Source organism: Grammomys surdaster, unplaced genomic scaffold (genome assembly GCF_004785775.1).
Source record: "Grammomys surdaster isolate TR1022 unplaced genomic scaffold, NIH_TR_1.0 66, whole genome shotgun sequence".
Lineage (NCBI taxonomy): Eukaryota > Metazoa > Chordata > Mammalia > Rodentia > Muridae > Grammomys > Grammomys surdaster.
In genome coordinates, this window is record NW_021604568.1 from 9,377,059 (window position 1) to 9,449,147 (window position 72,089).

Genomic DNA, 72,089 nt, shown 5'->3' on the forward strand with positions numbered 1-72,089 from the left:
GCCTCACTGAACAACGACGACAGGGGGACTGGAGCCATTAAAAGGTCCTCTTCAATTACTGGAGGTCAGGCTTCTATCCCCACCTTCGCAAGATTAGAATCGCCACAGCACTTTTATATTTAGAGAAGGGAGGAGATGTCAGGTGCAGCCCTGCTTATACCCTGAAGGCCTAAAATCAGCCATAGGCCTAAAATCAGCAAAAGGCCTGTCATACATGTATACTAACACCAAGTCTTGGATCTCTGTGGAAAAACATTGAAAGAGATGGCTATAAGCTATTGTAAACAGGCAGCTTTTGTGGAAATTTACCAGCCTGAGTAGTCATAGACCTTGTAAATACGTAGCCTTGGCAGATAATACCAACTTAGATAAAGACAAGTGAATCATAGGCAGAGTCATAGTGACCTGTCCCCTGAACCTTCACCCAGCTGATACCCTATTCTGAAAGATATCTGTATTCCCCCTGAACACCTGTGCTCCAGTGTCATCCCCTTCCCCATGTCCTGCCTTTTTGTGTTTATAATCCCTGTGTGAACAAGTAAAAATTACGATTTGATTTAAAAAAAAAGAAAATCCTAATATTGAGTATGTAAAACTGATTTTAGATTTCTCTACTCCTGTGTCACTCATAATAATGGATAACATGTAGTATAGCCTAATACTCTAGTTTATATATGTAAAATTTATAGATTATGTCATTCTGTCACAAATACACTATTTTTTAAACATTCCATTAAAAATGTCATGAAAAAAAAACCACACACCTAAAACACATTTCATGTTTTCAAGTGTTCCTGTCATGCAAACATTTAAGAAGGATGGTTGAACATTGATAACATAGAAATGTATGGTTGCTATTCTGAGCTTTTTGCGTAATGCCCACTTATCAGTGAGTATATACCATGTGTGTTCTTTTGTGACTGGGTTACTTCACTCAGAATTATACTTTCTAGCTCCATTTATTTGCCTACAAATTTCATATAGTCATTGTTTTTAATAGCTGAGAAGTACTCCATTGTGTAAATGTACCACATTTTCTGTATCAATTCTTCTAGGGAATGACATCTGGGTTGGTTCCAGCTTCTGGCTATTATAAATAAGACTTCCATGAAAGAAAAAAGAAAAAGAAAGGGCAGGAAGTCATTAGAATTCTGTCTGGGACTATGTCCATCAATTTGTCCATTTAGAAGAGTAATACTAGGTTTTATCCTGGAGCCTAAAACCTGCCTAGTCACAGGTCTTGTCTGAATAAACTATATAGGATTTAGAGGAAAAAAAAAATAGGAAGGCAACAGAAATTGGCTGGGTAAGTGGAAGGAGCAGGGGAGGATGAATATGATCAAAATATATAATATGAAATTCACAGAACTAATAAAATTATTGAAAATAATAAGCAAATATCCTAGAGTAGGGCAGGCCATGGAGGGGAAGGGGTTCTGAAAATGCAGACGCCTTACAGTTCTGACCTGCCACTAAAGTTCAATGTTTCTTTTTTTGTTTCTTTGTTTGGTTATGTTTTGTGTTTTGTTCTTCTTCTCTGCTCAGTGACCTCCTACCAAGGTGAGACAGCAGTTCTGTTAATGCCAAGACTTACCTCCTGGATCCTTTTATCAAGGCTCAACCCCTCATTAGTCTATCAAGTTCATTTTCACCTTCACTAATTAAAAAGATTTCTCCCCACTTTTCCCCTAAAAAATAACAGACAGCTCGTTATTTGCACTTACAAAAAAAAAAAAAAAAAAGCTTTTGCTTAAAGCCAGCTTGCTGTACGTGAAGTGTATGTATTTTTGAACCTGAGAGTTAATCATCACCCAATTATCATCTTAGGCATTACTTGAGAACTTTGTTTTTCCTGTTTTCTATGCACCTGATAGATCATAAGAACAGATTATGTATGGGAATCAAGCAGCCATCTATTTACCAAGATGACTAAAATTGGTACCCAAATGGAATTATGGATGGATCAAAATAGATAGGTGCTGAATATATTCAGAAAACAAACATGTATTTGGAACTCCAAGACTTTTGAAACCAAACCTGGAAGTGACTGTGAAGGTCACATTATCCCTGAATCTTCCTTCCCTGCCACTCTGCTCCTGGAGAACTCTACACCAGAGGTTCTCAACCTGTGGGTTGAGACCACCATGGGGGTCGAATATCAGATATCCTTCATATCAAATATTTACAGTATGAGTCACGACAATAGCAACACTCCAATTATGAAGTAGCAACAAAATAATTTTATGATTGGGTGTCACCAGAGCATGGGGAAATATATATATATATATATATATATATATATATATATATATATTATACTAAACTATATCACAGCGTTAGGAAGGTTGAGGATCACTCTATCTTCACTTCAGTGTACTTATACCAGAAAGTCGTCATAAACAAGGGTAATGCCTGGCACTGTAAAATGTTTCTGAGTGTGGTAGTGTTTTCATCACATTTTAAATGATCTCCTGTGTGATCTACTACTCCTGTGTGATCTACTGTGTGATATCTAACTGCGTCATCTTCCTCATGTCTAGCTTTAGTACTATCATGTGGAACTATTTAGGAAACACAAATGTTTTGAAGGATTTACAGTCTTTTCAGAGTTTGCAACTTCCTCAAGTTCTTCAGGTCTCAACCTTCCCATCTCATTCCCCTTCTCAAGATATATGTTTATTGTTTAATTGAAACCAGTAATAAAATATCGTTAAAAACTGAAAAGTAAAATATATATAATTCTGGAAAGTAGATACCAAGCCCATCCATCTTTCAAGGGCACCACTAACACCCACTATATCTCATGATCCACAATATGAAGTTCTTTCTGGGGATGTGAAGCACTGGGGATTGACACCTGGACCCAACGAATGCCAAACAGGTATTCTACTAATAACTCCACTTTCCATCCTTCAAAATTCCACTTATAGTAAACACAAAGTTCTCCTTGTGCTTTTAGTCTCTGAAATGAGAAGAACAATTGTTATCTACCAAAGAATCCGTATTAAAGTCGAGAGAGGCGGTGGGGAGAGATATTTAAAGAATCTAAGCAAGGAAAACTGATGGGAAAACTTCCTTCTACTCTGTTACAGATTATCCTGATGCTATATTTGGCATACATCATTTCGGGCAGCTTCCATAGTTTTATCCCGATTCCCTTCATTTTTAGTCACCATTTCAGCTGATATGGGTGGATTCCTTGGTGATATGACATATGCATTTATTCCTAATACGTCAATACCCTTAATTGGTTAACTTTTTTAGAGCAAAAAATTTACAAGTGTTTATTCACACGTGCCACAGATATGGAAACATGAGGTGGCTTAAAGACTCAAAGCAACAACCACAGAAGTTGCGCGTGAGGTCTGGTGCTTTCTCACCTTCACTACTTAAGGTGCTTCACCCCCTTCTACTCTCAACAAATAACAGCCAGCTCTCTACTTGCACTTATGGAAAGCATTTTCTCTCCATGATCTATGACCACTTCTTTGGCAAATGTCATGGAATGCCAAGAACGAATTGTAGTAGCAGAGCTATAAAGGTGAAGGTTGGTTCTCCTCTCCCTGAGCTTCACATGTCTGTACATGCCCTTGAACTCTATTGAGTCAGTAAACTGACTGCATCTTGGCAATCCGTTGTGTCTTCCCTAGGGGCTGTGGGTCAAGCCCTTACTTAGCTGAACTCCAGCACTGAACCCTACTGTTCTGTAGACACAGCCCATGTATGTGTTTCATATGTAATCATTATGTATAATCATTTCACTGTAAAAGAATCTTTTTCCTCAAATAATGATACCCGTGATATCAAGACCATGAAGGAGCATTTTACAATCATTGAATAGTTATTTTAGAAACCATGAAAGTGGTAACTGAAAACCTATGCCAGTACTTAGTATCAGTTCCTGTAAGAAGGAAATTTTAGCCCTTCTGAACTGAAAGGACTCAATTTATTTGCAATGGTAGTCTTACGCAGCCAGCAAGTCTTCATATCCAGGGATCATCCTATGGTTCCACCTTCTGCAGATGGTGCTCTGGCTTCAGGTGAGTCTCCATAGCAGATGCTGCAGACACTTGGAGACTCTTTAATCTGTGTTAATAGGTGACTTATAAGTGTAGTTTTTCCTTACTTCAAAAAAATGTCAATCGGAGCACTCTCTCAGAAGCAAAGGGGAGGGAGTTGGGCTAAAGAATTCAGGGAGGGAGGACATGGAAAGCGAGCAGCATTTGGAATGTAAATAAATAAGATAATTTAATTAAAAATTTTTTAATCAACTATAAAATAGCTATCATTTACTTCATTCCATCCAAACTTTCAGGCATATTCAGGGTCTCACTATTCACTTATATTTCACGTCTACATCCCTACACGAAACACTTAGGGGATAAAAATCACTCTATGTCTCGAGAAAGAGAAGACTTACTGTCCAAATGGCTCCAAATTTCTGTCTGTTTCCACAGCTACCCCTGCTATCAACTCTTTAATCCCACTTACTCCAAAAATAGTACATTTGTACTTCGAAAATACGTAAGCTGCTGCGGTACTCAAAGCCACTATCTCTAGGAGCCTTACTGGGAAAAACAAACATGAAACAAGAAGTGGGTCTCACAAATATGATGAGAACATTTCAGGTTAAAAGACCCAACATGCTTGGTCAACATTAAAGAGCCAGCATAGTGGGCAGGACTTCCATGGATCAGTGGAGAAGTAATTCTGCCTAGTGGAGTCTGGGTAAAATTACTGTGAGCTCAGCCGATGTGAAGCTTGTCAGAGTTCACATACATCACTGTAGCTTTGATCAAAGTAAGACTCAGGTCATGCCAAGAAGCCTTTATAGTGGGGGTATACTTTATAGTAGAGTACATGCCTTGAATTCAACCCCTAAAATCCCCCCAAAGAAGCTTTGAAATGGTTAAGCAACAATGGTTGATGTAATGAACTCTCCTGAAATAGTTAATCCATTTATAGCATGTTTATAGTCTCTGACAACCTTTGTGATATTTTGTCTTAGTTAATTGACTGTTTTATGACGGTCTTCTTCATCAGCAACTGGATTTGCTCTAAACCTCCTAGTGAATGAGAAAGGTTATGAAGTCAGATGAGAGCTTCAAATTCTACAACCTTCAGGCAGAGTTCGTCCATAATCTGACTTAAATATCCAGGCAACCTTCCTGTTTATTGCCTGGAAATGTGTACAAACACAGCAGAGAGGCATAACAAATGTCTTATTTGGATTGTCCAAGCTGAGCATAGCGAAAATAGCAAACTAATGGAAATTAGGGAACATAAATCCAATTTACAAAATTCTCTTAGGACTAATAAAACAAGGTAGACGGTCACTTGTACAACCTGAAGACTGCTCCTTTACTGTCATTTTTACAGCCTATAATTCTGACACTGACAACATTCATTTTTATGGGCTAGCTATATGAATATTCTAGTCAATGTTTGTCAATGTTTACATTTTAAAAATTGAAAAAAAAGGAAACAAAATCTGCACAGCTAGCTCTCCTTGGCCTGAAACATGACTCACTCAAAGAGATTACAAAGTATCAATGAACAAGAATATCATGTAGCAAAGAGTTTCAAAGGCCACACAATTACAGCAGAGGACAGCTCAGAAGAGCCTCTTTCAAACATAACAATGCCTGAGACTTTCATCTAGAGTTTTATGCACGTTCTAGGACTGTGCTTTCCACAGACTACTGAACAGAAGGTTCCCAAAGGGATCTCCCCATTGTCTCAGCTCAAATAAAATACAGCGTGGGTGGTCCTAACTACAAAAAATACAATGTTAAGAGATTCTTTCTGTTGGAATTTAAAGGTTGAAGTAAAAGAAAAAATATACACAACTAGGATTCAGGTCTGGGGGCAGGTGCTAGGTTGGGAATTAAATCAGGCAAAGAGAATGCCAAAAGTCAACTACCCATCACTTCCCAAGAAGACTTTTTCTTTTGCTTACTTCATTCCAGAACATAATTACAGGAGTCCTATCCATATGTTAATATTCCATACCTTAAGGATATTTAAATCTTGTTCAGTATTGGCCCAATATGCATCAGTAGTCATTTGTTCACAGCCCTTCAAGGCCAACCACCTTATCCTATGCAGGTAAATACAAAAGAGAAATCCATCTGTGGTTAGAAAATTTCATTACAGCTACAAATCAGAATGAAAACAAAGTAGAGATAGAGATATAATCCTGTGGTCCTAGAAAGACAGAATCCTTGAATCTAAACTGTGCCTGAAGTCCAGATACTATGAATAATAATTATGTCCATAAATATCTTTAGTGTTTAATCTCAGTTTAATGGGACTCTATTGCCTTACAGCTAACAAGTAAAAAGTGCCAAGGCTGTACTCCGCACTCACGACTAAAGGTTGTCTCTGAGAAAACCCTAGACTTTGACCTTTACAAAGACACAATATGTTGTAGAGCAATCTTGATTCTGTCTTATCATAGAATGAGATGGATTTTTATGTGGTCTCCTTTCTCCAACCTTGATATCTATGACTTACAGGAATCCCCACACCCTCAGTGTATTTGAGAACTTGGACTTAAGTATTGAATCACAGAATGGGCTGTGGAAAGTTTTTAAACACCCAGAAACTCAGAAGTTAATTCAATGTCAACTGCGTAACGAATTTGAGTTATTTCTGGCAATGTCATCCTGTTTTGCATTGGCTTCTCTGAACCCTTGGTTCTGAATACATACTGCTCTGTGAATGCCAATAACAGAAACAGGAGATAGAAACTGGCCAGGCAGTTTTAAGGTACTGAAAGGTAATGTCTTCTTATTTTGTGAAAACCTGGAATGTCTATAGCCCTGTCAGCAGTCTGTCCTAGCCAATAGCTAGAGACAGTTACAATGTTTAGGCCAAAATATTCTTGGTTCTGTTCTGGCCAAAGGCCAGACATGCCAAAAGGGAGGTCTCTTTTTACCTCTCTTCTACAAAAGAGCATCCTTGCCTGTTCCCTATATGTGAAGACAAATGAAATTGTGAGAAAACAACTGGATACCTAGTCACAGTGATGACTAAGACAAATATCCCAACCCCTGTCCCTGAGCCTCTTTGCAGTTTTTTCCATGAGCTCTATGAAAATCTCCTCTCCCAACCTAGATCATTCTTAGAAACCAGCTCTGTCAGAGTTCTGTCTTCTTTTGCTTAAGCTCTCCCCTAGTAATGATCTACAATGAAAGACTTTCTACACTTACCTTTTCTTTGTCAATGCATTTCGTTCTTCGAACTTGTGGGGCCACAAAGAGGTGGTTTGGTCTCCCTGGTAGAGCACTGGGTCTGAGATAGCCAGGGACCCAACAGACATAGACTGTCAGGGAAGGCACTTATCTCCCCATGCTCCCGGATTCCAGACGACTCCTACATGAAGTGTACATACATCCCCATTAGCCTGCACCTTGCAGACACCTTTGGCTCAGAAATAACTCCTCCCAGAGAGGTTTTCTAACATCCAGGTAGAGGGTGTGACTAACAGATTTCCATATTCATGAGATCTAAAGGCCAGGGGGCATAGCTAATTAAGTTATCCCTTCCCAGTCCCTCCTCTTTCCCACTCCCTATTTAATAGAGCTCCGCCTGGCATTGGGGGCGGGGGGCACTCACATCCAGATACAACCAACTATCATACCATGAACAATAAACTACTCCTTGGAAACCCAGTCCACGTGTCTTCTGGTGCCTGCCACCGACAAGCTTCCAGCCTCTGGAACCTTGGACTTTCTCTTGTATGTGGGACCGCCTGGGACTATCCACACTCACCGCATGGGCCCAGGGCTGCCCTGTGAGTGTTTTTTCCCACAGGAACTCATAAAATTGGAACCCAAAGACCTGACTCAGTGAATGCTCTGTGTGACCACGAGGCACACTACACTGCAGAGTTAAAGTCTGTCTGAGGATAGAGAGAAAATGTCCTTGGAAGCAAAAGCCATCCTTCTTTTCCTAAATTCCCATCATGCTCCATGGTCTAACATGGGCTTCCTGAATCACTTCAGCTCAGGATCAAGCATGTTCTGAGTCACAGTGCTTTCACAGTGTCTACAAAGCACCCTGTTCTGTGCAAACATAATGCTTTAAGTTGAAAACCAGCTGCCTACTACCACCTTCTAGTATTTAAGCATCAAACTTACACATCTATATGACAGTGGTTTACAACAATATCTGAATTTTACATTGCCATTTGAGTTGTTGACTTAAGTCGCACAATAAACGATAAAAGTAAACCTTGGAATTGGGATTTTTGAATTGATCACAAACACATTACCTCCATTTTGTACTATGAGTTTATGTGATATAGTATCCTCAGGGTTGGCAGCTATAAAACCCAAACAATAATCAAACCTGAAAAGCTTTGAAAGTGCTGTACATCCTGAGTGTCACTGGGATGTGATTATATGTAAAACAGTCAAGCACATTTATTTCATTAGTATATGCATTTGACTTCATTTTAATAAATGATAAAACTGAAGGCTTACCCAACAATTATTTTAAAATATCTTTTTATAATTTATCTTCAGGACATGCTTTATATGCTCACACATTTTATGTTCCTATATACCCAGATTCTTGGAAAATTTTCTCAAGGGAAGAAATAACAGGTTGGAAAACTTTTTAAAAACTAAGATCAAATCAATGAAGTTTCAAAGATTCTGGTGCTTTGTACAGAAGGAATTTAGACTTTTTGTTTCTTGGTTGTCTTAAAAAAATTAAGCCAACAAGTTTTAAAAATCCAATTGGAAGTGTCATGTAACAAAGATGAATAACTGACCTGTGGGAGGCAAAGGGAACTAACTATTCATGAACATTCAATAAGACACCAAGGAGATACATCCTTTACCTCCAAGCAAATGAATTCTGCCAGCAACCAGAGTCTGTTGCAAAATGTCTTCTTTGCCATGTTTGCCTCCATTCAGCATGGTACTCTGTATAGTAATTCCAGTATGTCTTCTTTTTAAAATGGAGATTTTGACATGTAGGATCCAATTATAGAAAGAGACTTTTCCTTATCTTAAAGCTGTTGGAGTTTTTACTTTTTTGCTCATGGTGAACTCCCTGGAAACATGTATTTTATTTTAACATTGAGATAAAGTAAAGTTTGAATCTGAATCAATAACTAATTTGAAAAATTAAATTGATAGGCATGGTTTGAGAAAGCAAGAAATGAAGCATGCTTTCCAAGTAAGAGGTCACTAACTTGACTGATTCCTTTGGGGCCACCTTTCTTTTATCAGATCTGGAAGTGTTTCAAATGCACCCTAAAGCTCTGTGACCTCTTTGACTGAACACAATAAAAATAACCCATTCCAGGCAACTCCATTATATCAGAAGATGAAATAATGCAATAGCTTGCTTTGTAGCCTTGTCATTACATGTGGCACTGGAGTCCACTAATGGCTTCCAATTCCAGATCTGAGTGTGCCATGTAATTTCTTTTAGTCTCTAATACAGTTAATATAATGGTAGGGACACTTCTATAGTGACCTTGAGACAAACCTCAAAATAAGGCTATGTATTGGTTTTGATTAGAAGTTCTGACAGTCAACATCCCTTATGTTGGATTTAAAGCTTCCATGTTTTTTGTTATATTGGTGAATGTCTATTTTCACCCACTATGTCTCAACTTCTTGTGAATAATAAGGACAGTAGAGTATCTAGTGCTTTTGTGGTTATTGACTGAGTGACACAATACACACTTTTAATCCATGTGTAATTTCAATGAAAGTTATCTACTGATATCTGAAAATGCCTAATGTATCATATATTTGGTACACAGTTCTTTTTCACATTGTTTTACTCATTACTCTGCATCATTATAATGTCTCAGTTCAAAGATGGAGTGGTCTGAAAGAGAATGGCTCCCACAAGCTCTTATGTGCTTGATCACCAGGTGTTACAAGAGTTTGGAAAGGATTAGGAGGTGTTGGGAGGTGGAACCTTGTTGGAGGAGGTATGGCCTTGTAGGAAATGGTATGTCTCGGAGAAGGGGTGAAAGTGGGGGTGGGGGGACTTAAGATTTCAAAAATCACTCACCAGATTGATTCTCTTTCTTTGTCTTCTGCTTATAGGTCAGAAGTATGTTTCTCAGCTACTGTTTCAGCTCTATGCCTGCCTGTCTACTGCCATGTTCCCAGCCACAATGATCATAGACTCCCTCTCTGAAACTGTAAGCAAACCATCAACTTAACACTTAAAAAAAATATTTTCTTGATTATGGTGTCTCTCCAAAGCAATAGAACAATAACTAGAAAGATAGTTCTAGAATATCTACCATGTTAGAGATTTAACTAAAAGACATTCGCTTTAAAGAGGTTGAAGAGCTCATTCAGTGTTAAGAAAGAATCTCTATATTATTCACACGTACCATATATTGGAATACAGCTGTTTATATATTCTAGAGAAGATTTAATGTGAAATTGAAAGGCCATGGTTCATTTATCCGAAAGCTTCTAAATTTTGAGCATTTCCTTTTCAGCATAATTGCTTTTTGAGAAAATGCTTGATTCAACATATTTATTTTATATTTATTTACTTTTTATTTTACACGTATATGTATATGCATCACACGTGCACGGTTTTCACAGAGGCCTTAAGAGTGTATCAGATCTTCTGTAATTGACATTTCCAAGACTCTGAGCTGCTGTGTAGGTGCTGGGAATGAAACTCAACTCTTGCAAGAGCAGCAAGTGCCCTTAACCAGCTCTCCAGTCTCATTAAAGCTGACTTCTTTAAATTGCTCTGAGAACGTTTACATGTAAGCCATTTCTTTCCATTACTGTGATTTGTAAATTAGGTTGACAAGATATGGGAACCTTCTTGGGAACCACAATTAGGGTTTTGGGCAAAGATCACTCTTGGCCACAATTGAATTAACAAACGCACAACAAAATAAGGATGGCTAGTGTAAATATTGTCATTAACGTATAATCTACTTGTTTGTCTTAAAAATTAGAAATTATAAAAATGTATCTACGACAAATATAAAAATATGGACCTCCTTTTATTTTATAGATACCAAATAGATAATATGTAGCAAAAATAAACTTGCCTGTTATTAATGGAGAAAATGAAAAATTGCAGGACATTTTAAAAACATTATAATGGGAAAATGAAAATAGTCATTTTTTAAAAATAATTTGTGAAAATAGAAGCCAATCCTTACATTCTAATTAAGTGAGTTAGTGAACTGTGAATGGTTGGTTGAGAAACATATTAACATATCATATTCTCATATTGAACTGCTTTCAATTCTAGTGAAAAAAGAACAAGAAGCACATAGAATGACCACAGGACATTAGTGATAGCAGTTTTGTGTTCATCAAGATAGCAGATACATAAATTTACTCTTAAAAAATTAAAAATAATTATTGCAATACCATTTTGAATGTTTATGAAATTTATGACATTTAAAAAAATAATAATAATTTAAATTTATGCATCATCATATCTGGGATGGTTGAGAAGGTAGGAAATAAAGAAAATGCAACATAAAGCAACATCCCATCAGGCCTTTAGGAACTAGTTGGCTTTCTTGAATTGTGGTGCCATGTTTAGGGCTGAAATATCTCTCATGGGTTTATATATTGGTCTCTAGGGGAGATTGTAATATAGAAGGTTATGGACTCTTTAAGAGGTGTGGTCTGGCTGGGAGAGATGAACCATTGGGAGTGAGATTTGTGAGTTCCTGCCTAGTTGCATTTCCTGTATATGCTCTGCTTTTTGTTCAACTGACATAAGAGAAAATAGCCCCAAATGCTTTCAATATGACGGAGGTCCCAGCTGGTATTCCTTCTCTGTCATAATGGACTGAATCCTCTTAGAACTCGGCTCAAAATACACCTCTCCCTCAGTTGCTGGTCAGGTGTTTGATTACCACCAAATAAAAGTTAATAGATCTTCTGATATTTTTCTAGCCACTTCCATGCTGTTTCTGACCAGACAGATTGGCTGTTAAACCAGTTCCCTAGAGTAGTAGCATAACTTTCTATCTTCCTGAGATCCACAATAGGGATTTTCGGTAATCCTTTCACTGAAGAAGACCCTTGCTGAGCTTACACCTGGATTTACATTATGAATCCTAAACAAAAGAGTAGGTTTCCTTTCTGCTTGCTATACTGAAAATGTCAATTAGCTATCTGTCTCATTATAGTCAGAACATGTTTTCTTTGGGGGGGAATTGTCACCGGCACACTCAAGAAAATTGGAAAGCAGCCATGAAACAAATCTGGAGTCAGAACCCTGAGAGAAGTCGTTGCTGAGGTAGAGTCTCTGACTACTTATCATCTTCATTGTTCTGTTTTGTTCTGGTATCTTTCCTAACATTTTGAATCAATAATGGCTTTGTTCAAATAATGTTCTTTGCATTTCTGTTTCTTGAAACAGAACATATCTTGAAAAGGTTATAATTTAAAACTATGTTTTGATGGGATCTTTAATAGAGAAGAATTTTATCTTCCTTCATAATAGCAGACAGTTGACAAAAACGTAATATCCAGCCTAAAATCAGCCAGAAATCTTCAGACTATTTCTAGAAAAATCTTAATACTTAGGATGTCCCTCATCTTCAAAGTAGTATTCCAGTCCAAAATACATGTTTATTTTTTTCCTAATCAAAAGAGTAGCAACCTTTGTGGATTTGTTCTTAGATGTTCAGAGCAATAGTTGAAAAGGCTTAGCTTAACACTGAACTTTCTTTCTTAAAATAGTTACTGATATAAACAAACAAACAAAAATTTCTATTCCCCCTTCTAAGTAGGACTGAAGCATCCACACTTTGGTCTTTCTTCTTCTTGAGCTTCATATGGCCTATAAGTTGTATTGTGGATATTCCGAGCTTTTTTTCCTAGTATCCACTTATCAGTGAGTACATACCATGTATGTTCTTTTGTGACTGGGTTACCTCACTCAAGATGATATTTTCTAATAAAATAACCAATAAATTTTTTTAAAAATTTCTATTCAAGAGACATCTCTCAACTCTAAAGCTATATCTTAAGGAAAATAACAATGATTTTTTTATATTCAAGACTGCTATTGTTTGCAAAATAAAGTAACAAAATTACAAATATGAGAGATGATAAACTGAAAGAAAACCTTCAGGAAGAGAAAACCATGCTCTGTGTCTTGGGTCCAGTCCTTGTAGATAAGAAATAGCAGTAAGAAATAAGAAAACTATCCACAGAGTGATCCACTGGGCAATTGAAATTACAATTTGTGAGTAAACTTTGATGGTAAATCCTGGCTTTGCTGATCCTAAGATGTGTAAATAACAGGCAAGTTATCCAAATCAGCATCCTCACCTATAGCACATAGTAGACTTATATGATATAGTCACCATAAGGATTGGATTAGCTCCCAAGGTATAGTTAGTCTCCTCTCAGATAAAACTTCTACTCTTATCCACTGTGGTATTCTTCTTCAAAAACTAAACAGCCTTCTGTTTGGTAAATGGAGAACACTTGAAGTAGACAGATGGGTAGGAGGAATCGAGTGAGATTTTGGCTCATAAACGTCCTGATAGGCTACAATGCGTAGTGTTGCAATCATCTACCCAAAGTCATTAACAAGTGTCAATCTTCCACGACTATACCTCCCCCAAGTTACTCTCTTCTATGTTTTCCTTCTTTCCTAATACCACAAAGGTAACAGTGCCTTCTATAAACAACTCAGTTGCTTTACCACCTTCTGCTGGATTACCTCAGTTTGTAAACATTCACTTAAACTCATGAGCACCCATGGTTTTTTATGTGCTGTTTATTTCCCATTTGTCCTTTTCATGATTAGAAAAGAAATACACAGAACATCTCAAGTAATTCTTATATGTTAGGTAAACCAAAAGATAGAAATGAACTGTCTGATAAGCACAGTAATGATTATGAAAATAAATAAACTCATAATCAAATAAAAAATAATCGCTTGTTCAGGAGCTAAATTACAATTCTAAAACTCAGGATGTACAGCTTGCTGCCATGTTCTGGAAACACTGCCAAGGGACTACTGCTTTTAATGAAGAAGACAAGCAAGAACTATCAAGATATGCAGCAAATGAACAAAGAGAAGACATGTTTGTAATAAAAATAAATATCCACTATATTAAAAATTACTATATTCACTTTTCTTAGAAGTGTGAAGCACATGCGGATAAAAACATAGTCTGACTGTGAAATTAAGAATTGTTTTAAAATTATTCAGAAAATGGCTTTCTATCTCCTGTTTCTCAATACCCTAACACAAACTGTTACATATCCCACTAGACAAGTTTTCAGTAGTCTTAGGTTAAATGCATAATATTAAGATGGTTTGAAATCTATTTTCATCCTCCGGGGAAAATTATGTCATATACCACAGAGAACATTCAAAAGGATTATAGAAACAAGAGGGTGCTGAGCTTTCATCCTTCTTATTAAGAATTTAAAAATAAATAATAACACTGTTATTTGTGGGGAAGAAGGAAATGATCATGAAAACAACAGATAATTCAGTTGCTAGCTCCAGCTGACGCTTAGTGCATTTAAATGAGTAAGCCATTGCATATGATGGTATAAATATGAGAATTTTTCTTTATTAGCATTTTCTTTCTTTTTTTATAAACACAGAAGATGCAAGTCTTTTAAAACTCTTGTCATCCATTTTAATAAGAATACTGAATGTTTTCAGGCACAGGCTTGAGAAAAAAAGATCACGTAAGTAGGAATAAATGCCAGACCAGACATCAATGTTTTGTTTCTATAAGTCTGCCCAAAAGGATAGTGTATTTACAAATAGAAAATACGCTATTATTAGGTTTTAGTGTCACTATAATACTTCAGTAATGTTCTACTTAAAAAGAGGAAAGATACCAAAACCTCCCTGTTCCCAGAGAAGTATTCTTAAGGATGGGAGGACAAGAAGACTATACCCCTCTCAGCAGAAAGCCCTGTTGGGATGAGGAAGCAAAATATTTACTTTGATACAGTTACAATTTCAAAGATTGTATTTTTCTCTTTCTCATTTCTTTCCACAACTACATATCATCTCCATCATCTCACCAGTCCCCCTGAATTGGTTAGATGTCTATGTTGTTATTTTTCCTGTTAAAGTTGATGCGTGCTCCTTATTTGCTTTCAGTCTTTATGATGAGGCAATATATATTTAAATTATATTACTATATTTAAAATTATATATATATATATATATATATATATATATATATATATATATATGGCTTCTGTTTAATCAAATCAAGTTTAAAGCCAAATAGGGACAATGACTTACACCCCAGGCAATAAGTTAAATGGGACAGATAGACGGGAACATTTAAACTTATGCTGACTGACTGACTTCTATTAGGACAGCTCAATGAACTAGCAAGCCATTTGTGTACTGAGAATTCTTTGAACTGAAGTAGCCTGTTCAACTTAAGCATAGTTGGAGGAAAATAACTATATATACATACACGGTGCTAACAATAAAATAAATCTTAATACAATCCTCTGCTAAGTACCGAATTGTCCTTATAAATTGTAAGTACTGAATTGTCCTTATGAACTGTACTGAATCGTAAGTATGTATTGGATATTGATTAGAAAAAATCTACAGCTATTCTAAGTTGTTGAGCTGTTTTAGTAAAGCAGGAAGAAGAAGGCAGGTGGCAGGGTGTTAGCGGACAAACTACTTTTCAAAGAGGTCTGTCTCTTTTCTCTATAACCAATCTCCACTTTGCTGAATTCTGACCAACCTCCATGAGGCTAATATTGAAACAGAGCTTTGGCTCGGGATAATGAAGGAAAGGAAGAGATTAAATTCAGGATTTCTCCCTGAAAGTTGGATAGTATTTCCTGTGTAAACAACTGCAATAAAAGTTAACAAGTAACCTCATGTGGCATCAATCAGCAGGCTTGAGCCTGAACAGTTTGCCAGAACAGATGGAGATGGAGAGTTTGATAATAGACTCATGTATCTTGAAACAAAGAAAGTAGCGATTAAAAATTCTGTCTGGTATTAAGCACATTGTGTATGTGTCTTATTGGTGAATGTGAGGCTCTCTAGCTCAGTGTCTTATACCATCCAGAACTGAACTGGCATGTCATTGGACTCTGCTGCTCCTAAATTTGTAACCCTTGCATTCCATTTTCCCCCTTGCACTCTTGCAAAGGAGTGGGATTCTTTTAGTTAAACTTTGATACAATATCTTAGCCCATGTAAGAATATTGTTATGGAGCTAAAAATGCCAGGGAAGTAGGTACACTAACCACAGGCCATCAACACACCCTTCTCTCTTCCAAATCCAATCCCTGACTCTAAACCATAGTTCTGCAACAGAACACCTGCTGCAGCCTTCCTCAGTCCTTACGCATCTTGTAGCTCTCAAAAACCTTCTCCTTCTAACCTCCTGTCCCCACTTTCCACTCAATTCCAGCCCCCAACTCCTGAAGGCTACCCCTGTTAACCCACAAGCTATTCCTGCTAGGGAACCAGGTAGGTGGACTGCAGCTCTTCATCTTTTCTTCTGCTCTTCCAGAACCAATCTCTCTGGTTTCAGGACCAGTTCTACAACAGAACACCTGCTGCAGTCTTCCCTGCCCTCCTGCACTCATCTCCTGTGGATCCCCCAGACCTTCCCCTCCTAAGCTCTCTCCCCCACTCTTTTGCTTTACCCAACTCTCAATTTCTGCACACAACACTTGCTAACCCAAAGGCCACTCCTCCAAGGGGAGCAGCTAGACTGACAGCATACCTTCACTTCTCCTTCACCTTCATTTCCAATCCCCCAGTCTCATCCCAACTCTGTAGCATAGCAATTGGGGCAATCTCCCTTTCCTCTCTGTCCCCATACCCAGTGGATCACAAAGATATCCTCTAACCTTTTTCCCCAACTCATCCTAGTATTCCATCCTTCATCACCAGCAGGCATTCCCTGTGAGCACACCAATTGAGAGGGCCCGGGGAACAGGTAAACTAAGAAGATCTTCACCACTCATCTATCTCCTCCAAACACCAGCTACAACCTTTCTTCCCCCTGTGCCCACATCTCCTGTTCCTACAGAGCTCCTCTTCCAAAACTTCCTCTCCAAACTTGTTTTATCCCAGCTCCCCACTTCACAAGGTACTCCTGCTAAGCCCCAGACCACTCCTGCCAGGGAAGCAGGCAGGCAGTAACTCTTCCCCTCTATTTCTATTCCTATACATCCAATCTCTCAGTCTTACCCCAAGCATTATAGCAGACCTTATAGGATGGTAACTCTTCACTGTCTCCTCCCATGCCAAGGAGATGAAATAAGCAAATTCTTATTGAAGAGTGCTTTCTTCCCTCTTATGAACCTGTCACACTTCTTGCCTATCCTCATTCCTAAGTTTCAGCTCCCAATACCCGGAACCCCCCCCACAATTTTTTTTTTTTAACCTGGGACTTCCAGTGTCCTCTCAAGTGAACCTATCAGGTCCAAAGAAAGTTTTCCTACCAGGCATCACAGGAACAACAAATCTCCACAAACCAAGAGAGAAAACAGAAACCAAGGAACAAAATATTCACCCAAATACAAATCCAGAAATCCGTACACAGGCCTATAGTCATTACAATCCCAGATGCCTAGACACCAACATAAGAACAATATCAACAATAGCCAGGGTAATATGCCTCCACTAGTTTCCAGGCATATAACAGCATCAGACCTTGACTATTCCAACACAGCTCAAATACAAGAAATAGACCTTAAAACTGCCTTGTATGAGAATTACAGAGATTCTTAAAGACAAAATGAATAGATCCTTACAAAATCCAGAATACAAGCAGTGTAAGGAAATGAATATAATACCTTAAAGAGATACAGGAAAACATCAACAATGGAAGGAAATGAATAAAACTGTTAAAGATCTTAAAATATGAATGTAATCAACAACAAAATCACAACCTGAGGGAATTCTGAAAATGAAAACTTTAGGAATTCGGACAGGAACTATAGAGGCAATCTTCACTAACAGAATATAAGAAATGGGAAAATGAATCTCAGGCATTGATACCATAGAAGAAATGGGTACATTTGTCAAGAAAATATTAAGTCTCAAGAACTCCTGAGAGAAAACATCCAGGAAATCTGGGACACTCAAAAGTGCAAATATAAGAATAAAAAGAATAGCAGGAAAGGAATCTTAGTTTATATGCCAAGAAAATATTTTCAACAAAATCATAGAAAAATATTCTAACTTAAAGACTATTCTTATAAAAGTCAAGAGACATACAGAACACCAAATAAATTGACCAGGAAAGAAGGTCCTCTCAGTGCATAATAATCAAAACACTAAACATACAGAACACAGAAAGAATATTAAAAGCTACAAGGGAAAAAAACCTGTAAAATGGTAGACCTATTAGAATTATACCTGACTTCTCAGCGGAGACTCTAAAATCCAGAAGGGCTGGACAAATGTGTTCTATACTCTAAGTGACCACAGATCCTGCCCAGAAAATATTTTAATCACCATAAATAGAAAAAATAAGGTCTTCTCTGATAAAGCCAAATTTAAAAAATATCTACATACAAATCCAACCCTACAAAAGATTTTAGAAGAAAATTCTAATTTGAGATTAACTACACCCATAAAAACACAAGAAACAAATAATCTCCAAAATAGGGAAACACCACACACACACACACACACACACACACACACGCACACACCATCACCACACAAAAAAATAATAATGGAAATCAAAAATTGTTGGTCATTGAAAATTCTCAATACCAGTGGTCTCAATTTCCCAATAAAAAGGCATAGGCTACAAGAATGTTTATAAAACAGTATCCATCCTTCTTCTGAATCCAAGAAACACATTTCATCACCAACAATAGACATCACCTCAGGGTAAAGAGTTGGAAAAAGATATTCCATGAAAATGGACAGAAGAAGCAAGCTGGTATAGACATTTTAATTATAGCAAGATAGTCTTCAAACCAAAGCTAATGAAAGAGACATAGGGAAGGACCCAACATACTCATCAAAGAAAAAGTTCACCAAGATGACACTTCATTTCTTAATATCTATGCCCCAAATATAAGGTCACTAAGTTTGTAATAAAAACACAACTACAGCTTAAGTGACATATTGACCCTTACACACTAATAGTGGCCGACTTTGGTACCCAACTCTTGCTGATGGGCAGGTCATCCAGACAAAACTAAACAGAGAAATATTAGAGTTAAAAGACATTATAAAACAAATACACCTAACAGATATTTTCAGAACCTTATGCCTTCTTCTCTGTACCTCTTGGAACTTTCTCCAAAATTAACACAAAGCCAGTCTCAACAGATACAAGAAACTTGAAATAACTCCCTGCATCCCATCAGACTGCCATGAATTAAAGCCAGACATCATCATGAAGAGAAACAACAGAAAGCTTGCAAACTCATGGAAATTGAATCCCTCTCTACTGAATGAAAAAATGGGTAAAAAATAAAGTAAAGGCTTTCTAGAATTCAATGAAAAGGAACATACAGCATAAGCAAACTTATGAGATGAGATGAAATTGGTTCTAAGAGGCTAGTTCACAGCACTTAGTTCCTACATGAAAAACAGAGAGAGATCTCGTACTATCAAGTTAATACACCTGAAAGCTCTAAAACAAAAAGAACTAATAGCTTTAACTCTTAGAGGTTGCCAAAGTAGACATTAGATGCAATAGTTCTCGTTATATCCTGAGTAATTCTTTTAGGATACTTGATTATAAGCTACTGAGTTTAGTCTTTGTAGATTTCTGTTTGGCTTCTTGATGTGAACCTCTCGCAGGACGTTGTACTGTGATGTCATTTTCCATGAAGCTCTCACCAGAGTTTCATCCCCTGAGGCTGTCTGATCTTGGACTGTCAATCTCCAAAAATATAGACTCAATAGATATATTTTAATTCTGATTGTATTTTTTCTTTGTTTGAGACTGTGTCTCATTAAGTAGGTACAGGCTACCCGGAACTTATGATCTCACCATCTATCTTGAGCTTACATCATGAGGTATACTCCCATATCACTCACCTAAATGCTAGAAGCACAGGCACTGGATAGCAGTCCTGGCTCAAAAATCTTTTTTATATAAATACTGACCTTTAAGCATTCCATTATAAGTGAAGACTGTCCAATATAGTCATAATTTTTTATAAGGTTGAGTGAGCTTGTAAGTCCTTTAGGATGAGGGGAATTAAAAGCTTTTGATGATGACCTAAAATATGACTAACACTGAAGAGGATATGGATTCCTTTAATATTTTCCCTTTTGATTAAACTTCAATACGGGAATCATAGTTTCAAAAGAAATATAATTGGACCATGACAGGATTATCTTAATTGGTTATAAGTTATTTGTTAACATGGCCTATAAGATGGTAATGGCTGGAAAGGGAAATCAGACAGAGAAAGAACACTGAAAAAAGAGAAATAGCCAGTAAGATATTCAATATGACCTCTCCCATGTCAGGTAGCTATGAACTCTACAGGAGAGACAGCATCAAGATGTGCACATATTTACCATCATGGAGCTTTTATTCAATTGAGATGACACATACAATGAGCCAAACAAGATGGTAGGCTGGATGGTTCTTGCAATATCTTGCAACTCCAGTATACAGGACACAGAAACAAGAGGACCATGAAGAAAGAGTGTGAACTGTATGGTCAGCCATATACTAACATATAAATAAGTACATAGACTTTTGTCACCTCTGCAGCTGGAGTAATAGCATCATCAGATTGACTTATTAATCTTCAGTTTCTTCATCTGTAAAATGTGAAGAAAAAGGGTCTGAAACAAAGTTTTACCAACTTCTGCTTTTGAACACAGTGATTACCAGATCTTCAAACATCAAGTTCAGCTTTTTCCGTCAAGTCAACCTGTCTGACATGTCGGGACCCGTGCCAAGCAGGGCCAGAGTTTACACAGATGTTAATACACACAGACCCCGAGAGTACATGGACTATGAATCACATGTGGTGGAATGGGGAAATCAAGATGACTACCAGCTTGTTTGAAAATCAGGCAGGGGCAAATACAATGAAGTGTTCGAAGCCGTCAACATCACAAATAATGAAAAGGCTGTTGTTAAAATTCTCAAGCCAGTAAAAAAGAAGAAAATTAAGCGTGAAATAAAGATGTTGGAGAATTTGAGAGGTGGGCCCAACATCATCACTTGCAGACATTGTAAAAGACCCTGTGTCACGAACCTCTGCCTTGGTTTTTGAACACGTAAACAACACAGACTTCAAGCAATTGTACCAGATGTTAACAGACTATGACATTTGATTTTACATGTATGAAGTTCTGAAAGCCTTGTATTATTGTCACAGCACGGTGATTATGCACAGAGATGTGAAACCCCACAATGTCATGATTGATCATGAGCTCAGAAAGCTTCGGCTAATAGTCTGGGGTTTAGCTGAGTTTTACCATCCTGGCCAAGAGTATAATGTCCGAGTTGCTTCCCGATATTTCAAAGGTCCAGAACTACTTGTAGGTTATCAGATGTACGATTACAGTTTGGATATGTGGAGCTTGGGTTGTATGCTCGCAAGTATGATCTTCCGGAAGGAGCCATTTTTCCATGGACATGACAATTATGATCAGTTGGTGAGGATAGCCAAGGTTCTGGGAACAGAAGATTTATATGACTATATTGACAAGTACAACATTGAATTAGATCCACGTTTCAACTATATCTTGGGCAGACACTCCCGTAAGTTATGGGAACGCTTTGTCCACAGTGAAAACCAGCACCTTGTCAGCCCTGAGGCCTTGGATTTTCTGGACAAGCTGCTGCGTTACGACCGCCAGTCACAGCTCACTGCAAGAGAGGCCATGGAGCACCCTTACTTCTACACTGTTGTGAAGGACCAGGCTCGAATGAGCTCCACTAGCATGGCAGGGGGCAGCACGCCCGTCAGCAGCTCCAATATGATGTCAAGGATTTCTTCAGTGCCAGCCCCTTCACCCCTTGAACCTCTGGCGGGCTCACCAGTGATTGCAGCTGCCAACTCACTCGGGATACCTGTTCCAGCTGCTGCTGGCACTCAGCAGTAATCACCCCATCTATCTTCTGATGCCTGAGCAGGGGTGGGGAAGTCCACACTCTCCTTGATGCAGCTTGCGCCTGGTTGGGAGGGTGAGAACACTTCAGAAGCACCGTGTCTAAACCGTTGCTTGTGGATTTAGTAGTTGAGTCATAAAAAAATTATAGGCTGACTTTCTTTTTCTTTTTGTCTTAAAAAACAAACACAAACAAACAAACAAACAAAAACTTGGACTTTTCATAACTCAGGGGATTCCCTGAAAAAATTACCTGCAGGTGGAATATTTCATGGACAAAATTTTTTCTCCCCTTCCAAATTCAGTTTATCACCACTAATGAACAAAGAGAAACTGGCCTCAGACCCAGCTACCCTGTTTTGGTGGAGAGTTCTTCCCCTTTCCCACGTTGCTATCCCCACATTGTACACTCTTGGGGCTTCTATCTCATGTTCTTCTCCAGAGATTATAAACTGTAGTTCATCAAGGAAGGAGGGGAGGGGAAAGGTAGGGAGGACCCAGTCCATCCTGAAACACTGTTCTGCTGGCTGGTCACTTCATCTCTTCTCTCCAGGACTGCATCCATGGGTTATTCCGGCTCTGGTGGAGGTGGGTCTGTCTTATTTACATCAAGATGTTAAAAGTCTACCCGACTTGCAGACAGAGCCAAAAGGTTTTTTTCTGAACGAATCATGTCTTACTAACCTAACCCTAAATGATTTTAATTTTAGTTTTGTTTCCATGTGTGATACTTTCCTTTCAGGGTTCCTACTTTGGTCTTTCCCAGAGTCATCTCCAGACTTCATAGCTGGTAGGAGAGGAAAGGCAAAATCTTTTTCAATTTTCTTTGACTTGGCCATTTTGAAGTCAGTTTGTTAGTGGGCATAATTTATTACTTTTTTAAAAAGAAATACTGTCCATATAAGTTTCTTGCTAGCACTCTTATGAGCTAACGGGTGATGTGGCCACACTGGGTTCATTTTAAGCTTTGTACTTTAACCCTTCCTGCCTTGCCCTTCTCCACATGCCATCCAGTGAGGAGCCCTGCTCTCAGTGTTGTAAGTGTATTTGAGAGGCAGGAGCAGAGCCACTATCTCCAGTGAACCAGAAATGGTAGACCTGTAATTGTGGGAAACTATCAGTTCTTTTGTTATGGCCCTGGCATCCCTTGCTGTGTGTGTGTATATATATATATATATATATATATATATATATATATAAAACTTTGCTCTTCATATGTGAAAGATCCAGTGTTGGAATTCTTTGGTGTAAATAAACGCTTGGTTTTATTTATCAAAAAAATATAAGTACATAAAGAAAGGCACCGTCTGCTAGTGATAAGTGCTGAGAAGTAAATGCTATAACACAGTAGGATGAGGGTGGTAAGAAATACAGGGGAAAGCCCTAAATCAACAGTTAGATAGAATGTCTCTGATGGGAAAATATTTGAACTGAGACTTGAGTTTGAAAGACTCATAGCTTTGCAAACTACTCACAAAAGAAATTTTTTTCCAGTAAAACAGATTACTTTTCCAGAGTACACATGTTAGTATAGAGGTAATACAATTAGAATATAACTTGTGGCAGGAATTTCCTGCCCAATGTATTTGCAACGGAGCTCTATCATTGGACAGGGATGAGGAAGGTGGAGCTAGGTGTTGGGATGAGAGAGGAAAGGAAGAGAGAAGAGGAAGAGGAGGAGAGGCAAGATGGCTGCAGATCTCCACGTGTCTTTAGCAGTCTCAGGTAGTTATTCACTAGGTTAGATAATTGGATTGACAATTCTAATTTTGTGAGCATCTTGTGTATTGCGTATTTGCTGATATATAAATCTATTTGGTTTATCTTTAAGCATCTAGAGTTTTGATTTACTTAGTTGATGGGTGGTGTGGCGGCTGCCGGTGGCATGGGGCTAGCGTGTCCCTGTGTAGAGCCGGCCGAGATGAGAATACCCGGCTGGGCCAAGGTAGCCCAGCAGTGATGCTTAATTCTGTCAATATGGCACCAGAACTGAGAGTTAGTCATTGTGTTTGCACTGAGGGTACTGCCATCAGTGGGGGAACTTAGAGCTGGCTCCAGCTTTTTCAAATACCTCCCACAACAATAACTAAGTAAGAAGTTTGGACAGATAATATGGACCACGTTCAGAAATCCTGTAATGATGGCTGGATCCTAGATTTAAAAGAAACAATAGGGAACAAGAGACAGTAATAGAATATATGGCATAAAGTTAGATGAAAATATTATCTTGTCAAATAGACCAATGAGAGAAAACTAGTGGGAAAATGAATAACAACAAAGTGGTGTGTGTGTGTGTGTGTGTGCACATACTTGTGTGTATGTATATGTCTGTGTGTCTGTATGTGTGTGTCTCTGTGTATGCATGTGTGTGTGTGAGTGTGAAAATGTCACAAGAAAACCCATTATTTTACATCCATATTAAAAATTAAACTTAAAAGATTCATTTTCCTTGGTTGGTGGTCTAGACTCTGGGAGAACTGGATGGTTAGGCCAGCCCATGCTGTTCTTCCAATGGGGTTGCAATCTCCCTCTGCTCCTCTAGTCCTCCTGCCAGCTCTCTTACTAGGTTCTCTGAGTCAGCTTGACAGTTTGCTCCAAGCATCTGCCTCTGCACTGGTCAGTTACTGGTCGGACCTCCCAAGGAACCACCACACCAAGTTCCTGTCAGCAAGCTCCTCTGGACCACTGCAACAGTGTTGGGTTTGGTGTCTACAAACATGATGGGTCCCTAGGTAATGCAGTCCCAGGTTGACCCTTCCTTCAGTCTCTATTTCATTTTTTCTTCCTGTTCTTCCTTTGGACAGGAACACTTCTGGGTTAAAAACTTTGAGATGGGTGGGTGGTCCCTTCCTTTGACCACGGGCTGTACCTTTCTACTGGAAGTGGTTTCAACAGGTTCTATCTCCCCCTTCTCTGCACATTACACCTAAAGTCATCCTCGTTGAGTCCTGGGAGCCTCACATGTCCCCGGTATCTGGGACCCTGGAGTGGCTATCACCAGTTCCACATCCTCCCTGCTACATACTTTTGTTCGATTTCCTGACCCTCTGAACCTCTCTCACATCTCTGAGTGTACCTAAAGGAATCCATGGATCTAGATAACATATGTAGCAGAGGATGGCCTGGCCTGACAGCAATGGGAGGGGAGGCCCTTAGTCCAGAAAGATTTGATGACCCACTGGAACAGTGGGTCAGGAGAATGTGGGTGGGTGGGGAGCACCCTAATACAGGCAAAAGGGAGAGAGGAGGGCGGATGAAGGGGTAGGTGGAAAGTAGGCTATCATTTGAGATATAAACGAATGGAATGATTAATAAAATAAAATAAAACAAACAACAAACAAACAAAATATTTGCTTTCATTCTGAATGATTTCAAAGTTATTAGAAACCTTTTAAGTCTCCAAATTTCCACAGCAGAATTTCATATGCTTGGTGTTTTATCTGAGAGAAATGCTGTTCCCACCATTTTGGAAGATGCTCATCTAAGGTTAAGGTGCCAATTGGGCTGCTTTGTCGTGAGGCTTCTCTCCTTGCTGCCAGCCAGCCACCCCTGAACATACATACCCTAACAAGCACATTCATCAGCTCCCGGTGTCAGGCTCTGACTGTGGCTAAGGTAGCATCGTCTTTGTGCAATACACTCCTAGTATTCCTCTCTCCCTCAGTCAAGCAATCCTACTGGTTTATCAGCTGACCACTGTGACATCACTTAATCTTATTTATTTTCCTGAAAGTACTTTTTTCAAAAACAGTACTATTAGGGATTAAGTCTAGAAAGTTACAGGCAGCACAACTTAATCCAAATTAAACAATAGGTCTTATTTTAGCAAAATCCTCTCTAGATGCTGTGATTATTTTGGATAGTGGTCACAGCAATACATAAAGACTCAAAGTCAATATTACCTTACTGTACCTTTTATGAATGTCTTCTTTCAAATCTCTGTTGTTAAAGGCACAGTAACAAGCATGTGGAATGCTTGCTGATTAGCAGTTAACAGTAGATATGAAAGTCAAAGTTCAGTACAAATGAAAACCCTGGATGTGCTCCAACAACAAAACAGTCATGTTAATTCTATGTAGCTTTCTTTCTCTTTTCTTTTAAAGATTACATAGTAGCCGATTTTCTTCTCAGTAAATTCCAAGAAAGGCATTTATGGACCATCGGTATCGACGTGAATACTGTAAAAACCTCTTCATCATGAAGGCGCGGCCTACTAAGGGAGGCAGGTTGTTTTTTATTGTTGTTATTTTGTTTTGTCTTTTAGCCCAGAGTGGTTTGTTGACTAGTCCTCACTTGCCATGGCCTTTCAGAGCCTAGATTACATCCTCAGACAGAGTGACACACGGAAGCATTTGCCCAGCTTGCTCAACTGGACATGAAGTAAGAAGAATGGAGAAGGAAGAAGAGCTGTGATGTCAGAGCCTGTTCTTTAATCCCAACTAAATTTGAGAAAACACCTGGGGGAAGTTGAAAAGTTACATTCTTTGTTGCTATAAGGAAATGCCCGACAGTTAGCCATAATCCCAGCCATTGTGGACTCTTCATAGCTTACACAATTACAGCAATAGGAGAGGATTCAGGATATCCAACAAGACAACGTAGATAAACTTTTGAAGCCCAGTGACTTTTATCTTGAATCTCATTGAGTTTGAGTGGAAGAAAAAAAGGTAAGATACTTAATTTATATCAATTTTCAATCTATCTATGGTTGAGATTTTGAACATGCACTTATACACAGGTGCATGCATACCATTAAATGGTATTAAGATCATACTCTGCCACATACCCTGCTATATATTATGCAAACAACTTTGTAGTAATACAACAGTAGCTGTAAGGTGAGTGCTATTTTTCCTGTTTCTCTCTCTGAAAGCAGGAATGTAAGTATATCCTGGACATGTCACTAACCAGCATAAGCTTGACCTCCATTTGTTTCCTTTGAACAGGGTTTATGCCTGACTCTGTTTCTTTCCTGGACACATTGTATTGTATACTCTTAATGAAACATTTACCTTGAAGGATCTTTCACACTTGTGTTGAGACCAATCAGGAGCCATCACTGTCCTACTTTCATCCATGGTAACTTGATCCCACTCCCCTAACACATTCAGCTAGGGAGTCCTTACTCCAAGAACATCAGGACAGACCTCTTTCACAAATATTTTATAGCTAGTCAAATGAATGTATCAGTACTTACTCTGTCTTTTCTAAGATTGTGATGGTTTCCATGCAGATAAATTCCAATAATACCTGAAATCATAGAAGAAATACATAATGCTTTTATTTAGGGGATCAATGAAAAGAGAGAAAACAACCTCATCAACAGTTTTCTCCAAATGAATCTTTCATTTAAACTCCAACCCTATTACCTCCACATCTTTAAAGTCATAGAGAATGCTCAGTTGCTAATGGATAGGTTCTGGTGATTCTCCATTGCTCTGGAAAGCCTCTTTGCAAATGGAGTTCTCATACTTAGACCTATAAAGAAACTGCATCTGAGCATTTGTGGGATTAGAAACATTTCTTCAGTGGCAGATAGCACATGTAATAATAAGTCAAAGAAGCAGATTTAGTTGGAAGCCTAGCTTATGCACTATTTATATTTCTTAGTACCAGTAATCTACTACTTTACAGTTTTAAGAGAAGATGTTTTCCATCAAAAGAGTTTTTAGCTGATCTGCAAGCAATCACAGAGAGGCTTCACACAGATCAAATGCTGGTTTAAATATAGCTGTTATCAGTGTAATTGTTAGTATTATAGTTCACACTTCAGCAAATAATTAGTCTGTTTTCCTTTGCAAGATACTCTGAGATTTTTTTTCCAGAGACATCAGTAAATAAAACAAAACTGTCTGCCTAAATTTCCATCAAGGGAGACTAAGGAAAGTTAAGTAGAACAGTGAATTTGTGAGCTTGCTAAAATTTGTCAGCATTAATAAGAAAGGAAGAAACAGGGAGGACCTGAGAGACATTGAAAATGACCATGCAGGTGTTTGCTTCACCTAGGGTGGTCGTATAAAGCGCTTTGGCTTGGGTAGATTTAAGCAGAGACGCAAAAGATGAGCAAATCTGGGAAGAAATTCTAGAGAGAAACATTATCTGAGGAAAGAATATTTCTCAAACCAGAAAATAGCTGTGTGTTTGTGTTGGGAGCCGACTCCTAGCAGAAAGCAGCTATCATCTTTGTAGCCATCTCGAGCCATATACCCTGACAAGAGACTTGTTTTCAACAGCCTACAACAGCTGAGCAAACCCTGATAAACATCTTTTTTTTCTCATCTATCTTGTTTTAGTGCCTCCAGCAGCTAGGTGCATGTGGTCTCCATGCTGCTAGGTGCATGATGTAGTGTCTTCAGTTGAACTTGTCCATGAGGGCAAGGCATGTGGTAAAGGGTATAAATACCCAGGATTTCCTTTCAATAAGAAAGACTTGATCAGACCCTCTATCTTGTTGCTATTCTTCACTTCTCTCGCCTCTCCATCCCCACTCTGTCTCTTGTTAGACCCTGACCTGTGGACCAGCAGCTCAGGCCAGGGCATGTTTGCAGAACCAGGTAAGACAAGGGTCACTATAATAGAGAGAAAGAGTTGCCTGTGATCATTACTAAAGGTATCAAGGCCCTTCCACTACTGTCTTGCTATCCATGGCCTGGCTTTGATTCCATTTTGAATCCACTTCCAGCTTCATTTTGTAGTCAATAACAGATTGCACACCATAAACCTAGAGAAAGTGTGTGTGTGTGTGTGTGTATGTGTGTCTGTGTGTCCATGTGGAAAGAATGACTTTGCTTTAAACCCATACCTATCTGTCTGATGACACTGAATCGTGTGACTGAAAATTTGGTAACTCTCTCAGTCACTGATGCAGGCCTGGGACACAGCAGATGACATGGCAGAAACACATGCCTCAACAAATGTTACCTGAATGAGTAAATGAACGAAAGCAGGAGGTCAACAGTACATAGCAGCTAAGTTCTTCATTAATGTGATTTGGTACTCTTGTATTTGATATTTTTCCAAGAGAATTAGCTTTATGGCCTTGTATAGATATATTATTTTTCACGAAGATAGGGTTATTTTGGATTATCAGGCACCCTGAAGGTTATCCTTCCATAGCAAACATAGGTCTACTGTAGAAGACTAAAAGTTCAGGTAACAAATCACATTTTGCAGAGGCCATGAGTCCTATTGGAACTATAAGGCTATATGGATCACATAGAGAGAACCCCAAAGCTCCTAATGCAGACAGTAAAACCGGTATCTTTAGCAATGTATGGACTATTTGTCCTGGATATTTAGGGAAGGCGGCAATGCTTTACCAGCCCTAAATAACGAGTTGCAAGAGCCAGGATTGGAGCCCAGAAGTTCAGTAAATCTCACTTTTATCAGGGAGATTGGTGTTCTCCTTAAAGATACAGCTGAAAATTCCAACAACACAGAAACAGGCTCCTTTTCACACATGGATTGTAGCTAAATCCTTGTGTACTACCTGAAGCACAGGAGTGGGCAAGATCTCGATTTGTTTTTAACACATCTCCCTATAAACACTCTTTAAACCGGTGGGGTGGGGACAGAGGTGCAACCTGCCAGGACATTTGATCTTTGATACTGTATGCTAGGTACTTATCATGAAAATTCGTTTTGGTTCCAGCTTTATGTGGTAGAGTGAATATCAATGTAGAAAATTAATGCAAAGAATTTAGAGTCTTACTATTGAATTATTTTGTATTTTAATATGTTCTTATTATGTTTTTTTTTGGATGTACATTAACTTTTCAAACACTGCTGTAAAATATTTCCATAATTACTCTTTAAGATTTTCTTAAATTTTACTTACTAAATGAGCACCTTACTTAGTTTATTCTAGGTCAGTTAAGCCTTATCTGATAAACACCAAATAAATATTATGTATCTTCTTTATTGCTGTTACTTTGTTAATATAACAAGAGCCCTCGCCCTCTCTCTCTCTCTCTCTCTCTCTCTCTCTCTCTCTCTCTCTCTCTCCTTATCAGTCTCTCTTTTCTCTCTCTTAAAGACATGCACTTATACAGGAGTTAAAAGTCTTTTACTACAATTCCATTCTGACTGATATATGTAATAGCATGATTTCTGAAATTAAAAAATTGAGAATGCACAGATTATTTACCTTAGGTACTCTGTTAAATTGTATCACTTCATATTCTCACACATAACCCACATGGCTTGGTACAGGATTTAGTGCTGAGAACACAGTGGATGAGAGCTTTATCTGTCACAAACACATGCTGCTTTTCTGTGACAGTTCCATCTAATCTGATCAACAAGTTTTGCCTTGGGAAAGAAGCACAGATTTAGCTCTGCATAGCTGATTACAATTCCTGGTGTGAGACGGAACCAGATCTCTATTGGCAGGCACCATTTTGAAGGGCACACCCTAGAGAAGGAAAGACACACGACTGACATTTGCATTGGAAATATATACAGTGGGAAAGTGCTCAACTATTTGTGAACGTGCAAGTATGTTAACATTTCCTACACTTGAATCATATGATTCAAGAGCTGTAAGTTTTACCTACAGTTATGTTACATTTGCATTCTGGTGATTTTTATTAAATTTATTTACTTTACAAGCCAATATCATTCTTCTCCTCCCAGTCCCCCTCATGTAAGCCCTCTCCCCATTCCCCTTAGAAGGGGAGGTTGCACTCTGGGTACCACTTTCCCCTCCATGTCCTCCCATCCAACCTCCCTTCCCACTCTTCTTAGTGTCACAGCAAATTGATGTGTATCCTGATTTTTCTGCTGTGCCTCACAGCTAATTCTTCACAGCATGGCTACCACAAGAGTGACAAAAGGAGTGAGTTGGTAAAAAATTAAGTATTTTACAAATCATATATATATATATATATATATATATATATATATATACATATATATATAATAAACATTGTTGGAAATATAATCACATCTATAATTTATTAGAAAATTTTCTTGTCAATTGGTCAAAATTGTATTAAAATTGCAATAAAAATACTGTGCTCTTTATCATATGCTTTTTAATATATGTATGTATGTATGTATGTATGCATGTATATGTGTGTGTGCATGGACTAACATCTCAGTTTTATTTAACTAATTAATCAATTAATTTTTATCACTGATATTTGTGTGTAGAATTGAGTAATTTAATGGTGTTTTGAAACACATGCAAAGTCTGCAATTAGGTTCCCTCTTTTCCCATATTCTTTTGTCTATTCCCCTCCACACAAGTATTTACCATCAATATAATGCTTGCTTAGCAAAACCTTTGATAAAAGCTAACTATCCTGATCCTAATGTCCATTTTAACTTGTAATACATGAAGCAATAACAAGATCAAAGTTTTAACTCTTTCTCACAGAAATTTGTATTTCCAAGCTTTTGTTCTTTAGTAGTGGTGGGAAAAGCCATTCTGTGTCTTTGATAGTCCTATCATTCCCAGGGAGAAAAAATTATTACTCATAGTATTTCAGTAATATAAGGCATAAGACATAATGATTTATTTAGCTCACAACACGATATATTTTATTTTATAATTATATTAATCATGCGGCTTTCCTCTCAGCTAAACCCTTATGTTGTTGTTTGAGTTGGAATGATATATCTTTTGACTACGGTGGAGCATGCATAGAGTGCTTTTTTACTAATTTTAATAATTTTCTTATTTGTAATTGTTTTCTCTGCTGCTACACAAACACCTTTAAAGGAAATAACATTTCCTTTGTAAGTCATGAAAAAGATGTGTCAGGTCTTTATGTGGAATAAAGAGTAAAAATATACAATTTGTGTTCATATCCTCACTAAAAAAAAAAAAAAAGAATGCAGAAAAGATGGAAGGGTGAGGAGAGAACCTGAATGCATCCGTTTATGCTCACAAGCATCATAACCTTCAAGTCGGAACTCTAAGGTCTGAAAATCAAATTGGGCTTTACAGACAACCAAGTTCATTCTAAAATAAGTAAGGTAAACACAACAAAATCTGAAACCTTTACACAAAATAGGATTTTGCCTGGAAATCCAGACTCCCTGGTAAAAATTAAAGAGTGTGCTCAGGGATTTGACGGTGAGATCTGAATATTATCAGAGAACTGGTTTACTTTTAAAAGTGAGGATGAATTCAGATTAAAGCATACAAGGTATATGGTATAATTTTCAGCCAAGTGACCCTTCACAAGCAGGAAGCAGGAGCTGTGCTTGGAACAGGCAAACATGCGGATCGTCTTGAAGTAAGTGTTGTTTTCAGAATGGCTGAAATTTATGGAGTCCCTGGTTGAATTCTTTAAAAGTATATCTTTCTATTATCAGGTTCTGTAGAATTGAAGGGTTGCAGGAGAGAGAGGGAAGCTTTCACAGATGATTAAATTACCAAAGAAAATAAAATGAACAGGCACTGCAAGCAAGCCCAGGAGTGCCATGCAACGGGCATAGTAAAAATAACTTGATATAAAATCCTTGGAAGTATTTGCATTTTGGTAGACAGATACAAGCTGGAAGAATTGTTGTGATACCTTTAGAAACTGGCTTGCTCTGAACTCTGCATAAGGGCAATCTCTCTGAGGAAGATTCTGTCTTTGTATATCTAGGGTCTATTCAGAAGCCCTCTTTGTTCCTGGTATTTGCAAGTCTCTCTAAATTAAATAAGACCTCAGACTTCCCTAGTGGAGGGAATTTTTTATAGTTTCATTTTAGGGATATTCCAAACACAAAGGTGATTTTGAACACTGGAGGGTTAAGAGATAATCTGTGGTTCACTTTGTATTTACCATTGAATATTTGAACCTTACTCTGACACCAAAGTTGTAGACCATGTACTGTTTGCTTTCTAAGAGAATAGACACATCTCTTATTTTAGAAGAATTTTAATAATGACATATTTGTTAATGAACATAATACTTTGTGTGCACATTAAAACAGAAAATTAAGTCTAACCTTTTGCATAGTCTTGAAGTACAGTTTTCAACCAGATACTCTAGTAAAACCGAAAGCCAACTAAGGCCAAAAAGCTTTATTTGTTCTCTAAAAACTGAAACTATAATATTTTCCGGTAAATTCAGATTGTTATGTAACCTACATTCTTAGGATATTTGTGTTTCAAATGCTTGTGTGAACTAGAGAATCTCCTAATTCACTAGAGAATACACAAACCTCCAGCCTTCAAGGAAATCCTACCTTTAAACTACCGTGTTCAATGTAATTTAAAGTAAACCACTCATGGCTTTTACATAGCTATCTGAATCTAGAGCCTAGTCATCAGTAAGACCCTAGAAATCATACCTCTATTTTTGTCATAAATATGAACACATTCTCAACCTGTTGTATGGTCTGTTCTTGTTGGTCTGTTTTCTTCAGTCAACGCCCCAGCTCTCCTTATACTCATGGTCTTCCAGGCTCAGCCTATGGAGTTCTAGGAAAATTTTAATCAAGATATATTTGTTAATGAACATAAAAGGAGTATCGAGTGTCCTGGTATCAAAGGAGTGAGCTACAATGCCTTACAAATCCCATCTTACAAAGCACTTTACTACAAGATGGACATTGATTCTTTTCCAGTTTAAAAAGAAAATGAAACTATAAAAAATAAAATACAGAAATATATCAGGCTTCAAGACATGATGAAAAGTGATAGGCTAGGGTTTTATAGCCACAGATAAGATTGCTCAGGCATTTGAAGAGAACATTGCTCTGAGATCAGGGATGGGCTGTGTTATGATACTGCTTTTAGAGACATCCTTACTGTAGAGCATATCTTTCTCTACCAGGTCTGAAAACATGTTCTTGGGAATTAAAGACCTTCTTAAAGGGTATTGAGGTCTCTTGGTAAAATGTCTCTTGGTATTATTAATGTGATAGAATAATTCTAGGAGACAAAATTAATTTTACCTCTTTACTTCTATTTTTTTATGTATTCAGGTGACATGAACATGGACATGTCAATCAACAGATCAGATTAACTGTTAGATCCATCTGCTCAGATTTCTAAGATTTTCTTAAGTTAAAACAAATAAAACATGCATTTTCCTGCAACAAGTCCGAGGTACAGGAAAAGGCAAAATGTGAAATAGTAATATTTTTTCTACATCTTTCTTAGAAGCTGGTTTTCTGCATGATGGATACACACCAAACAAGCAGAAATACAGAACTCAGCAGAATAGTACAGAAAGTAATATGCATATACAGATAGATGCTTTTGGTTTACCAAGAGGACTAGCATTAGAGGACACACTTTATGTCTGAAAGAACATAAGGACACACTTAACAACTTCTTAGGAGACGGGGGATGTTAGTCAAACAGAAGCACAACAAAATTTTACATGATTTATCTAAGCAACTCCCAGATTGAACAGATCCAAATGAGAAGGGATTCAAGAAGCTCCTTGAAGGGAATGCAAGGGAAGTGTTTTATTCAAATGAACATGGAAAGGAAGCTAAGAAAGTTTGTGATTGGTCACAATTACAGGTGATTTCTTTGGTCAATCTCTTTGGAAAAATCTTCGTTTATGTAACTACAAGGTTACCACCAACAGTTTATGGTTGGGGAACACACATATTTTTCTGTCTTAAAAAATGTAAAGAAAGTTGCTCAAGTTGTAGCGCTTGTAAATCAAGCCAAGTCAAGATCATTGAGGAAATCTAAACAGCTTTGTCTCCTCAATATTTTTCAGGTCTGTCTGCCCTCATCATTGACTTTGAAAGAGAAAGGAGTAATAAAATGAAGTAATCTAGAAGCTGTGACCTTGGAGGTGGTGTAGTTCAGTTGGCACAGTGTTTGCCTATTGCATAGAGCCCAGGCTACCGAGGTGAACAGTTAAAATCCCCGAATTTGAAAGAAGACCTCAGTGCACTAGACAGAGAATTTCATTATTATCTATGATACCATTTTACTATTAAGTTGAAGCATTTATCCTGGTATCCAAAGCCTTCCTTGGCAAAGAGGTTCTGCATAGATTTCTGCTCTTGATTTCTTTTTTCCTGTGTGAGTATACTTCCCCACCTAATACTCCCTTACTTTATATTACATTCTGCCCAATATCAGATCTGCTCCTCCTTGACATATGTCCTAATTAAACTTTTTGTGAAGGAAAAAAATTAAAAACCACATAGTATCACATCAGCATTTCCTTCTTTGTTTTGCTCTGGTTTTTTTGTTTGCTTGTTTGTTTGTTTTGTCAACTATAGAAAGGATTGCATAAGAAAGACAGAGTAACCCATTTTGCAGAGAGTTTGTGTGTTGCTCTTCCAAAGATCTATAAAAAGAATTACAGATTCTCTATTGAGGGTAAGGAAACTGATCCATAGAGATAGAAAGCAGCCTGCTGATTATAGCAAATAGAAGAAAAATTCATTAAATGTCAGTTTGTTAAAGGCAAAAATCTTGTTTTCATCACTACCTATTTCCGTTGTTTGCAGTTACTGAATACATATGCTAAAAGTCCCTGTGTTTCTGAGATGAAGCGAAATTGATCATGGTCATTAATTTTTCATATGCTTCTGAATACAGTTTGTAAGTATTTTGTTGAAAAAAATTTACATTCAAGTTTACAAGAGCAACTGGCTAATAATTTTCATTTCTGTTGTTGTTAGGCCTTTTATCTGGTTTTGGTATAAGATTAACCTCAGGTTTATAAAAAAAATCCAAAGTATTCCTGTTTTCTATTTTGCTACTTTATTCAACATTGCTTTTCATTCTTCTTTGAAGTTCTGATGGAATTCGGCACTGAATCCATCTTGCCAGGAGCTTTTGAGTTGGGAAATTTTGCATAAAAGTTTCTATGTCATTGGTTGTTATGGAACTCTTTAAGTTACTTATTTATTTAATTTTGGTAGGACAGATATATCTATAATTCCATCTATTTCTTTTAGTTTCGCAGTTTGAAAGAACATAGATTTTACAGGCATGTTTTAAGGATTTTCTATGTTTCCTTGGTGTCCGTTAGAATCTCTTTTTTCATACCTAATTTTATTAATAAAGATCTAGATCTGTTCTCTTTCTTTTGGTTAATATTTCTTAGCAGTGTCAGTCTTTTCAAAGAACCAACTCACGATTTAATTTTTATAATTTTTCACTTCAACTTTATTCATTTTAGTCCTGAGTTTGGTTTTGTCTTTCTGTCTTGGATATTGTTTGCTCTTTTGTTTTGTCCTCCAGTACCTCAAGGACATCAGTAAGTAATTTATTTGAGATCTTTCCCATTATTTCAATGTAGGCATGTAGTACTATAAGCTTTCCTCTTAGGATTGCCTTCATTGTGTCCTGTAGATTTAGGTATAGATGGAAAATCATTATTATTTTCTGATCTCTCAAAAGTTTCAGTGTGTATGTGTAGTGTTATGGACACTGCTCTCATAAATAATTTTACACCATAGATTTTTTTTGTAAGTTTTATTTTAATTTTATTTAATTTTCATTCAATTCTAGCCATTTCAATCCCTTTCTTGATTTTTTTCCTTTAACTCAGTTATCTTTCAGTGCTGTGGTGTTTGTTTCTGTCAAGTTTTATACTTTCTCTTATTATTAATATACAAGCTTATTCTATTTTTGCCAAAAAGAATTAAAGTAGAACTACATTACCATATGATTGATATTCCTTCTTCTATATTGTAACTCTGAATTTATCATGAATGGGTATGTAATTAGGGAGTAAGAACATGGTTTAATCCTGGTTTAATGCACAAGACCATGGTTTAAGCCTGTATTCCTGCAAAGAACAGTTAGATTTATTAATAGATATTATCATCTGTCTTTCTGTGTATCTGTATGCCTGACTGTCTGCTCATCCATTCATCCATACATACATACATACATACATACATACATATATACATACATACATACATATATACATACATACATACATACATATATACATACATACATACATACATATATACATACATCTATCTACCTATGCTTATAGATTATATGCACATATATGATAACAATGTATGTATACATTTACACAATTTAAAACAATCTGCAATTCTGAATACCTTTGTACAGGTATTGGGATACTCTAAGGTTTTTTTCCACCCTGTACTCTGTTCTCTCAGAGTTGCTATTTGAAATATCAGCTTTCTCACAAGCTCATTTTTTTATTAATAAATAGGTCATACATCAATGGATTTAATTAACTTTTTAAAATAACACTAAATTGTCCTTTCCTAGGACAAAGCATGGATTGTAGTGGGCCCACTACAAAATCAGTGCCTAAGCCTGAATCTTTTTCCAAATATACAGCCATAATTTTGTCTTATAGTAAGTGATGCAAATGATTTCCTTTAGGCCTTTAATCATCTCAGGATGATAGGACCTCTTAATCTTGCCTTTACTGAGTTCTGCAGAGTTCTGATAACTAAGGGAAATGCTCATAAAATGGATTTATCTCCATGAGGAAAGGATAACATCTTTCTTATATTAGAAGACAATATAGTAGATGTAAAGAGATGACAAACCTATTATTAAGTGCACAGTACATACTGAATATGTTGTTATCTATGGTTTATTCCTGCATTTAAGTTTACTCTGGAAATATGTTATTTTGGTAATATACTGTGTATCTGACAAGGTGAGAAACCTTTACAAAAATATCTCATAGTCAAAGTTGTAAGTCTCAAATGCATATTTGCCCTCTCTCATTTACAATCATTGAAAAGAGTATGCCCTGCCTTCCTTTCCCTCACACTTTCAGAAGAGAAGAGAATAGGGAGAGAAAGTGTGAGGGGGGGAGCTTGAGAGAGGCAGCATTTAGGATGTAAATCAATAAATGAATATAAAATTTTAGAGTAGAAAAAATTCTAATTGCTTAAATAAGTACTTGGAGCATCTCAAACTTCCTTCTGTATACTATGACAAAACCAGTGTGTCCACCAGAAATGCTAAATCTTTTCCATTATATCAATACTGGGTATCTTGAAGATGATGAAAAAAGCCACTTTGCTAGGAATGGGCAAACTTATGAGGACCCTTGTTCATATCTCTTGTGTTAGCTATGATGTATACATATGATGGTCAGATCACAGAGAACAAAAAAGCCTTACAAATCTATACTCTAAATAAGTGTTAGAACATAATGTCCTAAGTCATTGGTACTTTGCAAATAATATTTCAAATGATGGTATTAAGTTAAAATTATTTTAAATGTTAATGCAGATTCCTGAGGACACATCAGTTTTGAATTGCATTTACTGCAATGATTTGAGATAAAAAAAATAGTGGTGTGATATATTCAGCTACTATAAATATCTACCTCCTGTAATCCACAAAGCACAATAATGCCTTCTTCTGATTTGAACTATTGACATGTCTACTACACACTAGCCCATTAGCTTTCTCTTTAATAATTGATTCTCATCAAGATCAATTGCAAAGGAGCCTGGGAAGTGGGGTAATGGGTATTCAACCTCTCTAAAGAGAAAACAAGTAGAAATGAAGCTAAGAAAGTCAATACAAACTGTTTGCTGCACATGATGTTTGAGTTCAACACTGAGGCATGATGTAAAATTGTCTGTAATGGATATTACCCTTGAGTATGACACAGATTCCTCTTAAAGAGCAGTACCATGCTCTGCCTTAAATAATTCAGTACATCCAGTTTTACTTCCGATTTTAGAGTAGTCAGGGAATATTTATAGGCAATAATTTTCTTATAATCAAGCTAGAATTATAGTTAGGAAAAAAAGGGGGTGAGAAGCAGAATGGGGATACAGGTGGTGAATCACAAATTCCAAAATAAGACATCAGAAAAGATACAGTATTGAACATTTGCTGAATCAAGAAATGTCACCATGTATTTTTGCATTTTAATGTTAATATTCATAGAATATGTGTCTACTGAACTTATTAAATGTACTTTATGTGCATTTAGTTCCATGCTCAATACTGTGAACATTATAGACATGCAAGATACATGGTTTATCACGTCGTGGACTTAGAATGTTTGAAGAGGAAATCTTCTCTATACGCAAGAAAATCAGAAACTAATGAAAACATTAGTGTTTAGAATGTTCACTGAGCAGAGAAGATTCCTTTAGAATAGAAGTTTCCATCAGACAGTGTTTTTGTTACTGGGACAAAACAATGTAAGCGTGGAAATGCTTATTTTAGTCCATGGTTTCACAGATTTTAGAATATGGTCACCTGATTATTGTTTCCAAATTTGTAGTAAAGAGAGTATCATATCAGAATGGTGTGGTGGAACAACAGACTGACCACCTCATAGTTCTCAGGGAGTAGAGAGACAAACAATAAGGGACCAGGGTGGCAGTGACCAAGCCTCTGCCTGGAAACATCCACAAATGTAATGCAGATAGCTCTCCTTATGGCAAAGCCTGAGGAATTGGGTCCCAACATGGTAAGAACATGCCTGCGGAATCTCCTCTTGAGTGAATACTTGGTTCAGTTTTGCCTTGTATTTGCATTCTTGGCTTTGCTATTGGCAATTTTTACTTTCACTTTGTCTGTCACAGAAATTTCTCCATAATCAGAATAAGAAAGCCCAGACTGTGATTCATTCTTGCTTTTCTCTAAAGATCATAGAAACATCACTGGAATGGAACATATCACTACTTTTCTGTTTGTTAATAATATTGATGTTGTGGACACAAAAGGCCCTGGTCTGGGTAAGTCAGCTAACATCCAATATATATCAGCAACATGGAATACATTATTATATAATATTTATAGAAATATATATTATACAATGAAAATTGTCTCAGTGCCAGAATATGTGAGTTCTTGGTCCAAGTGTTCTTTCATCTGTTGTATATTTTATACATTCTCCTTGGGGTTCTGAACCCCACTACAGCTGGATTTCAGTATCAGAGTATTTCATTCCTTTTGAAGCTTTGATCCTAGTGAATCCCTCCCTCCAAGAAGACTCTGTCCCCAACAGTCAACCTTAATACTTCCATTATCTAATAGCTTTTAATAAAGCCACCAACCAGGGATCAAACCACAGACACATGAACTTTGATGAATACTTCAGACTTAAAGCATGATCCCATTTAAAATAACAAATAAAATGCCTCTCTATATACCAAAATTCTACAGTGAAATCTTTGATCATTTTCTGAGGAACATACTTTCGTCTATCATTGACACATATTTATTTTTTGCTAAGCTGAAGCAAGATAACCATTGAGATACTGGATTAGTTTAAGGAAGTTCCTTCACCTTTCCTGATGTCTGTGTCTACTTTGTGTCTTGCAGGGCCTAGTGTTTCACTGCTCAGAGATTTTAAAGAAGAAAAGCAAAAATTCCAAAGTAAATAGTGTTCCCACATTATTGCTAAGAGCTCAAACTTAGGGAAGAGAATATTTTTAGTGTCCTAGAGGAGGTGGAGTCACTATCTGTGCAATTTGTAAGACAAAAATTAAGAGAGATATGTTCCATTTAACAAGGCAGATTTAGACATCTTTGGGATTTTCAGGTAGTAGAAACTCTGTGTGTGTGTGTGTGTGTGTGTGTGTGTGTGTGTGTGTGTCCTTCAATTGTAGACAACACTCTTTTGTACTGGGAAACATCTCAAGAACAGAGCTTTGGTAAACTTTGAGATGCCATCACTGTTCCACGACTTTTGGCTATCTATGACTTAGTAAGAAACCACACACTAGGCTATAACACATGTAATTTTATCACCAACAGTCTTTAAGAAAACCATGTACACTTGAAACTAGCAAGTTTCTAAAACTTTCCAGATGATTCTAGGAACATATATATGTCCTATAAATGAGTGGAGCTAATTTTGCCAATTGTGCTGAGCACTGAGTCCCAAGAGCTAATCAAAGTCAAGTGAAGTAAACACTGATATGTCATCGCCACCAAGAAAGAAGGTTATTTCTGAAAGTAGTTGTGTAGACTTAGAGGCAGGATATAAAATTCTGATGACAACTTCATCTCTGTTACAGAGTTACATGGTAGACTTGGCCCCTAAGGAGGTTGGGGTGGGTGGGTGGGAACCTTCTCTTATTTTATCACTGACCACTTGTTAGAGAACACTGCACTTCTGCCAAAATGAGTAGATGTTTTCTGCTACTGTAAAGTTGCTCTGGGGCCATTGTACTTGATCAGAACCACAAAACAGAGAGAAAGGTCATGGGATGATCTGGATCAACTTAGTCCAGAGAACCCAGTGCACACAGGCACAGTTTTGAAAAGCTTCCCCACTTTCAAAGCCCATGCAGAGCTCAATCATTGCTGTGAAAAGTCTTAAAAGTTTCTGGATGTGTGAGATTCCCTACATAGCAAAAACAAGCCAGAAGCATATTATTTGGTAGAGTTATCATTTGTCTTAAACTTCCACTTCATAGACTTCATGTTGTAGAGTAGCTTCCTAACTATTTATGTTAATAAGCAGGTGTGGTTTCTACATTAAATAAAAATAATCATAAAACATTAGTATTGATGAAAATTCATATGTCAGGAAATTTTAAAATAAGACAAATAATAGACAACCAACTGTTTTTTACAATAAGATTAAATGTTTTACAGAAAAAACTATAAGGGCATGATACTAACCTTTTCCTTTTATTTTAGAGCTTATTGTATATTAAAAAAATTATCATGTCCAAATTAATCAGACCAAGATAACTTTTAAAACATATAATTAGTTCAGTTCTTTAACCATAACTTTTTACTTTGAGAATTTTAAAAATGGAAAAAAGAAAACTAGCCAAAAATATTTGCAATTAATTGTCATGTCTCAGAAAACAGTTTTAGAAGCAAAGATTATGACATAACAATTATAAAATAATTTAAGGAAATTGAAGGCAAAACATATTTTAGATGCTACATTAGATGACATAAATGAGATGATTTTTTATAATGAAAACACAACTAAGACCACTTAGAGAATCAAACATATTTAATAAAACACATGAAAACTTCAATAGAAAGAATGTTTTAATGAAATTAATAAGTAGACGTCTCTTACAATGGTTCTAGCATTCAAATTTGATAACAAGAAAAATTTTTTGAAGATAACCTTTAACTCAGAAAATCTTATATTTGATATATTTTAACCTACACAAATATTTATATATAATATCTTCTATATATTTATTCTTGATATAACTAAGTGAATCTAAAGTAAAATGTGCATCACTTACCTGCAAATTAGTATGTCATTGGAGAACACAAATTTCAGTGAATCTGATGGTGGTCATATAAATCCAACATTACAAGTTTTAAATGTTTTATAATAACAGCAGAAAACTAAAGGACACAAAAGTATCAGATTTCCCTTATACTCCTCGTTCAATATAGTCTATCATTGTCACACTAGAATTACAAATAGCAGAAAACTAATATGTATAAAATTAATATATTTTTTCTGACATCTTTGTTAAATCTCACCCACTTTTGTTACATCACACACACATACTTAGTCATCTTTATAAGTCTCTCCTCGTCTGTGACAATGTCATTTTAATTTTACTTTTAGAAAATACCTTTTATTTGTGTTGGTTCAGTGCTTTCTCATGGTTATATGGAGTTTGTACAGTTCTTACACAAAAAAGTGAAGAAGTGATATGTCTTCAGGGCACTGTTAGTACAGGTTCATGTGTTTTATTATTGGTTGTTTTAGCTCCTCTTGTGATACTGTAGTAGAAAACTTGACCTTGATGATAGATATAGAGATAGAGAGAGAGAGATAGAGAGAGAGATAGAGATAGATAATATATAGATATAGATATAGACATAGACATAGACATAGATATAGACATAGACATAGACATAGATATAGATATAGATAGATATTTATTTATAAAGGTTCACCAGAGCACTGGCTTCTGGTGAATATTAGGTTCTTATGAGAGAGGTCATCAATTAAGAGAAAGCAAAGGCCAGGGATGAGATGCCATGCTCTTCAGTATTATTATCCTTAGGAGCTGATTCACTTGGAGAGACAATTAATAGTCCTTACTGTAGAACAGTTATGATAAAATCATCTTAACCTCACTAGTTTTACAACAGTGAGTGGTCAAACTTTCAGCATATTAACTACTGGGCCACAACCTACATACAAACCAAAGCATTGATGGTGTCAGCCATGAACACTTGAATAGTGGGTTATCTCCCATGCTTCTTCATTACAGAGTTGTTCTTTTCCCTGAAATTAATGAATATTGTTTTGCAACCAGCATTTATTTTCTTTTTAAATGTAACAAAATAAAATAAAACAAACCCATCACATCAAAGTTGGACATAGCAAGCCAACAGAAGGGAAAGACTCCTATAAGAAGTCACAAGAATCAGAGACACACTTATTCACTCATTCAGGAGTTGTATAACAATACTAAAATAAAAGTCATAATGTATACACAGAGGACATGTTGCAGACATATATTGGCACTACTCTGCTTCAGTCTGCCACAAACTGATAGCAAGGCTCTGTTGCTGAAGACAACATCCACACAACATACTGAACATGAAGAGGGCAAGCGGGTGCCTATATAGAAACTCAACCCTATATTCTAGTGTATTTGCTACAAGAAGGTATTCTGCAGGCTACCCAAAGAGAAACATAAACACTAACCCAGTCACAAAACCTTTAATCTACAATCTGACCTGCCTTTAAATTATGTTAGGGCAATGGTGGCACAAAGTTTGTAGGAGTAACCAACTAATATAACATTTGACTAAAGCCAACTGCACACATTGGAAACCCTACCTGATGCTGCTTGGTTGACCAAGAACCAGAGATTTGACAATCTAAAGACCTAGGACAAAAACCAAATACCACTGGTCTAAAAGAAAAAGGAAATACTAATAAAATGACTCTCACCGACCTTCTACTATACTTATAGATTAGTGCCTATTTCAGATACTATCAGGAAAGTTATCTCCTTCAACCGATGGGAATAAATAGAGACCCACAGTCAGGTATTATGCAGGGATTGACATAGAGAGAGAAAGAGAAAGAGAGGGGGCTCTGAAACACAGAACTGTAAATAGGAAGACTCTATGAAATCTCAGAGCTCAAGGAACCCAGTGGAAGAGGACACATAGAGTGTAAGGTCCAGAAGGATGGAGGACAGCCTGAGAGCAAGACCATTCAATGACTATAGTATATGAAGACCTTCTGAGACTATGTTGACCACTTCTCATTGCACACTCCCTGGTCATCTTAGTACTCCTCATTGCTTCATACCTGCAGTGCATATTCTGATAATATTTGTCAGGAGTTAATCCTCCTTATCTGTTCTCCTCAGTTGTTTTGCTTTTCTTCTGAAGCCATTCTACTACACCATCACCGCTCTTGTGATTCCTTCTTTGCCCACCTTCTATTTCTGCTCTGTGTTGTCCAGGTTTTGTTTCTTTATATCATGTAGGTTCATCTTTGTTCATTTCATTACTTTATTTTAAAATCCCATACTATTTTATCATTTTCACAGATTTCTTGCAATAACGTAATTCTTACTCAAGATAATCTTGAGTGTAATGAAATCATTTTTCTCTCACATTTGGCTCATTTTTGATCTTTAGTATCCAATTTCAGATAGACATGCATATATTTGTTTAGACATTTCTTTTTACTTTATTGACTATTCTATTTTATTGTTTTGTTTTTACTTTTTGTTGGTGGTGTTTTGTTTTTATTTGTTTTCCCTGTATGTGATGATGGATTTCTATTGTTTATTTTCCCCCTGAGAAATTTATTTTCAGTGATTTATTTTTAGTGGTAGGTTCTGAGAATATTGAAACATTCCATTGTAGAGGGAAGCTCCTTAGTCAGGAAAGTCAACAATACAAAGTAGGCTCAGGAAGTTCCTGACACTAAACAGATTCATTCAACCTCTGCCTGAAAAAGTAAGCAATAAAATATATACTCTCCCTGTCTTAACTGTTTCAAACCTGTGAATACACACTATGACCTTGGCAACTTTTATAAAGGAAACTATTTATTTGGCTCTTGCTTACAGTTCAGAGGTTTAATCGGCTATTGTCATGATAGGGAACATGGCAGCAGGTAGACAGATGTGGTATTGGAGAAGCTGCCGAGAGCTCTACATCTGGATTAGCGGTTAGCAGGAATTAAAGTGGCTTGAACTTCTGAGACCCCAAAGCCTGCTCCGACAGTGGCATATGTCTTCCAACAAAGCTCTATTTACTTCAACAAGGCCACAGCTTCTAAAAATGTCACTCTTTATGAACCATGTATTTAAACTCCTGAGTCTATGGGGACCGTTTCTATTCAAACAACCACATCCCACTTCCTAGCCTCCATAGGGTTGTAAGATAATGCAGAAATTTATTCAGCCCAACTTCAAAAGTCATCGTAGCATTTATCATTCTCAAGCCAATATAAAGGTCAAAATTCCAGTGTTTCTTCTGATACAACTTCAAAAGTCATCGTAGCATTTATCATTCTCAAGCCTGTATAAAGGTCAAAATTCCAGTGTTTCTTCTGATACTCATGGAAATCTCTTAAATGTAATCCCCTAAAAATTAAAATTAAGAAAGCAGATTACATACTTCCAATGTACAATGGCAATAGATATACATTACAATTACATTCAAAAGGATAGGGAATTTAATGAGAAAATATTATACCAAAGCAAGATTAAAAACCAGCTAGGCAAACTCCAAACTCCATATCTGATATCAAAGTGTGCTTCAGCTCTCCAACTTCTTTCAGAAATGTTGACCGCAACACATTGCTTTCTCTTCAGCCTGTTCTACTACCTGTGAGCAGCTTTTCTTGGAAGGCTTACCATGACACTGGTATCTCCAACATCTTGGGGTTTCCAAGACTATCTAGGCTTCACCTTCACAGTTTCACTCAATGGCTTCTCTAGGCCTCCATGCAGGGACACCCCTGATACATGCCAGGCCTCAGTAGTTTTCCTTAGTCAGAACCCTCTTTTTTATTATTGGCTCTAAAGACAGAAGCATATGGCCAAAGCTACCAAGCTCTGCTGCTTGCTGGGGCTGGAGCATGGCCTCTTGTTCAATGATATCTTCAACCAGCTCTCTGCTTTCTATAGCTTCCTTCACTTTCTAAATCCTGGCAGCCGGTTTGTTACGTGTCTTAATGGTTTATGTTCCTGAATCACACACACACACACACACACACACACACACACACACACACGGCCTTTATATTTTAATATGCTTTAAGCTGCACAATAACTGGACCACTCTATCCAGTTAATTCCCAGTTATTACTTCCTAATTCTATGCTCTATCTTGGCTGCCCTTGGCACCGTTGGACAGAGTGGCTATGTCTCTCTGTCCTGAACTCTTCTTAGACATGTGGAGGACTCCTTTCCTCCATACTCTCCCAGAATGACAGATTTCCGTTTTCTTTTCCTGCTCCTAGTCCTAAGCCTGGGAATCCTAAAATCCTGCCTCTGTCTGCCTTCTCCAGCTCTTGGCTGTTGGCATCTTTATTTACCAATCAGAACCAACTGGGCACAGGTTCCCAGAAGCTAAGTGCAGACATTTTTGTGCAAGCAGTATGTTGAGAAACATAATTAGCATTAGACTACAAGCAGCTATTCTACCTAAGGTTGTCTATCCTTGAACTTCGTAGATCAGGCTGGCTTTAACTTAGAGATGTGCCAGCCTCTGCCGTTTTGGCGCTGGGATTAAAGGTGTGTAACACCTTGCCTAGACCTAACCTGTTCTCTAATTCCTTTTCACAAGCTGGAAGCTTACCTGGGTGGGTTCTTGCCTTGTGGCCAACACTCTGTTTATTCCATTTAATATCATAAGGCTTTTCTTTAATCGGTAATTCAGATTATAGAAAAAATTAAAATCTTCTTGAACAGAGGACTTATCACCCTTTCACTTCCTGGTGCCTGTTGTCTCCTTGATCTGTACTCTTTCTTTTCTTTTCTATTTTCTTCTTTTTGTTGCTCAGCTTGGTCTTTTTCATTATAGATCTTCATAAGAGTGAACACTATCAATCACATGACAGATTCAATACTAGGCTGTTTGAGATTTCTTTTGCCAAAGTAATTAATCCAAAAACTCTCCACTTTAGCCTCAGTCAGACTTTCTGGATGAGGGCAAAAAGCAGTCACATTCTTAGCCAAAATATCACTAGAACAATCCCTAGCTCTTCTCTGAAATCTCTTGAGCGAGACCCCACAGTTCAATTCCTTTCTCAGCACCAACGTTTTCTATTCTCCTACTAGATGGCCCATTAAGCTCCACGTCAAACATTCCACAACTTTCTTAATCCAAAGTCTCAAAATCCACATTTTTTTCCCAAACAAAAGCACAATCAGGCCTATCAAATCAATACCCAAGTCCCTGGTACCAACTTTTGTTTTAGGGTTTTTATTGTTGAGAAAAGACACTATGACCACCACAGCAATTCTTATAAAGGAAAATATTTAATTGGGGCTGGGTGACAGTTCAGAGGTTTATTATATTATTTTCATGGCAGGAAATATGGTAACATGCAGGCAGACATGACACTGAAGAAGCAGCTAAGAATTCTATATCTGGATCATCAGGGATCAGTATGTGAACTGGCTGAGCTTCTGAGACGCCAATGCCTGTCCCCACAAGGGAGATTTCCTCCAGGAAAGTCCCACATACTCCAGCAAAGCCAGGCCTCTTAATAGTGCCACCCTGTGAACCAAGAATTCAAACACATGTGTCTACAGAAGCCATTCCTATTTAAACCACTATACACCCTCAGAATGAAACTGAGCTACAAAGAAAATTTTCAGAGGACTCATGTTGCTAAGAAAATTCTGAGAATAGACCAGTTCCCTGGAAGAAGCAGAAATCAGCCAAGCTACCTGAAAGAGGTATAACCCAACTCAGACACCTAGCAAGGACACTCTCCAACTTGTTGATCTTCGAAGGCTGTGCAGTGTGCTTCAAGTTTCCAACTTTGTGAACTGTCACATTGTAGGGGTGGGGTTTTGCCTTTGAGTCATTTCTCTCCCTTTAATGAACCTCTTACCCATGTGCCTGTAAGTAACACCAACACACCTCATTGTTCACCAAGTTGGATGCTGGTGGTCTCTGTATTTTGATCTGTCTTATGTTACCTATCTGGCATGAGTAGGCAATAGACAGACAGACGCATAGCCTAGCCCCAGGAAAAGTTTGGTCTCACAACAGTGATGCACATAGAATTTTGTTTTGTGCGTTTAATATCTCTGCATGGATCTGTTCATTTCACTTTTATGATTATACTGTATTTGCAAAATTATATAGTACGTGTAGAGGCTCTGTTTTCTTCATGCATATAGTTAATGGATTTTGTTTATTTCTGGTAAACAGTGCCAAATGAACGGGGTTAAATTCTTTGATTCTATGGCTAATAGACTCTAAAATTTATTTATTTTTTATTTTTTTTATTCCTTCATCAATCCACAGAAAGCTAATTGTTTCTTCCCATTTCCCCCTTCCTCCTTGAAAAGGTACACATATCAAAACTACCCCATAAAAATGCACATGAAAAGCTGCATATAGGAAAGCTAACCTGCAAGGATGCTCAGCTTCAAGGCTTGCTCTGATTTGTGTAATCTTATCTTTTAAAGCACGTTCATAGTTTGTAGTAATGATGATGATGGCTTCTTATGAGCCTTAGAACTCTAACCTAACCGTGACTTCCCATTTTTAATAATTATTCTCTGTCTATCCTTGCCAAGAAGCGTTGCCCATAGCAGAGGTTAAGTCAGACCACAAGATCTCACAACTTGAATCTGCAGACTTCTCACATAACTTACGTTAAAAAGTGAAAATTTTCTGCCTTCAAACATTAAGGAAGAATATTTGTGTATGTGTGTATACATTCATTCATACATGCATGCATGCATACATACATACATACATACATACGTATGTGTTTCTTCTGATTCTGTAATATTTGGGGAAAATACTTGCCTTCTTTTTATTCCAAACATTCACTATTAGCATATATTATGTGAGTAACATAAATACATATGTGTGTGTATATATATGTAGATATATCAGAAATATGTATGTTTGAGTACTTTTCTGAACAACTACATAGAACATATATGCATTAGGAAATACTGTGGCCAGCTTACTAAACACTGGGATCCTTTTTTAAAGTCTTAAGTAAACCAAATTTATGGTCTAAAATATTTTAGTAAAAAAGAACATCAACACTAATTCTTGCATCTGGATTCATATGAGTGTTTAATTGTGTACAATGTATCATAGAACACACAAAAACAAAATAATTTGTATTTTACACATAATTTAGTTGTTTACATCATTCATATTGTATTGCTAAAACACTAAGCTTTTTAATTGAATTATTTTCTCATCCCAGTTTAATATGCATCACATCTCTTTTGAGTATTTATAGAACTCTTAAAGTTTTCATAAATCTCTAGTCAAAAGCAAAGGGAAATATTCGTGCTCCTTTCAACTGATGAATGTTGAATCCCAAGTTCTGTTTGCTAGTGCCAGCTTCATACAGTGTGTCCACTCCAGGGTTCATTCTCCTTTAATGTCTGACTCTCTTCCAAGTTTACCTGTCATATCAGTTGTCAGAATCACACTGTGGTTGTGGAGACTCCCGAGTTGCTGCAGTCAATAGAGCAACATCAACAGTGAAACTGTCAACCAGAAGGAAAGCAAAGGCAGCCACTTCAGCAAACAAGCACTGGGAGTCCCAGAGTGATAAGACCAGACCCAAGCATCCACAGCTAATGAGGGTCAGAGAGAGAGCAGCATGGAGAGGGAGCAGACACACCGGAGCACTGGCTGGAGACAATGGCTGAGAGTCCTCAGAGGGACCCTGTAGCCACATCTGTGCCTGGTCCATAAATGGTTGTTTTTATTGCTTCCAGTTATATCACTAGTTATTTCTATAGACAAAGATGGAAGACAGACTGAGGTTTCTTGCTTATTGTAATTCACTGGGTATGAATTTTGAAACATATTTTAAGTAGAAAAATGATATGTCCCATTGTGTCTGGGATGTTGCCATTTCATACTGTTTTTATTTAAACATATGTATTAACAGCTTTTACTTTGGCTCTCAATTCCTAGTTTCAGCAATTAATTATATTGTCAACTCCCTATGAGAAAGATTATGAGTCTTTTACATTTCCATAATAATGTTTTTACTGATTGGCAATGTCTGCCTAGGATTATGAATGACTAATTTTTTCAATTAAAAGAAAAGCTGCCAGCTTAGTGTGGTGATATACTCCTGAAATCTCAGAACAAGGAAAGTATCGGCAGAAGAACTGTTTCAAGTTTAAGGCTCACCTGGTAAACACAATGAGTTTGAGACAAGCAAACCTTACATATACATAGTCACAAACAAATGACAATATAACACAACAAGAACCCCAATAAGCTCATATGTTAGACTATGTCTTCTTGCCAATATAAGTGCATAAGCTAGCTGCAAATAATCAATAACACAAAATGAAAAGACATGGGCATATTAGTATGTGTGACATCGTGACAGTATTACTGGCTTACAGTAGTAATACTGGCAAGAACAGAGATTATGAAGCATCAGTAAGTGAATTAGGGAAGCGTGTGATTGAATTCTAATACACTGCATCAGTTCACTTATAGTAAGATACATTTTTCAAAAATGCTTTATTTCTGAAATTAAAAATGACTTACATATTTCATATAGTTTAAATAACAGCATTTTCTGAGCATTAAAGTAACATCATAGAAGTCTAAACTATATTTCTCTTCCAATACTCACCATGATTTCTTTAGTAAACACATCTTTGTGCCAGATGTCCAGAGGAAATACTGGGGTTTAGCTTCTCCCTAGAGCAAACTTACTAAGTATCTCTAAACTGAAAGTACACAAGTTTTCTGCAGTGCATTTTCTAACATCAGGTTCAGTTTAGCTTTCTTCCCTTCAAAAGGTGAAATGAGGGCCTCCCTCTAGTTCTGTTTCCTAATTCTAGAAGCTGTGGATAAGTATGTCATATGGCTTCCAAAAGGAAACAGGTTATTGGTAGTGAGGAAGTTGTTAGAGTGTGAGTCACTGACTGATCTGAAGTAAGGAGGTTGTTTGGGATGGGACCACTATCACAGGCATCCTTAAAACTGGAAGAAGGCAACAAAGCAGTAAGAATTATCAAGGATAAGCCCTCCGCTTTCTGTGCCTGGTTTTGGGATGAGGAAGTTATTGGCATCCCAGAGTCTGCAAAAGTCAGTGAAAGGAAGTACTTTCCAGGGAATCCACAACAGAACAATCCAGCAATCACCTTGAATTTAGCTCACTGAGATCTATTTTAGATTTCTGATATAGAGAATTTATAACTATATCTATTCTATTTAGAGTCACTAAAATTTACATTTGTGAACAGCAGCCACAGACGATTAATATTCCATTTCATGACCTACATTTGGAGGTTAGTCTTGTACTGGAAGCACATCATTCCCTACATACCTTACAAAGGACTGTGTGATCAATTGTGTGCCTACATCAGTCTATCTCATCATTTCTGTCCCTAGATTAGATACACCTGGCTTCTTGGACGCTCATGAGATCCCAGCTCTTTTCCTTTGTAATAGTTTGGCATGTGCACATTTGTCTTCCCAGAATATTCTTTCCCTATCCTCTGGAAGTACCATAAACACTTTCAACTTTTTCAACTACCAGCCCAAACATATTCGTTATATATTCAGGAAAATTATCAGGCTTCGGTGCATTGTATTAGAAGTTGGGAAATGTTTAAGCCAATAACTATGGGTAATTATTGTAGAGCTATGTTGACACTATGTATGCTCCCCTTGATCAATTGCATGAGTATGCCAGCATGCTCATTTTGTTAGTGTCTACCAAGAAAGGCAAAATACATGGTGATGAAACAACACATATATGAGGCAATTGCAGGAGAGAGAAACCAGAGGACCAAAGATCTTAATGTGCCTAACTAAGATCACAACCTTATCATAGACAGACCCCAGGAATCTAAGTAAGGTGTTTTGAGTATCGGCATTTGAACAGTTACTGTAAAACTTGTCTCTCACTCAATATTAGTGTCTGGATGTAATATATAATATTTTGGCACACAAAGTACACTGAAGACATTCAATATGTAAATAGGCAATGAGCCAGGGTGGGGGGAAAGATACCTGGGAAGAAAAGGTGTAAAATCTGAAAAATACATAAATGAAGGAGAGGTCAGTAAACACTGTCATGAAAAAACAATACGCAGCCATCATGGAACTGCTGAAATTTTAATCAAGGGGAAGCAAATGCTGATTAAAACTGGAATTTCTTCTCAGGTTCCAAGATGCCTCTCAATATAAAGAGTAGCGTCAGTAATGGATTTACCTGGCTTTAAGGGCTCTGGGCCCTACTGGGATCTTTTAAAATGCTGCTGGGGAAGCTGACTTCCCTAAGTTATTTTACTTCAACTCCAGCTCCTGAAAACCAAGTTATCCCACCTAACAACTAACAAATTGGCTGAATGTTAAACAGCACTTTAATTTTGTTTTATTAATGTTCATTAAACAACTAAAAAAGGAAGTTGATTCTGTCAAGCTTACAATCTTTAATTAAAATGGAAAGAGGCAGGGATGCCTAATTTGCAAACACAGAACTTCAGACAGCAAACAGATAAAGTTTACTGTGCATGTCTCAGGGAAAATAATGTATTTAGCATTTAATTAAAACCTTAGTAGCTTAAAATGTCTTTTCTTAAGGCGTAAATAACTACCTCATCCCATAAACCTGTGTATGGAAAGTGTCATACACAGCTATAAATATTGATGATGCTTTTTGTTATTGTACCATACGTACATGAATGCTTTATAAAGACAACAATCTAAAGACACTCTACTGCCTTGGAATCAGAAGGTGTAGTTTTGACCTGAGTTTTATCTGTTTAATGCTTGAGTTGTTAATCAGACCTTTGGGGATTTAATTGAGATACACTGTGGCAGCTTGTCACCTCAAAGGCTTCCTGAAAATAAGAACTCTTTCTATTCATCACCCCTAAATAGACAAAATAAGTATGAGAAACTATCAACTGTGTTTCTTTTAGCAAAGGAGTGGCAGGCATAGCCTGATTCCCTGAATTGTAACCCAACCTTTTTATGGATGTGGTCCTGGGGGTAAAAGTACTCAGAATTGGAGATTACTTCAAAGGACTTGAAAGAACTTGTTACATAAGAAAATTTGGTAAGAAATATACAATATACATGTATACAATATACTACAGAGTCATTTTTACTTTTAAAAAATAAATTATATCTGTACCTGGGGTGAACAGATGTACACAAAGCTGTTCACACTCAGACTCGTCATTGTCTTGGCAGTGCTCTCTGAATTCAGTATGAGAACTTACCCTTCATTTCTCTTCCTGTGTTCAAATCCTCTCTTTTTGAGAGACAGCCCATATAGTGTTTTTAACATATTTCCTTCCAATTTGCTTCTGGGTATTTATTGAAATCTACATGTAGATATGAAAGTACTGATTAGCATGTACTTTTAATTTGCATGAATGTTGCCATAACTATTTTCACTGTGTAGCATAGGGTAGTATTCTCACTGTTTATAAATCCAACTCTGTGACATAGAGCCGTATTTTACCACATACATGCAATGCATATCATATTGGACTTAATAATTCCTTTGAGAATGGATATTGGTTGCATTCAACAACTGACTTTCATTACCAGTGACTATTGTTACTAAACATTTTCTGTGGGTTTCTTTATGCATTTATGAGAGATATTTTCTGTTATAAACAGTGATGATTTCTTGGCCATAATGAAATGTAATGAACATATTTGGGTTTCTTCATGCATTTATGAGAGATTTTCTGTTGTAAACAGTGAGGATTTCTTGGCCAAAATAAAATATAATGAACATATTCGGTAGGTACCAACAGTCTATTTTTTCCCAGTGAATGAACAAGTTAGCCAACTCCAGCAGTGAGCAATGTTGATAATATTCTCACAACATATTAGCATTTGTAAGTTTGTAATATTTGCACATTTCAAAGAGGTTTATCTTATATCCAAAATTTTGTATTTTGTTAAGAAGTCATATAGAATATGGTCATATTTCTTTATATTTTCATATATTTAGGCTTACTTCCTCTGTGTCATTCATTATTATACACAGTTTTATTTGACAGTGTTAAAATTTGATTGCACTGCTGGTGTAAAACCATAGGCCTATAATATAGCATTGTAATACTATTGTAGAATTATATTGTTCAAAACCTAATTTAATAACCTTTTAACCTCCCTTCTAGCCTACCAACCATCAGAGTAGTGGAAAATAAAGGTTATTAGGACACAGGGGAATTAGACTAGTGTTGGGAGCAACCTTGCTTATACACTGAAAGCCTAAGTTAGTCATACATGCCTAATAACACAAAGTCTTGGTCTCTGTGGGAAAACATTAACCTTAGAACAGATAGCTATAGACCTTGTAGATAGGTAGCCTTGGTGAAAAGTACCAGCTTAGATAAGAACAAATGAATCATAGACAGAGTCACAGTGACCTGTTTCCTGTTTCTTCACCCAGCCAACTCTCTGTTCTGGAAGATATCTGTACTCCCCCTGAGAACACTTATGCTCCTGCAGCATCCCCCTCCCCACATCCTGCCTCTATGTATACATAACCCCTGTGTGAAAAACTTAAAATAATGGTTTGATCAGATTATAGATAAGCCATCATTATTTGAGTACTCCTGTCCTCCAGTTCTCTCTTCCAGGTCTTCTGAACCCAGTTCAGTGCCCTGTGGGACTGGGGCAGAGTAATTTAGAAATAGTTATTTGAGGCATTTCCATTCATCATTGTTAGGATATCAGCAGTTCAGTGTACTAGCAAACCACCAATCATGAATCAGCAGCTTCAGTCCAGTCCATTCTGCAGACACCACACACAAAATGACAGATGCAACTCAATCCAGAATAAACTGAGAGACTCAGCCAGTTTGGTTGAGTTTGTGGAAGTAGCAAGAAGCCTCCAGAATATCATGAGAAGTTCTTCGGCGAAGTACTCTTTACAAAGTCTCAACCAGCGAAGATCAGCATCATGATGCAAGGCAAACCAATGTTTGAGGCTGTTTCCACAGTATGTGGTCATATTTATACTCTTTCTAAACATCACGTGTCTCTTCATGTGTCTGCTTCAGCAAAAGATCGTCTCACTTATGTCTGCTTCAGCAAAACAATCTTTCACATGTCCGATTCAGCAAAACATCCTTTCATCTATCTGCCCCAGCAAAACATCATAGGACATAACTGAGTTTCCAAAGAATGAAGAAATTTCTCCTTCATTCTACTATGAGTTTCTATTATATTTATTTTAAACTGTTAATTCTATATGTACAAGTGAATTGGATTGTGAGTTTTCTCTCTGTATCACCTTTAATTTTTTTAGTATTGAGATTGTAATCATTAACAAAAGATTGTAATAAATTACAAAAATAATTGGATGGTGATAAACATTTTTACGTGTGCCTTTAAAACTCATGAATAATCTCACTTCCATTAAAAATTGTCAACAGTATTAATTTATTTTCAATATAATCAATAAATGTAATAATTTAACGATAAAAATGATGAAATAGAGTAGAAGAATAAAAAACTGAATGTCCTGAACCCATTTGATTATAAAGTTCTGTCTAAAATGTATGTTTTGGTTCAATAATAATAATAATAACAATTATTATTTATTATTATTTGAATTTTGTTCAGATCCTAAATTCCGGAAACAAAAATACTATTTTCAGTTACTATTAAACATGTGACTTTGGCTTAGATAAGGATTCTCCCAGCCTGAGCATCACCCATCTACCCACCCAGCCCCCATCACCACTCCCTAGGATCAGCAGAGGTGCAGACACTTCAAAAGGATAAACTTGGCAAGCACCTCAGCAGCAGGTCTTCAAAGGCTACATGTTTGTGAAAAAGGAGAATTTCTTTGTCCCTGTATGTTTGACTTTCTGTGGGCATATATAGTTAGCTCTGTGGGATTCCCCTCTTAGAGAAGGAGTAGGGAACACCTGTGGAAGGATGAGAGCACAAGTTCTGGCTCACCAGAATCAGAAGTGAAGGCAGGTAGTACCTCAAACTATTCAGGCAAGCTTTCTCCAGAGTCAGTACCTGCAAGAGGCATCATCTCCATAGTCTTTGCATTCAGCTATCCTGAGGATGCTGAGGGAAGAACTTCATGGCCGTCATGTAACAGAATAACCTTGTGGCTTTAGATTCCAGGCATCCTGTCTACATAGTGAGACTCCCTTATCAGTAGCTTTCCTTCCATTATGCTTCTGTGAATCCTGTATCTCCCAAGATGCATCTGTGCATTTACATGGGTCTCTGTGCATCTCTTCCACACTTATCTAGCAGAGTCAAGCTTCAGCCCAAACACTAGTCCTAAAACACAGCCGCAAATGTGTATATTTAAAAATCTAGAAGGTTCTCTCTTTTGAACACAATATCAACAACAGCTTAGTAGTTTTTTCTAAGTGAATGCTGAAAATAGGCTTCTAAAGATCAAATAACTGCTTAAAGGAAATACATATTTGATCCTAAGTAAGGAGGAAGGTTGCATACTTTGTGAAATATAATACTTATCTGGTAAGTATAATCTGTGACTCCATGTTCTCTGTCATAAATACCATATTTTATTGGCTTATGCTTGTATATTATAAGGAAATTTATAATATAAGTTTTTAAAAGTTGATAAGCTAACCATACAAAAGAGAAGTGTAGTAAAAGACAAAAGAATACCCCAGTGTGGGGGAGTTCGAGGGTGGGGAGGAGAGAGTAGGTGAGTGGGTCAGGGCACGTCCTCATAGAAGAAGGAGGGGGGATGGGATGGGGGTTTCTAGGTGGGGGAGAAATGGGGAAAGGGCATAACATCTGAAATGTAAATAAAATATCCAATAAAAAAATTAATCTAAAATAAAGAGCAAACCTTAAAACAACATTTTAGCAGTAACTCAAGGGAGTGAATTTCTTTTCTGTTAATATAAGTAAATCAAGGTTACTTTCTGAACCATTTCCCACAGGGAAATGCTCGGTTTTAATAATGTAACAATTAATCCCCCCTTTCTTTACTAAAACTCAGCAAGTAAGTCCCTGCATTTACACAAGGTAAGCAATGAAGATTGAGATGAACCAGAAAGTTCTGCACGCTCATGTTAAGTCTAAGGCTGAAATACTTCTTAAGACCTCTGCTGAAGAGCCTTGGTACAGGTTATAGCAAATAAAACTGAACTTCAGTTTACAATACCGCACTTGATGAGACTGAAAAGACCTGGCTTATTGCTTGGTTGTTATCAACAAATGAGTCTCAGAGGTGGGATTCTGCCAGGGAGAAAGTCGAATTATACTTTAATTGGCCTGTCAACCATTTCAATTACATGTGTTTAAAGTCAATGGATTTCAAGAGGCTCAAATGTCGGAATTCCAGCATATTTTTCATCTCCAGAGTCTGCTTGTTAGAATTCCTTAGAATTTGTGGTTTGAGCTCTGGATTTTACTACAGGGAACTGAGAAAATGTTTTGGGTGGAAATAAGAAGTCCCCCCAACAAGTCAAGATGGGGCAGTAAAAACACTCTCGTGTGTCAGGAGGCTTGACTTCTGATCAGCTTTTCACTGCTGTGAAAGTAAGGGGGTCATTTGCTTTTGCATGCTTTTGGGTTATTTTCTCTTCTGTCAAAACAGTTAATGTTATCATATCTGTTGTTCCAACAGATATTCTTAAGGAAGCTATAATAAGAAACAAGTATAAAACCATTTTAGTTTTTTAAAAAAAAACTCTTGCTATTTCTTCATGAATAATAACATTGTTAAAATCTAAGGAGCATAGCACTTTAACCCATCCTGCCCCCTGTGCTAAATTAGGATTGCACATGTAAGGAGAAGACATGGAGAAACAAAACAGATACACAGTAGGAAAATGGTGCCTGCTACAGTCACTGGGTGTAAACGGAAAGACACCAATGGGACAGAAGGAGCCGCTGCATAGCGATTTTATTTTTTGTAAAGCAGATATTCCTGTTTTATTTTTATCTCTTTCAATCAGCAATCATACTTCATGTTGTGTTATTATATTTACTAATATATTATACTAATAATATATAGTTTTACTAATACAGTCTGATAGGTTCCATTGATTATGCAAAGCAAAATTCCCTGCTGTTATATATTTCTAGATTATATTAACCCATATTGATGTACATCTATACACATCTATGTGCAGCTAGCTATAATATGTCATAATGCTTGTGTGTGTGTGTGTGTGTGTGTGTGTGTGTACTTACGTTGTAATGCTCACCACATAAAATCAAAGTTGAATTTGAATTTGGGTCACATGAAAATGAAATTATGTTTTAGATAGACGAATCATGTTGCTAGGGATTATTAATCATTTGCTACCGTACAATAATTATTATACTGGGCATATTTTATGTGATATTTCATTTTACATTCCAATTAAATATGACATTATAACTTTAAAGAGGAGACATGTGTGTCATTATGGGATGACTCCCTTAAGTGATTCCTGTGTGAGCTTAGTTTCTTGGAGGCTCAGGGCCAGACATGTATCCCTTGTTATGCTTCCCTGCAGGAAGCATGGTGGCTATCTTCACCAGCTAATTTTCATTCACTACCCCGTTTCTTTTCTTTACCACCTCCACAAAGGCTGAAGAGATCTCCAGAGGAGGCACTGTCTGTCTCAGTTAACCTCTCCTACCCAGATTTTGATCTTTGCCCTTTAATTCACTGTGATGTTCATCACCACAGACAACTGATTTACGGGATCGTCTGCTTCTTGTCTTACCCAGCACAAAACACTTGTGACAATCAGGACATTTAGCCACTGAGCTCCCCTCTCCTGTGAATCATACAATAATTAGTGCCAGACTGGATACAGATTGTCAAAATACCCACATGAATCGCACAGATACTAAGGCCAATCAACACCTCATTTTAATACAGCCTGTTGAACAATGAGGTTAACCACATTCTATTAAAACTTATTAGAATGAGAAATGGACTAATTTAATGCAGTTATAGGGACTGTCATCTTAGACTCCAAAGAAAGGATTTTTAAAAATCTCTTCATCACTTTCAGAAGTGTGTGTGCTGCAATGAAATTAGCAACAGGAATTCATCCTCTGTGCCCTCCATATGGGACATAATTTTATTGTTGATTTTCAGGACTCTGGGCACTTCACTGAACAGCTCACTCTGTTCTTCTGATTCTGAGCATATAGATGGATTGATTTGGCTCTATTGTATGTCAGGGTCATTATGTGGGTGCACCATTCCTAAATTATAGAAACACTGAAATGTATGCTTCTGCTAACAATACTAAAACCGTTTAATAAAATAATATAACATCTCAACATATTATTTCTCTTGTTTCTTTCAGTAATCAGAGCACATAAAATAATTGCATTTTATATGCATGTATAGTATTTATTCCACATGTGAAGTTTTTATGATGTAAAAGGAAATTCAGACAGTTCTGAACAATGTGTCACTTTTGTGAGGTCAGTACCCTATGTAAAGAATCTTATCAGAAATAGACAGGGGGAATTTTATTTGGCTACAATAATACAGGATTCATGTACATTAGAAAGAAATAACCATAATATGAATTTAGAGCAATCTTCCACTACTCCACCTGTCAGAATGACAGTTTGAGGCCCTCACTTCAGACATTCTCATATTTGGGACAGCAGCTAGTTTTACCCACAGATGGTGACAGAGCTTCCGTGAACAAAGTCAGCAGACAGTCCACAGTTAGCAGGTCGAAGGGAGACACCTGCCATCCATCCCTGCTCCTTGATCACGTTCCACTTTATTTTCAGAGTCAGGGTTTCATACTGCACCCAGTTTACTGATTTAGCCAGTTCAGCCAGCCAGCTTGCCTAGGAAAGTCTCTGTGTCTGTCGCCCGAGAACTAGAACCACAGGCAGGCATCCATTCCCATTCATCCCAAAGATTCACACCCTTGTCTTCATGCTCACACTGCAAGCATTTCATCCACTGAGCCACCTTCCCAGGCACAAAATTAGACAGTTTGAATGTTGCTCGAAGTAGAATATTCATGAAGCACAAACCCCTTTTATCCGCAAAACGTATTTAACTGATATTGATTTTCAATGATTATCCCTATTTCCCAGCTTCAGTATCCCTTGAGATGATTCCCACTTTGTCAGGAGAATACTTCAGTTGCTTAACTCCCCTCCTTTTGTTCTGTCATGAAAGCCACTGGGCCAGTTGTCAGAAGTCTGTGGAGGCTTTTCTGGAATGTATGGAGAAGTCAGGAAGTCAGTACCAATAAAGTGGAACGTGATCAAGGAAGATGCCTTACTTTAAATTCTAGCCTTTATCCTCACAAGTACATAAATGTCCAAGCCTACCTCTCATACCACAGGTTCACATACAAATACCAAGGCACATAAATCACATACATACACACATGAAACTTTTAGATGCTTTAAAAATATATCTCTCTTTTTAAAGTATCAAGGCACAGTAGACTGTTAAATGTACCAAGAATTCAGGAATTTCAAAAATCTTCTTTCATAAAGACCTGTAGAATTTTTTTTTCCAAGAAAGGTGTTTTATGACATGCAGACTTATAAAACCACGATGCTACAAATTATTTCTGTTGTTTAATCTCATGCTATTCATCCAAGAGAATTTAATCATATCCTTAATTCTATAAAGAAACGTCTTTCAGTTAAGCTCCATGACAATAGGGATTTCTATTTTAATATATTTTGCCATTACTGTGTCCCCAGTGCCTCCAGCACTAGGACCATAATGAGCATTTACTGCACTGGTTATTGCACTGGTTATAAACTTCTGGTTGGCACTGGAGACATGTCTAGTCTCAGTCTCAATCCTTCCTACAGCAACATCTGTATTCGTTCTCAGTTTGCCTGTAGCTTACCTGCCACGTATTGATGACATGGCTTTGGTTTCCTCTGCGATCATGCATTTATGGAGGTATCTGATTGAATGTTTACCAAATGGTTCATGTCCTGTCCTGTCCTGTCTTCCAACATGAATGATGTCTGTGTTTTATTTCTTGTTTCTCAGTTCTTGTGTTTGATCTGAAACTGGTATGGAAATAACTTATGCTCAAAGTGACTTAAATATTTACTTACTCCAGAACATCGACCTCACCCTGTTGTGACCCAGGCGGTTATTACTGAGGTCTATATATAGGCTGTTCATACAGCAATTAGAAAAACACAACCATTTTCCTTTATATTCCTTTAGTGTATTTTTTTGTTTCCACTATGAAAAAAAATGATTTATCAGAAATACAGAGGCATCAATTTCCTGTTACCAACCCACAGAGATGTTGGATCAGAAATATTGCCAACTACTAGCACAGACAATAGTATACAAGAGAATACTGGACAGCTGCTGCAAGAAGGGTGAGCTGGCAGGGTAGACGACCAGCCGCTCAAAAGCTTGTCTGTCCTATAATTCAGGCAAAATAGATGGCGGAACATAATTAAGGTTCAGTCTCATTTCTGTTCCCTCACAGAATCAGGCTACAATGAGAAGCAGAGCAAGAATGGAAAGGATGATTGGTACCCTGAGGTGGCATGAATATAAGGTATTAATTTCCCCACAGCATTCTTGTGACTGAGCATGCTGTGTTTAATGTAGAGAATCTGAGAAGAAGTGCCAATCATTCTGTGACTGCCAAAGTTCTTTCATTCTCTCTATAATAGTGACATCTTTGTACACATAGACACGGGTCTAGGTGTTTACAGCTGTATTGTTTTGGTAGCAAAAAAAAACAACAACAACTTAAATGTGTATTATTAGGACACTAGGGAAATAATGGTACATAAATATAATACTCTACAATATTAAGAAAAGTTGAGTGTGTTTTAAAGTGACAGACTGTCATTGAGGGGGAAAAAAAAGAAAACATTCTTCAAAAGCTTCAAATGCAACTGTACTTTGTTCTTTCTTTAATGTGCGTGTGCATATTTGTGTGTGTGTGTGTGTGTGTGTGTGTGTGTGTCAGAGAGAGAGAGAGAGAGAGAGAGAATGTACACATATAGACAATGCATTATGTAAATACCATATAATTTACTATGGTAGACAGAAAGAAACTAAAATGTAGAATTCCTAGGAGAAAAAAAATCTGTATTGTGTATCTCTTTGGCTTAATGATAAATCTAACAATGTGCTTATATTAAAAACAAGCATGTCCTTTTAGACACAAAATCCAAATAAAGAGAAAGAGGCAGAGGGAAGTATAGTACACATACACTTTCATTCTGAATGCATAACGCATGCTGTGTTTACCATTGTTCTTATATTGTCTCAGTAGAAGGTCTCAGTCTAAGGTCTAGAGAGGAGTCAAGAAATTGAGTGAAAAAAAATTGAGTATATAGACTCATAACTATTATTTTTCTCAGAAGCACATTTATAATTCCCATACTTTCCTAAAAATATTTAGGCTGAAAAGCTGTTGAAAGATTTTGCTTGAGCAGACTTAATAGAAAGCTATTATAAAATTTTGTCAATTCCTTAAATTGCATAGGATATCATTTAATAAAATAGCCACATGGCATGTTTGCCTGGCAGAGTAATAAGTATTCACACTTTTGGGTAAATACTTTGGTCTATAATCTGATCTCATGGTTGTGTGAGGTGAATTTATAGCAGTGATATGTTTCTCTCTGACTTCCAATGAGAAAACATAGATCTACTTTCCAGCTGGCTAGCAAGTCCTTGTGGCATAAAACAAATAGAACACACAGTTTGATTGCAATTATGTATTGAAGAAGTATTGATTTTATTTTTGTGGTAGAACAAACTTTATGCTATATTTGATGATGTATATGAGTGTATGTCTGTGCGTGCATTTGAGTATAAGTGTCCTCAGGGAACAGAGAAAGTGCTGGATCTCCTGAAGCTGGAATTCCAGGCAGGTGTTAGCTACCCAGTGTAGATACTGGGAACTGAAATCAGGTCCTTTGTTACAGTAGCTAATTGCTGAACTATCTCTTCACCTCCTTGTATAACTTTTCAGAATAGAATGTTTTATGCTACAACAAGATGTGTTACAGGATATTTGAACCTGTTTCTAGTTAGGGTGTGACTCAGCCCTTAGTACACACCTTTAATCCCTCTGCCTGGACTAGAGGCTCACCTTTAGTACTCACCTTTAATCCCAAACAATGAAGGTTAAGTTAGTCTGTGAAGGATCAATGCTTGAAAGTGATGTCTAATTGAATGGCAGAAAAATTGCTGAATCAGCGAAAGATATGACAGAATAGGATATGCCCAACTCTTAATAAGAACAGAGAAGGAAATAGAAGCTACTTAAAGGAGAGACAGACAAGAAGACAGGAAGAAGAGAATATAATACAGGAATACAGTAAAGTTTGTGGAGAACAGTACAGTAGAGTTGAGAGGGAGAATAGAGTAGCACAGGGAAAGGAAAAGGCAGTTTTACCAGGACAGTTTCACAGAGACAGAAGGTAGAAAGAACAATCTAGACACAAGTGAAGATAGAACAAGCTGGATATTGACAAGGAGCCAGAATATTAGAACATACTGCCAGATTGAGTTTGAGGCAAAGCACAGCAATTCAGTCAGAGGCCAAGAGAGAAGGCAGACTGAATCAGACAGCTTGGAGAGGAGTGTGAGCCAGAACATCTGAGTTGAACCAGCTAGTCAGAGCTCAGAAAGAACGACAAAGGGTGAGTTTATTCAGTACTCAATAGCAAAGGCTGAAAACATTCTAGATCAAGAAAAAAATTGTACAGAGGCTAAAAGCCTCCAGGACTAGACCTAGGTTACCAGATTAACACAATAAGCCTCCAAGATGACAATTACACCAGGAAAAGAAAAATACTTTTACCAAGGCATCTAATTACTGGTTGTATACCCAAAGCCCAAAGATTTTCATTTTCTTCATCTTGTCTTCATAATTTTTATGAAGATATGTAATAACATCTCCTTACTTTTAATCAGTCCTTTATAATTTCACATTTATATCCTTATGGTTTTATGTATATATGTACATATGTACAGTATAGGTAACTGCAAATAGTGTGTGTGTATGTGTGTGTGTGTGTGTGTGCATCTATGCACAAACATGTGCAGGTCAGAGATCAATGTCAGATGTTTTTCTATGACATTCCCCCATAATTGTTATCCACCTTATGTTTTCAGATAATATATGACTGTACCTAGAAATTATTGACTTAGCTAGATGATGCTTTTATTTCTTCAGGTTATGGAATGTTATGAGAACCATATTCAAGCTTTCAGAATTCGTGGCTTGGGATGAGCCCAGAAACTTTCTTTTTTGGTTCTAACTGTTCCTAGTCCTAGGCCTGGAATCTTCTATCCTCTCTGTAAGTTAATCTTCCAAACTGTTTAATTCAATCCAGCTTTTCTCAGGTTCTGCCTGAATTGCTCTGCTTGGCTTCATACTAACACTGGCAATCGGTTATAATCTTCTGGATCCTTCTCATTCTTTAACTCATTCTGCCTTCACCTGTGTCTAGCTTGCTATTTCTGCAACCTGTCTCTGTAAAACTGTCCTGGTAAAACTTTCATAAACACACACCAAACATAACCCCTGTCTCTCTCACTGCTCTTAAGTAGACTCTCTTTCCTGCGCTGCACCCATGAATTGTGTGTATCTTAACTCCAATTCATTCTGTCAGATCTTCCTCTGATTCATCACTTTGTCTGCCTCTCTATTAGACATCAATGTCCAACGTGACTGCTTCACTTTACCAAGTAACTTGGCCTTCATTGTTAGGGATTAAAGATACATATTAAGGGCATATCTGTATTCCAGCTAGATCATACTATAATCCAGAGAATATCTGCATTCTGATCAGATCACAGAGATCTAGAAGGTCTTTGGATTTGATCATTTGGCAGAGCAGCCATGTTGCTGCTGGATTAACCTCTACAGTGTTAGCTATCCAGCAAAATTAGCTGTCTGTTTCCTGCCCCACCCCCATCCCAGTGCATTGGAATTATAGCCTCTGTGTTAATGTAGGTCTCAGGAAACAAGGGTTATATTAAAAAAAACTATGAAGAGATAAATCTAGAGCCAGACAGTGTTGCATGCTTTTAATGCCAGCATTTGATGGGTAGTGGCAGGTAGATCTCTATGAGTTCAGTCCAGTGTTTAGGTCAATCAGGGTTACAAAGTAACACTTTGTTGCAGATAAATAAATAAATAAACAAATAAATAAATACCAAACTAGCTTTATTTAACTGATTTGGATCCTAATGTAGATATTATTTGAATATCATAGATTTTATAACTTTTAAATTTCAGTCCTATGGTTGTTTGTTTCTTGACTCTCATAAAGCAAAATACATATGAACATAAATAGAAGAAATAGATATTCCTAAGAGCCTTTCCTCATAAGCAATGAAAAGATGTGCAAATGAAGAATCAACAGTCCTTCTTAGATCCACATGTAAATATGTACTGTAAACTGGGGAGACCAGCTAACACAGAGACTCACAAACTGTATCCATGAACAAAAAATACATGTGGACCCCATTTTGAGAAAGGTTGCCCAGGAATAAAATTAGACATTTACAATGAATATCAGAACAAAAACTTCTCATGGTTTCTGATAGAAAAAGGCAAAGCAACCATGTTGAAATAAGTTGTAGATGTCTGTTGTTATCAAGGCCAGTCCCCAGGAGAAACTGTTTCACCAAAGTGTACAGAAAGACATTAAGCATGAAGTTATAAGTTGACTTACATTCATTATAAACATATGTTTAAAATCCAGACAACTTCCAAAGTTAAAAATAAGAAGCAGAACTGATATACTGAGAAAATGACATTTATGACAATACTCAATTAAAATTATAAAAGGCAAATTAAATGTGAAATCACAAAATAAGAGAAAAAATACAGTTGACAGACAGAAAGGAATATAACTAATAATCCATGATCAATAAATACTTTACATGACAATATTTTAAATGTAAATTTAAAAAGCAATGTTTGGCAGGATGTATGAAAAGAATACCCAACTATGTGTGGTATCATGATGAGATAAAAGGAAAAAAATCATGCTAATATGAATCAAAAGAATGAGGAGTAGCTATATTAATTTTAGAGGAAAAGACTTCTTCAGAGCAAGAAAAGTTATCAGGACAAAGCAGAATATTATAAAATGATAATAGAGCCAGTTACTCAAAAAAATGTCAATCGTGTAAGGGAGTCCTAACACTATAGCAACAGAAAGCATAACATATAGCCAGAATTATGAAAAGAGATCATGTAATTATACTTTTAGAATAGAAATTTTATATCAGAGATGAATAGATTGTGCACCAGGATCATTATAATCACACAGATAGACCATAAAAATTGTCTCAATCAACATCTATTAATTACATAGAAGCAAAGTAAATTACGCAAATTCATGGTAAATAGTAACCAAGGTAGACCAGATTCTGTGCTATAAAGCTTATCTTACCGCCCCCCTCCCCAATAATGGAAATCCTACACTACCTGCTCTAATGCCAAAGTAAAATTAAACAGGACATTAATAACAGATAACAAGAACATCCTCCAAACACTTGGAAAATGTTAATAATAATAATAATAATAGTAATAATACATCTGCTAAATTGCCCAAAGATTAGTAAAGAAATATCAAGGAAAACATAAAACTATTTTCAACTAATAAAAATAAAAAACAAAAATCAACAATATCTGTAGAAGTGAGAGAAAGCAGTGTTTAAGGGTATGGATTTACATCACAGAGAGTGCTGGGAAAAACTTAAGACTTCAGTCTAAGATATAACCTTAAGAGAGTAGACAAGCAAGAACACCTTAAACTAAGGCCCAAGTAAAGTCCACGTGCATACTCCAACATAATATAAAACAGTCTGTTTTGCTCACACAGCATCCATGAACAAGTCTATTTTGAAGTTGAAAATTCATGATTCTCGCTATTACTTACATTAGTACTCTAAATTAGAAATATTTATCTATGAAGCAGAGACAAAACACCATATGGTCTATATGAATAAATTTGGAAATCTCTGAGGAAAGAGGTAGAAGAACAAAATAAATTGAGATTTATATTCATTAATTGATTGATTTAATATTATTTGGATGTCCATCCTTTGTAAACTTAGTGATAGATTGAGCACAGTCTCAACCAAAATATCAACAAGTTATCACATGGTTAGACAGTTAACCTATAAGTGCCAAATAAATATTCAAAGAAAATAAGAAGCACAGAGGTTTGATACAACTTGACTTTAAGACCTATAATAGAACTTCAGTAATCATGAGATTACATAATTAGCAAAAAGTCCTGCCTAATAAGTCAATGAAAAGATACAGAACCCAGAATCAGACAAACATGAATTGATAAAAACCCGGAAATGAATTTTTCTCAAAAAGGCAAGAAAAATGCGACAAAATAATGTGTTCAATAATTGTTGTTGGACTAAGTGCATGCATAGAAAAAATTATTGATATACACACCTTGTAGTTTTCAAAACATAATTTGTCTTAAGGGTTTACTGCTATGAACAGACACCATGACTAAGACAAGTCGTATAAAGGACAATGTTTAATTGGGGCTGGCTTACAGGTTCAGAGATTCAGTTCATTATCATCAAGGCAGAAAAGTGGCAACAACCATGCAGGCTTGGTATAGGAGGGTCTGAGAGTTCTACATCTGCTAGTAGAGTACTGACTTACAGACAGCTAGTACGAGGATCTTAAAGCCCACACTCACAGTGACACACCTACTCCAACAAGGCCGCACCTCCTCCAACAGGGCCACACCTTCTATTAATGCCAATCCCTGGGCTTAGCATATACAACCATCACATCAAGCTGAAAGTGTAGCTCAGTTGCAACAGTACTTTCATACCATACAGAAAACCCTGGTTTGTCCCCAGTACTACATAAACTAGGCATAGGAGCAATGTGTGTATTTCCAGGACTTACAGTGGAAGCAAGGTAGTAAGAAATTCAATATCATCCTCTACTAGATAGTAAGTGAGAGGCCAGTCCATGAATTATGGCATGCAGTCCACAAACAAACAATCCAAGAAAAACATAACTCAAAATTGGACTAGAAACATAAGCATAATTTATTTGAAAATGCAAAACTTCAATAAGCCAATGGAAGAAAACTGAGATAACCTTTGGGTATGGTAAAGACTTATAATACCTGCCAAAGTCAGAATCCAGGAAGAAGTTAAATGTGATATTGAACTTTATAAAAATTAAAAGTTTTTGTGACAAGCATATAAAAATAATAAGATAGCCAAAGTTTGGAAGAAAGTATTTGCAAAATGCACACTTGACAGAGGGATATTGCCTAAACTACACAAAGACCTCTTAAAACTGAGCAGCAATAGAACATAAAACAATAGAAAACTTGGACATATTCATTTGGAACATAAAAGAAAATATAACAGCATTAATTTTAGAGGGAACCAAAACACACAAACAAATAACCCGGATGGCACTTAGACACCTGTGTATCTTCTCTGTAGGAGTAAATGAGAATATGAAAAGATACACTGTTATATCATTAGGAATCTATGAAGAATGAGATATCCTACAAAGTTATTCTATTGGATACAGTTCAAACTAGTTACACCCCCAATTGCTTCCCCAATTGTGGAGCAACTAGAAATGTCATTTATTGCTGGTGGTTATGCAAAAACAGTATGATCATTTTGGCAGGTACTTTAATGGTGCCTCAAAGAAAGAAGCATGCTCTTATTATATAATTCAGAAAACCTGTTCTTTTGTATTTATAGAATGGATTGAAAAATTTGGTCCAGAAAAATGTTCTTGCACATGGCTAGTTACAATAGTTTAAGTAATTGCCAGAGCTTGGGAACAATTGAGTGTTCCTTCGGTAAGTTCTTCAGCTCATAACAAACTTTAGTACTTCCCCAAAACAGATTCAGTGCAAAAAGTAATGTTTCAAGTCACAAAACATCACTTTGACACTCCCGTTCGTATTTCTATGTAAAAGAGTTCATCCTCAGGATTTACTGGCTGTGTAAATTCAACCATAAGTATTCTAAAAAGCAAACTATGGAGATGTAAGAGCTTTAATGTCCTCAAGGAACCATGAGGAGAGAGGTGGAGAAAAGAGGGATTTTCAGAAAGTGAACTTATTGTGTCGGTTACTAAGAGAAACGTACATTCATTTTATTTTCGTTAAATTCCATTAGGTATATAGTATCATCTAAGGTGAACTACAGACTGAGTGCTATAGCAAGTACACTCTGATGCGTGATGCTGACAGTGGAGGAAGTTGTGCTTTCGTAAGACAGCGGATCCATAGGAGCTCTGTATTGTCACTGGAACCTTGCTGTCAACCTGGAAGTTCTCTACAAATAACGTTCATTAATTAGAAAGAGTAGTATAGTATGAAAATTTCTCTCAGTAAACCTTTCAACTAGCTTTGTATGAGAGTATCTGTTTTATAATCAACAGGCAGAACATTAATCCTTCTCACCCAGGAGTCCGGAGAGTAACCAAAGCATTTTTTAATATATGGAGTTAGGCGAAGGTATACATACCTCTCTCTCTGCACAGTTTTAACTGCTTGCTATAAACAGAGAATCTAGTTAATTATATGCAAATAAGCTCACTAACAAACACCTAAATAACTCAGGCTTGTCTTCATTAAGCTCCAAGGTATAGCATTTTTCTCAGGGAATTAGACAAGGACTATTAATCAAAGATGCTTGTAATTCCTAATGAATTTATTGACTGCTCAGCTCAATGCCGCCACCTTCACAGAAGCCCAAACGACAAGACGGAGAAGGCTGAACAAGCAAATGCTCATCTTCAACATTTACAATTAATGTCATCATTCCTTTCTGTGATAACCTGTCCAAAGCATTTGGGTGTTGAAGCTTTCTTTGTGAGCTATGAATCCATACACAAAGTTATCCTTCGTTTTTTTTTTCTTTTTTTTTTCCTGTGCTCTTAGAATCATGAGTAATTTCTATTTTGCAGCAATTTGCTAAGCATTTTGGGGCTGGAAAAGCTAGGAGTTACTCTGTGAACTAAGGGCACAGCGAAAGGCCAGACAATCAATACAAAAGTAAAGGATTGCAAAACTGAATTTGTTTCTTTACTGGCAGTTGGCCTGCAAGCTGGTTTTCTCTTTTTACTCCCACGCCCTCAGACTTCAATGGCCTCCTTTTCTTTCCTTTTGGCAAAAGTGGCTACAGAGTTGCTAATTGGGCTTAATGTCAGCTAAGTGCTTTTGACAAGTCTGTGACTCCTGAAACAGAGTTGCCTCTGTGTCTAGGAGTTGCTTAGTTACTTTCCTGTAATAAAACACCCTGTTCTCTGTTGCCCTGTGACTGGATCGAAAGTTTTAAAGAGCAATTTTGCCCCTTGTTATTTTCCATTTTGAGACTTTCTGGTTGGGTGTGTATCTCATTCCTTTACTCCACTGATTCATTTCAGTTAAGATTCCCCGCGGTCAACCATCACAATTAGCTGCTGTCACTATCGATTCCCAGCCCCCAAGGACTCGTACCTAACATCAGAGTTGACCATTGACAACTTAGCACCTGTTCACAGTGGCAAAATAAAAACTGAGAGCAACATGGATCTACTACCTGAGAATGTACCCATGGTAGTAACTTCAGCAACTGTAGGTACAACATAGTTCTTATTCTGTGAACTTCAAAACTGTGCACATTTTAGTAGTAACTCTAACTATCATCAAAAATCATTTAAAATGTGGTACTTGCTCATATACCTCCATTTTGCATATAGAAAAACTAACAGAAAATTCTATTGTCCAATTCTTCCAGGTAGTGACTGCGCTAAGATTCAAATCAAGAGAACCAGGGTTCAGCATATGTAGTACCTTTACAGGGACAATATAGAATCCCAACAGCTAATGTTTACAGATTGGCAACATTCCTCTAAATATGGATGCCTGTTCTGATGAAAGAAACTTTGCTTGGTGGGGAGAGGGTTCTGATTCTGTCTGTACATTTCTGTACTAATTTCAAGCTTTGTCATCGAACTGACTGATTACTGTCATTTATCTGGTAAGTGGTGAAATCCAAAGCAGAAGACAGGGCTGCTTTGATCTTTGGTTAGATTCTGACCATAATGGTATTTTGAACTGGAAATGGAGTAATTTGACTGCCATAAAATTTAACCATTGCTGTTCGTCAGAGCATTGACTTTCATTGACTTCCACCTGCTCCTTAAGAATGACAGTGATGTCTTTGTACTTATAGGAGACTATACTCCGTGTCAATAAGATGAGGGATACAAAGCTCATTATATACTTTCTTTCAGTTGAACAACTTGCCTCTTTGGTAATGCAATAGTTCTCACTTCCAATCTTACAAAGCATCATACACATGGTATTACCATTGTCTCTGAGCCTGGTCACACAGTTCAAACCTTTAGCATACCTGTCTAGAGGCACAGGTTTGCTTTTTTGATGCCTTATAATATTTTTATCTTTTTCCACTAGCATACTCACTGGGTGATCCATTGATCACCATTTTGTTGCATGGAATTCACTGTAATCTCCAGCAAGCACAAGGAAGCTGTAGTATGTCTACCGCATAGTGCAACCCTTATTATGCCTAGAGGACACAGGTTAATGTAGGCAGCTGTTATAATGCATCTTCTCCTTCACACGAGTCCCTACTCTGACTTAGCTGTATTTTATCCTTTATAACTACGCTCCCACGTATTTTCCAAAATCTCCCCTTTCTACCTACACACTTTTCTGTGACTTCTCTCCTGAGCTCGCACAATAGGGCTCTAAACTGCCTTTTGAATGCACTATCTTTCTCTTTGATGCATGTATTACATTGTTGCCATGGTGAGCTCCTTGATACATGTTCTGCTCCTGTTATTTTTCTATTCAAAATACTAGCACTGATCTTTCATTGCTTAGTAATGATACTGTTCTGCCTGGCATCCAAGGCCATCTCTAACTAAATGCACTTCCTTATGTTTTTCTCCTACACTGTACATGGGGCAAATATCTCCTGAACCTCCACTGGGCCTCAACTTTCTCTATGCTTAGCTAT

The 72,089-nt window shown here is 37.0% G+C and overlaps 1 pseudogene; it reads left to right on the forward strand.

Moving 5' to 3' along the window:
- The first annotated feature begins 20,876 nt into the window (after positions 1-20,876).
- Positions 20,877-22,050, forward strand: LOC114628016 (annotated as a pseudogene).
- Positions 22,051-72,089: the final 50,039 nt, after the last annotated feature.